This window comes from Bufo bufo, chromosome 3 (genome assembly GCF_905171765.1).
Source record: "Bufo bufo chromosome 3, aBufBuf1.1, whole genome shotgun sequence".
NCBI classification, from domain to species: Eukaryota; Metazoa; Chordata; class Amphibia; order Anura; family Bufonidae; genus Bufo; species Bufo bufo.
In genome coordinates, this window is record NC_053391.1 from 641,994,979 (window position 1) to 642,067,067 (window position 72,089).

Sequence of the window (72,089 nt, forward strand, 5' to 3'; positions counted from 1 at the left end):
TAGACTCGGGCCCAGAGTTCTCCAACCTATCTCCTCTTAGGATCTTCTGCTGGTTCTAAGAAGCTTGTATAAACCTCCCATGAAGCTCTTCAGAAATCCTCTTTCACGTTTCTTGGATGGTTTCCGTCCTGTTGGCAATTATTTCTGTCAAAAGAGTTAACGAACTTCATACGCTTGGATCATCTGACCCATGTAGTGCTTCTGCCAGACAAGGTGTTTCTGAGGTTCCTACAATTTGTAATGCCCAAATTCCATCTTTCATCGATATGAACAAGATAAGTCTTCTGGATCTATTGGGACACTCAATTATCTTCCCTAGATGTGTTTCTACGTCAAATTTCTACGTTCTGCAGGTTGAAAAACCATCTAGCCTTTTTCTCTGGACCTAATAAAGAGACTTGATCTCCATCTCTCGCTGTGTCAGACAGTTGATTCTGTGTTATTCAATAAGTGGTCTAGATACTCTTCTCTTCTTAGGAAAACACTCCTCCTGATCACTTTCCACCACTAGAGCTGAGAGCTCTTTACACCACTAGAGCTGAGAGCTCTTTAGGGTTAATTGAACAAATTTGCAGTAAAACCTTTTGGTCTTCAACAAACACCTTTATCACTAAATATAGGCAGCATGAAAGGACTTAAAGAGACTTCCTGTAACGGTCACGTCCACACACACACACAGGGGGAAGGATAGTGACCACGTGCGCTCCACCCTCACCCTTGGCCCTGCCTACTTGCCTCACAAGTCCTGACGACAGGGGACAACTGGACGACAGTCCCTAACTTAGGATACGTGCAGGGAAGACAGACAAGACAAAATATGGAACATGAACAGACCGGGTCAGAACCAAGAGAGCTACGCAGTACAAAGGGTTAAGCAAAGAATGGTCAGGAGAAGCCGGGGTCAAATACCAGGAGAGTAGAGAAGTACAAGAGGAGTCCTAAGAGAGTAGTCAGGTGGGAGCCGAGGTCACAATACCAGGACGGATGCGCAGTACAGGAGGAGCAGGCAAAGGATTGTCAGGGAACGGAATCAGGTGAGTATTCAGTAGTCCAACAAATAGCCAGGAACCTAGAAATTAACAGGCACCCTGTGGCTAGCAGGCGGCCTGTATTTATAGTGGGGAGTGAGGGTCATGTGACGTGGCCAGCGTCACATGACCGACAGACCAACTAGTTGAGCACCGAGTGATCAGCTCGGCGCTCAAAGCAGACTTAGGAGCAGGGAGCCACGCAGCAGTAAAGCCGCCCTGGGAATGAGGTCAAACACAGATCCTCATTCCCAAAGCTAAGCAACAGGTCTGCGGGTAATGGGGGGGACCAGAGTGCACCTTCGGAACCCCGTTACACTTCCTTTGGGAGGTCTCGTCCTCTTATTGTTATGCTGCATAGTCTATTGTAAGGAACATAAGGTAATGTTTATGGTTTAGAATATTAATCTGTTTTCCCTTAGTCCCGTCAGAAACACAATTCTCTCTCCCTACTTAGACAGTCTGTAATAAATAATAACATAATGGTGTGAAGTTTAGAGGCAATCTTTATAGCACTATCACTCATTCAAAGCTCTATCTGTTCTATCAGCCCGTAGGGCACAGAATTTGTTATGATTGTTTTGCTGATGGGACAAGGGAAAACAGATTTACATTCTAAATCAGCAGTCCCCAACCAGTACAGAGTTGAATGGCGGGGGCATTAACTATTGGTTCCTGTGCCCTGCCTTTTAGCCTCATAGGCTGAAAGCCGCTAGGAGGCTTATCATCGCCTCCTGCGTCGGGTCACAGATAGTGTGACAATGTCATCACGCCACCAGAGACCCAAAGCAGGAAGTCAAAATGACATTCGCGGCCGCATGTACCATAACCAGGCAGATGGGGCAGCTGGCCTGCATCACAGACGGAGCTGGAGGAAGGTATTTTGCTCTTAATTTATTTGTTTGTGAGCACTACGGGGGAGGATTTTGTGCATTATATACTGGTTAGGGGGCATTATATGTAAAGAGGCACTACTGGAGGGGGGGTATATTTAAGGACACCACTACTTTGGGGAGTCCTATGTTTAAAGAGTTCACTACTGAGGGGGCACTACTTTGGGGGGACTACGTTTAAAGAGGCCTCTACTGGCAGGGCACTATGTTTAAAGAGGCTAGTACTTTGGTGGCACTATGTTTAAAGACGCCACTACGTTAAAAAAAAAAACACTACTGGGGGGGTCCACTATATTTAAGGGCATGATATAAAGAGGCCACAACTGGGGGCACTTTTCTGTAAAGAGGGCACTACTGGGGGCATGGGCATTATATGTAAAGAAGACACTACTGAGGGCAGTATATGTGAAGAGGGCACTACTGGGGGGCATTGTATGTAAAGAGGCTGCTACTGGGTGTCATTATATGTGAAAAGGGCACTACTGGGTCATAAATGGAGGCAATAACACTTAATAAGTTTCAATTATGCAGAAAGAAAATGTGGTAAGAAGGGAAGAGAACAACTCCAGTCAGAGGAGACATCACCTGTAAGTCACTAAGTGGAGGCCTAAACGGGATTATGTGGTATGTTTGCTAAGCAGTGTAATTTGTGCCAACAAATTTATGAGGTGCAACAAATTCTCGTCCCTGGCCAATTAGAAAAATGAGGAGAAAATTATGCATGATCTCAAAGGGGTCTGGTTTTAGTCAAAGATATAACGAAAAAAAAGTCTAAACATGCAGATGGCACAACTTTTGCAAGTGTGCATTTGTTTTTATGACAGACGCTTCCAAATGCACCAAATTTATTGAGCCAAGCACCTTTGAATACATTTGGCACAAATCATTCCAACGATCTACTTTACTTATACTGGTGTCTTGGCAAATGCGGACCATTGGCTTTTATTTTTTATACTAAAGGTCCAGAAGCTCCACCTCTTTGTGTCCAGAAATCCCAGAATGTGTCCATAGTGAAGTGCACAGAAAAAGAAACTTCATGGTAGAATCTATGTTCATAAATGTAATCAGGAGGACGACAACATGACACGCTGTATTCATATATATTTCGTGTTCTGATGACCACCAGTCTTTTGTTTCCGAAGCTTCTATAAGACCCCTGTGCAGAGGTTGTGTTTGCCACCAAGCTTGAGAGGGCCCAAAAGTACCTTTGCCCAGTATGAGGAGACTAGTGCTATGAATGACATGTAATAGTTACAAAGTCCTATTAAAGATTTTGGATTGGGGTTCAGGAGATTCACATTTGAACTCTGATCAAAATGTTACCTTCACAAGAGGCAGATTTTGTTCTAGAAACTTTTTTTTTAATGGAAAATCAGTTCCATTTACCTGAATGAGGTTGTTTTGGCGGGAAGTACATGGATTTCTGCCGATCCCATTCAGGTGAATGTAACAGATTTTCAGTCAAAGAAAATTCCTGCAACAAAATTTGCCGTTTGTGAAGGCACCCGTATGATGCTTTTCTTTTTTTGTTGTTACATTGAAGCTTCCATCACAAATAGCTTTTGTGGCAGTTTTTTTATGGGCTGGTAAAAAATCCTGTGACAATCAGGTCTATTTTACACATGCTTTTTGTGTTTCTTTTTTGGTCACACTTTTTTGCCTTATTTTTCCCTGTACAGTAAAAAAAATGCCATGTGCCTAAAAAACACAAGGCAAGTGAAGAAAAAAGATGCACTGTCTGTAATGTGTTTCATATTGACATAAAAGCTAAAATCTGGCAATGGAAAAAGTTTTTTCAACAAAAACCACCCTTAGTGCTCATGCACATGACCGTTGTTGACAGGTGCCCATAATGCAGCCCGTAATATATGGGCACCAGTCGTTTGTGCACCGCATCCGGAAGGAGGCACGGGACCCCACAGAAGCATTATGGAGTGCTTCAGTGGTTTTTCTGTCCATGCAAAACATACAATGCAACAGCTCTCTGCAAACCAAATAAAGTACAAAAATGAATGATATTGCTTATGCTATGCTTATAAATTAGAGATGCTTGGCAAATCATTTTGTACAAAATATTTGAGCCCGTCTGCCGCACGTCAAGGCGATCTCTGTAAGACGGGAACCCAACACTAAGTTCAACCTGTTAAGTGCCATGACGGCGACCATACAATTCAGGGAGTGTAGGTTCCACATGCAAGCTGGGCCTACTTTAATTTTTATCATCTTTGGTGCCACAATGGCCTCCATTATATCCAGAGAATGCAGGTACCAACATGCATGCCGGGCCCACTCCACGCCTCTCCTGGTGCCAAATGGCCACCAGCGAATGCAATGAGAGTCCACACTATACCTCTCCTGGTGCACATAACAGGTAGAATTTAGTGTTAGGTTCCAGTCTTACAGAGATGGCCTTGACGTGCGGCAGACGGGCTCAAATATTTTGTACAAAATGATTTGCCAAGCATCTCTAATTTATAAGCATAGCATAAGCAATATCATTCATTTTTGTACTTTATTTGGTTTGCAGAGAGCTGTTGCATTATATGTTTTGTTCTATGTTGTGTTTTCACCCATAGCAACGAGCACCTGCACATTGGGATGTGCTGACTGACCCCCTTTTTTTCTTTGCAGTTTGTCTTTGTCCATGCCTCTGCATTGTAAAAAAAGTGGCGCATGCACTACTTTTTTGCGGTGCGCAAGTTAATTGGTCCTGCATCCGCGTATGGCGGCCCTACAGTCGGTGCCCGTGCATTGCAGACTGCAATTTGTGGTCCGCAGCATGGGTCCGGCCAGCACATGTCCGTGTGCATGAGCACTTAGGTTGGTGCTACACATAGGTCATTTTTGCTGTTTTTGAAAGGTTTTGCTTTTTTTTTTTTGCGGGGGGGGGGGGGTTTGCAAGGAAATCTATAGGAAATAGTAAATTCAGCATACTCAAACTCCTTTTTATAGTGCCATTGACCCATTGGCTTTTTTTTATTGCATTTTTGTCCCATAGATATCCAATTTTTGCCCAGCTTGAAAAATGCAAGTGCCCGTGTGTGTTGCCATTTTTGTACCAATGTATTTTCCCGTACTGCTCTACAGGGGAATGCTAAAATATAGGCATATAAAATGTAAAGAATGCCAGGTGGTAAAATACACTATATGGGCAAAAATGCCAATCAAGTCTGGCATGTTTTGAGGATCTTTGGCACCTTCAAGTGTGAATGCGCTTCAATTTTATCCTGGGAGTAGCATTCTTGTGCACTTTTGCCCTTCATATCAAACATGCTACCTTGATTAGATGTGCGTGCTTCTCCTCTCATCGGTTGCTAGATGCACATAGAGGTGACTAGGAGCAGCACACTATATGTGCAGGGTCAGCTTTCCTGAACATAGATGCCCAACAGCATATGTAGGTTTGGAGTAGGACCTGCCTGACTGAGACCACCTTGGCGCGGGTAGGCGGGCACAGATGTGTTTTGATCAAAATATATTGGCTGAGAGTCTCAGATTTTATCATACCAGAATGAGGGCTTAGTCCATATTGTGTTAATGCATTATCTGTTTTCTGTGATTTATTTTTAATTTTTTTCATGAATGTAGCCATAGACACCAGCATATTTATTTGTCATATCGTGCAAGATGTTTTTATCTTTGTTTTTTCTCGGTGATTTTTGGTGTTACACATAGGTAGTTTTTGCTGTTTTTGAAAGGTTTTGCAGTTTTCGGGGGGGGGGGGGGGGGGGGGGGGGGGGGGGGTTTGCAAGGAAGTCTATAGGAAATAGTAAATTCAGCATACTCAAACTCTTTTATAGTGGCATCTTTTGGGTCAATGGCTTTTTTTTATTGCATTTTTGTCCCATAGATATCCAATTTTTACCCAGCTTGAAAAACGCAAGTGCCAGTGTGTGTTGCCATTTTAGTACCAATGTATTTTCCCATACTGCTCTACAAAGGAAATGCTAGAATATAGGCATATGAAATGTAAAGAATGGCAGGTGGTATAATACACTATATGGGGAAAAATGCCAATCAAGTCTGGTGTTTTTTTGAGGATTTTTTGGCCCCATAAAACAAAACACACAACACTGGGTGTCTGCTTAAACTAATAACACCATGTTTTTATTGAACACACCATGTAAACATTCACAGTGCAGGTGGAAAAAGTATGTGAACCCTTGGATTTAATAACTGGTTGAACCTCCTTTGGCAGCAATAACTTCAACCAAACGTTTCCTGTAGTTGCAGATCAGACGTGCACAATGGTCAGGAGTAATTCTTGACTATTCCTCTTTACAGAACTGTTTCAGTTCAGCAATATTCTTGGGATGTCTGGTGTGAATCGCTTTCTTGAGGTCTTGCCACAGCATCTCAATCGGGTTGAGGTCAGGACTCTGATTGGGTCACTCCAGAAGGCATATTTTATTCTGTTTAAGCCATTCTGTTGTTGATTTACTTCTATGCTTTGGGTCATTGTGCTGTTGCAACACCCATCTTCTGTTGAGCTTCAGCTGGTGGACAGTTGGCCTTAAGTTCTCCTGCAAAATGTCTTGATAAACTTGGGAATTCCTTTTTCTTTTGATGATAGCAATCCGTCCAGGCCCTGATGCAGCAAAGCAGCCCCAAACCATGATGCCCCCACCACCATACTTCACAGTTGGGATGAGGTTTTAATGTTGGTGTGCTGTGCCTCTTTTTCTCCACACATAGTGTTGTGTGTTTCTTCCAAACAACTCCACTTTGGTTTCTTCTGTCCACAGAATATTTTGCCAGTACTGCTGTGGAACATCCAGGTGCTCTTGTGCAAACTGTAAACGTGCAGCAATGTTTTTTTTGGACAGCAGTGGCTTCCTCTGTGGTATCTTCCCATGAAATCCATTCTTGCTTAGTGTTTTACGTATCGTAGATTCGCTAACAGGGATGTTAGCATATGCCAGAGACTTTTGTAAGTCTTTAGCTGACACTTTAGGATTCTTCTTCACCTCATTGAGCAGTCTGCGCTGTGCTCTTGCAGTCATCTTTACAGGACGGCCCCTCCTAGGGAGAGTAGCAGCAGTGCTGAACTTTCTCCATTTATAGACAATTTGTCTTACCGGTGAGCTGATGAACAGCAAGGCTTTTGAGATACTGTTATAACCCTTTCCAGCTTTATGCAAGTCAACAATTCTTAATCTTAATCAGGTCTTCTGAGGGCTCTTTTGTGCGAGGCATCATTCACATCAGGCAATGCTTCTTGTGAAAAGCAAACCCAGAACTGGTGTGTGGTTTTTATAGGGCAGGGTAGCTGTAACACCCTCCAATCTCCTCTCATTGACTGGACTCCAGTTGGCTGACACCTCACTCCAATTAGCTCTTGGAGATGTCATTAGTCTAGGGGTTCACATACTTTTTCCACCTGCACTGTGAATGTTTACATGGTGTGTTCAATAAAATCATGGTAACATTTAATTCTTTGTGTGTTATTAGTTTAAGCAGACTGTGATTGTCTATTGTTTTCACTTAGATGAATAACAGATCACATTTTATGACCAATGTGTGCAGAAATCCATATCATTCCAAAGGGTTCACATACTTTTTCTTGCAACTGTACTTTTCAGATTATCATTCTTTATTTGCCCACAACTCCGGTGTGCTGCTTGTCTAGCTTTTTTTCAATCCACACACAGGGGGTCATTTATTAAGACCGGTGTTTTAGACGCCGGTCTTCATAAGGCCCTGCGCTGGCGTTAAACAGCCGAATTTATGTAGAGTCAGCGGCCTCTATATAACTTCGGTGCAGCCACCATTTTCTATGCCTAAATGCCAGCGGTTTAGGCATTAATGGCTGTGTCAAGTTATTTTGAGGGCACACCAAATTTACACAGCCGTACACTGACTACTTTACATTGTATCAAAGTGTCATATCTTCAGTGGTGTCCCATGAAAAGATAGAATAACATATTTAGAAAAATGTGAGGGGTGTACTCACATTTGTGAGATACTGTAGGTACAGTAGCATTATTAGATTTTTTGATGTTCGCCCTTTTTGTTGAAGTTTTTGAAGCCAAAACCAGGAGTGTACTGAATAAAAGAGTAGTATATACAGGACTTTCTCCTCCTTTATGATCAACTCTAGTCTTTGGCTTAAAAAAAAGGTCAGCAAAAAAACAAAACAAAACCTGAGTGTTCAAAGCCAGCCTTGGGATGTGCGCTGCAGTTGCAAACACACTTTGGGGTACCCACTGGGCAGGGGCCCACTTAGATGTTTCGGCCTTCCTCCCTGTGCTGAGCCCCTAGCTACGCCTCTGCCACAAGCCTGACCTGTGAGACCATAGTCTATTTGCCCTTATTTGTTTCAGAGGCTGTAATAAGAGTTTGAACCGGGAAAAAGGAAATATACCTGTGTGTCCAATTACACATTTCAGAAGACTTTTAAATAAATATTTATTTCTATGCTTATTGCTTAAAAAAATATTACAATATTTTTTTTATTTTCAAAACGTACCACACATATCAAACTTGCCTATGAAGGACCCAGAATTTGCGATGTGCAGACAATTTTTTTTTCTGAAGCACAAAAACCAAAAAGTTAAAAATAAAAAAAAAAATTAAAATAAAAATATATAAATAAAAAAGTATAATACCGTACTTTCCCCTTGTCGTTATTCGTAAAGATTTATTAGGTTCATTTTGCAAGTTATTTGAAAAAAAAATAAAAAATAGGGTGCTAATGTTTTATGACAGTTCACGCTGAAAGCAATTTCAATAGACAGATGTTACACTGACCCCTAGGAAGGCTGCATTTTCAGGTAGAAGATACTGTGTGCACATAGAAACACGTTTACGTACAAGAGTTATCCTGTTGACCTGGGTCTTGCATGTTAATGACCACCACATGTTCTTCAAGCTTTAGCGAAACATACGGGACTATCTGCAACGGCGGTATTACATCCATTAGTCCCAGTAGCCATTATTACATAGGCGAGTGAAAAAAGGCACCTACAGTACATTTTATTTTACTGCACAGAGCTTTAACTATGACAAAACATGAGATTATATCGTGCTCCTGGACATGTTCTAAAAATAAAAAAAATTATAATAAAAAATAAAAACAACAATAATTTACCATCTGTTCCATAATATGTAATAAACAGGTAGATTATATATATATATGCATATATAGTAAACCTTAGGTGCCTTTCAGCAGCAGAGAAGTTTGAAGATGATGAAACAAATGAAAAGGACCACATTTAGGGTTACAGCATAAAAAATTGGAAGCCTGGTATGGTTTTGGATTAGAGTTTAACAGTGGCAAAAGTGAACACGAGAGGGCTGAGAGGTAAAGCGCTCAGCACTGGCTGGGCCGGCAATGCAGAGCAGGCTATCCCATGCTGGAAGATAAAACGGAAAAAAAATTATAAAAAAAAAAAAAAAAAAAAAAAAAAGGAAATTCCAGTCTTCAAAAATAAAAGGTGGAGTTGAAAAAAAAAAAAAAGTGCATCAAAGATAGTCTATGATGTAACACAAAAAGACCGTACGGAATTATTCCGCGACTGTAAAGCAGGAAATAACTCGCCTCAAAAATATTTGAAAGGGGTTGTTTTACCACAACAACCCCCTTCCAATTGCCCTATTGGGGCATATGGATTCCATAGGGAGGGGGGTTCCCACTCTATTGGACCCTGCACCACCATCCATTACATGGATGGCCATTCGTAACGCTAAATTTTTTATGCAATGGCCACTGTAGGTGAAATGTATGGCCAACTATTACTTCCCCTAGGAATAACAGCCGATCACTGAAGCTTTCTTTTATAATGGAGCAACCCTTTATAGAGTTATTCAAAAGGACCGGGTGATTTACAGTCACTGAATAATTCAGTAGAATGTTGCATAAGGTGGTCGTATTTAACAGAGTAATGGGCACAAAGTAGATTGTCACCTAGAGGGTCATTATTGTTTTTTCGATATTTTTTTTTGTATTTTTATTTTTTTTCATTTTAATCCATGCACCTTAATAATAAACTTGCATGAATTTACCACAGGTTCATTAACAGATAATGCTTACAGAGCCTAAAGCTTTGAAAATGCCTATTTGGCCTGTACATATTTCATTAAAAATAAACTCTATATAATAAATAAATATATAAAATAAATATAATGTTGCCTTTGGAATTTCTATAAATAAATTTAAGGTATTTTTTTATAACATTTTTTGTAATTTTAGTTTTTTTTTTCTTTCTTTTTTTCTACTTTTCTAAGAGGTCTTTGATTTATGCTCATTGGGATAGCACCCCACTGAGCCATTAAATGAAAGTCTTTTTTTTTAAAAAGTAAGACTGCACCCATCCATGCCTTTGTAAATGAGCGAACAACTTGAGCAGGCCTTCAGCCAAATATCTTGATGAAACGAAGTATGGCAGCTATGCTGATCTATGATGAATTGAAGGGGTGATCATAAATTTAAAAGCATGTCTATTTTCCCAGCATGCATCAGGCCTTATTCCTTCTTGCTTGTTTCTATATATATTTTTTTTTAGCTCTTTGCCTTGAATAGATCAAGCACTCATGGGCACAGCCTTTCCTCCAGGAGGACAATCCTTTAAGTGCAGAACAGAATTAGCATGTTCCATCCAAGCCTCCATCATATATTATGCATGCGACAAAAGTTTGGCAACAGTGCAGCTGATGTGATGACCCAGCTAACCAATAAGAACCCATCGGTGAAACCTTTTTTGACTTAATATAGTGGTTAATTTTTTTAAGGGCTCGAGTGAAATAAACGTCTTTGTCAACTTTGGCTTAGTATATCTCTATAAAGTTCAGGAACTTTTTCTGGGTCCACAGGTCTAGGTAAAAAATGTGCAAATTTCTGATGCCGTTTAGTCCTACTCCCGTTTTTAGGAGTCCCATCTTTATTCAATGCTACATAGAATCGCCGTTCGCCACGTTCACCACGTTCACTGTCCTTGTGTTTATAGAGGTTAGATGAATACGTGTTGTACCAGTTCTCTTCAAATTGCTCTCGAAACACACACTCTTGGGTCAACTTCTCCTGAAAGAAATGAACAAGAACAGAAGTTCAATATTTAGGCTCATATCTTAAGCAAAATCTAAATAGACTACTGCACCAAAGATGACAAAATCTGATCAGATATGGCATGACATCAGGATCAAGATAGAATTTCATGGTGATACATGCTTGAAATTATATGGAAAAAACCCCCAAAAAAAACTCAATATCACACGAGATCTTCCATCAATGCTGACAAATGTCCAAGCAATAAACATAATTCTTCTCTCCTAAGCCAGAAAATAGGAGATTTTGCTCAAGTAGTATAAAGGTAGTCCAACTGTTCAACCATAATATTCATCACCTATCCACTGGGGGATCCAAAACAGTTTGACCACACCAGTCATCAGAATAGGGGACTTCACACCAGCACCACCACAGTGAGGAAAACATGTATCTTGCCTGAGCTGCTGAAAAAACAGCAAATCGAGAGATATGGTTTCCAGCATCCACATGGAACTTGTAATCTGGAGATGACGTACTGTTTTCTATGGGCATGCTCTGTGACCTGTGCAGAGGTCGTTGTACATGGAAGGTGAGGAAGTGAGCTGTGATAATGACCAATTGTCAGTGGTGGAACCTGTGTTATCTGTCATTATAATCATGCCTGTGGTGATAATCAGATGACTGCTGAGAAATGATTTCTACAGAACAAGAAGCGTCAGCCTATTAAGACACTAAGTGAACAATGTGAAAATGGCAAGGTTTCAGGGTTATATATATTTTTTTAAACATAGATTGACAGGGAAAATAATACAAAAACATAAAAAATTCAAATAAAAAACTTGATTTAAAGAATAAGTCATTGATGACACATTCCCTAGATATATTATATTTGGAGCTCTTTTCAGGATAAGTCACAAAATCTCCAAATGCCCCTAATCAGGACTTTTTAAGAATGGATTTCCCTTACAAAAGGTCCCCTTTTTGAATAGTCCAACTGCACAGAAATATAGCCGTTCAGTATATTTAATTTTTGCAATTCATGCGGCTGTGTCTTCCGTCAATAGATATTGAACAGGACTGCGAAACGAGCAGTCCAGTAACTATTTCATGACATGGGAATGCAGCAGTGCTTGGATCTATAGGACCTCAAAGTTTACCGGTAGCAAAACAATTACCATGTTAAACATTCCGTCAAGTACAAGATTTTAATGTAACCATCATTTGTGACTTCGTGATCTGTACCTTATAACTGCCCTAAGTGTTTTTAAAGGGCTTTTCCAGGTTCAATATCCGATCAGCGAGAGTCAGACACCCAGCAGACCCACTGGTCAGCTGTTCCCAGCAGCCTCCGCTGATGGTACTAGCACTTTGGATGGAGCCAGGAGCACGTTAACGTGAATGGGAGCTAAGCTGAAGAAACCGAGCATGGCCACCACACTTTGAACGGAGCTGTTCTACTGGCTCCATGCAAACCGCTAGTTCATGCAACGGAGGCTGTAGGGAACCGCTCATCGGTGGGGCTGAGGATGATGACCTATCAATAATAGATGATTGGGGACAGCCTAACGCTAACGTCTGTAAAGCGCTGCGCAATATAGTAGCGCTCTATAAGTGCATAAAATAAATAAAACTCATTTTTTAGGTCTTTTTCCTAGAGGATGAAGTTTAATATATTTTTAATGACCATCCAATACCATGGCAATATTATTATTATTATTATCTTCTGTATGCCAAGTTCAATCCTTGTGTGCCCCGGACATGACTCGCCTTGGAAATACCATAAATGCTCGGCTCAGCTTAAAGCTGTAATTTCCTCATGAAAGGCTCTTGTCCTTACAGACACCGCCCCCCCCCCCCCCCCCCCCAATAATAAATTAATCATGGATGAAACGACCGCTTCATCTAGAACATGCCGTATTTACATTTCGGGAGGCAGTACATGCTGTATGGGATCCTTGATGATTGGAGCTCCTAAGGCTTTTATAATATGTACTGATCAGTGGGCTATTTCAGACTTTTAATTATTTATCTGCCTGGATGGTAAAATGCATTATTTAATATCACCAGAGGAATCTCTTAACTGGGAGTGACATGTACAGTGCTTGGAAGGCAAACAAAGAGCTTGCCCCCTCACCCTACTTTATAAACCACAAAAGAAATGGAGAAAAGAAAAAAAAAATCTGTTATATAAGCAGCAGAAGGTTTTATTCTACTGGACTGGTTAACAAGTCGATTTCCCTTGAAGAGTCGGCTCAACCTAGTATTGCACTTTGCAGACCACTTAAGAAAATTGCATGAGCAAGTTGCTAAAATAATGTTGTACCTAGAGGAGTAACTTTAAGGAGTGATTCCACAAAAAGTATTACTATGCAATGAACACGGCATTTCAAATGAAGTCTTATTGCAATATGCATGGAATACATCACATAGCTGGTAACGCTCCCTGCCGTTTACCCTTCTGGTCCACCTTCTCCTGCATTCAGAGGTGGACTGACCTGCTCAGTAGCTTCAATGCTCTTATCCTCCCCTCAGTGCCACTGGGCATCCTTCATTCATTCATCCCTACTTGGAAATTCCTAGAAATACATAGCTAGTTCTCTCTCTAGACATTGTAGAAGGAAATTGGGAAGGATTACTTTCTATGCAGGAGACGAAGGGAAACAAGTAAAAAAAGCTGATAAGAAATGCATCCTAGGAGATGGTGCTTGATCACCTCATTAGATCTGCTGCCCACCTACAGAAAGGGAAGAAAGTCCTCCAGATAAGTGAGTAAAAAAATAATATATATATTTATATAATCCCTTTAAACTCTCAGACCCCAATTCTCAATCTCTAATGTGTGCTTTTTATATTACTGGTGTCTTATGTAGCAGAAGGGCATTTGGGCCCTCAGGCACCAAGGTCCAGGTGCTATTGCTACCTCAACATTCCCTAAACTTTGTCCCTGTCATTGCAGCAGATGCTTTTCTGCAAACAAAGATGAAGAGCTAATGCACCAATTAGACTGCCATTACTATTTTAGTCTATTTTTTTTTTACATATTCCAGTGCTATCCAAACAATAGACATATTCCCCTCCTCCAGTGAGTTCCCCTTCACATCCTCCAGGGGTAATTTAAAGGAGTTTTCTAGGACTTAGTGATGACCTTTCCTCAGGATAGAACATCAATATCAGATCAGTGGGGGTCTGGCACCCCAACTAATCAGCTTTTTGAGGCTCCATCCTCAGTGTAATTTCTGGCACCGGAGTACTACAGCTTATTTACTTAAAGGGGAGCTCAGCTGCAGTACCCCGGCATAGCCACTACACGATGTACAGAGCCTCCTGATTCTGGCTCCATTCACTTTATAGTTTCCTGTGCCAGCATCTGCCCGAAAACAGCTGATTGGTGGGGGTTACTGGGTGTCGGAACCCAACCAATCTGATACTGATGACCGATTCTGAGGATAGGTCCTCAATATCTAAGGATACTTTCACACTACCGTTGTTCGGATCCGGCAGGCAGTTCCGGCAAATGGAAATCAGTTTTTTTCCGGTATTTAATTTTTTTCAAAGATTAAAAGCAAAAAAAGCTCCTTCTATGTCCCGCCGCAGGCGCAGACCGGAAAACCGGATCCGGCAAAGCGGGATTTTGTCCGGTCAAATACTGTACAAGGGACGGAACTGAAGACCTCCTGATGCATACTGAACGGATTGCTTTCCATTCAGAATGCATTAGGACAAAACAGTTTTTTTCTGCTATTGAGACCCTTTACTGGATTTCAATACCGGAAAAGAGTAACGCTAGTGTGAAAGTACCCCAAGTCAGGAAAACCTGTTTAAACATGCTTTTGGAGTGTGGGTGAAAACTAGACTACCTGCATAGACATGATGAATGTACATACTTTGAAGATGCTGCCCTTGTCATGCGAGTCAACGCGGTAGGGTGTTGGGTAACAGCAATTTCAAATACCCTGGACTGGCTAGGAAATATATTAGGGAAAGAGCATACAATACTTGCCATGTTTTGAGGATAGTAAAGTGCCAAGGTTTATAATCCTTATGTAGCACCATCCAGTGCCCTCAAAACAGCAGAGAGTTTCTCCTCAACATAGTCCTAAACTGTGTACTTGTGACAAACGCACATCTTCTATACAATGCTTCTCCTCCTGAACTGCAGATAATGAGCCTCCATCGACAAACCCTCCGCCACCCCTGGCTGATTCTACTGTAAGTAATGTCTTGCCTCAGATATTACTAAAAGTCTAATGACTGAAGGCTCTAAGACCCATTTTGAACTCAACCGGACATGATGGAGGAGACCAGAGGAGAAACGGTAAGCAAAATCTGGAAGTCATGGTGGAAGGACAGGCTATTTACACCACTTCCTGATATAACAGAATAGGCTCAACATAGGTAGCATAATTTGTAGGTCCTGGGCCCCAATACAAAATCTATAACAGAAATCCCCATCTATGGTATACCATTTATAATACTAGGGTCTTCTTATGTACCAGTGAGACCTTGCCCAAATGCAACTGCTACCCCTTCATCCCCTATAGCTACACCCCTGTTTGAATGTAAAGATCTGCAACTAACGCTCCTAGAATCACTCCACAAACCTGAAATCGAGACCAAAAACACAGTCACAGTCCATTTTCTTTCACATGCCCTTTATTTGAACAATGTGTTTTGTGGATTCTGTGGTTCTTGGCAGTTCTAAGTTATAAACACTCGGGTGGGAAAAGAAAAATGTATTAATATACTTTTTCAGCATTTTGCGACAAGCAGAACTTTGCCGGCTAACACAATGGAACGTTTACATTTGTCTCCCGAGACACAATGTAGTCATTGTTTAGAATCTGGAACATTGAGGAGATGCTTGAAATTACTAGGCCTCTTCCTAGACTAGCGATATTGACAGATCCCTAATGTCAAATGATTTACTAACATACTCATTGTTGTCGTATCTGCATGCTTTGCCTATTTTTTGGCTCCGTTTCTTGTTTTTTATTTCAGAAAATATAGCAGATTACTATACAGTACAGACTCGCTATTACGTAGGTTAACTGCACTCACTATTTCCGTTTTTAGAATCTATCATCAGATAAGAAGCATGAAACTCCTGGACCTGGGGCAAAGACTCTACTTACCTAACCACCAAATATGTCACATACCACTGTATATAATATTATGCTGTAGAGGTTAATAATAGTATAAGCAAAAATATAATGTAAAGATGGAATATTTAAAGGGAACCTGTCACCTGGATTTTGTGTATAGAGCTGAGGACATGGGTTGCTAGATGGCCGCTTGCACATCCGCAATACCCAGTCCCCATAGCTCCGTGTGCTTTTATTGTGTAAAAAAAACGATTTGATGCATATGCAAATTAACCTGAGAGGAGTCCAGCGTGAAGGAGCCCAGCACCGCCCCGCATCCTCCGAATCTCCTCCTTGCTCCCCAACATCAGAAAGCGCATGCGCAGTTCGTTCCCTGAGGCTGATGCCAGCACAGGGAAAGAACACTATGACGACACTGTGCATACGCTAGCTCGCGCATCGTGAGATTATGGCGCTCTAACTTTCTGACGTCGGGGAGCAAGGAGGAGATTCTGAGGATGCGGAGCGGTGCTGGGCTCCTTCACGCAGGTTAATTTGCATATGTATCAAATCGGTTTATTTTACACAATAAAAGCACACAGAGCTATGGGGACTGGGTATTCCGGATGTGCTAGCGGCGATCTCGCAACCCATGTCCTCAGTTCTATACACAAAATCCCAATGACAGGTTCCCTTTAAGTGGTTAATGGATCTATTATGGGACTGTCTTGTAATTCATGACTACTGAGATACTTGGAGATACATAAGGAGAACTAGAATTTATGGAGCCTAATCTTCAGCACTCCATGAACCATATTGCCAGTCGGTATCGTATCTGTTTGGGCTTCAAGTGTTTTTGGATGCAAATGTTCATACACTGCCGGAAGAGGTTGTCTCATGAAGACATCCCCTTCCTATAGGCTCTATTAGGATGTCATAGAGGTGGCCTTCACTGTCTCAATGAGCCAGAGATGTACAATAAGAGCTTTCACCCTTGCACATCTGGCCTGTTTGTATGGTTGCCAGGACCAGGAGTCACCAAAACTCAAGTCCTTCCTCTATTAGCCGGAGAGGCTACAAGTGTCTCTAGAGGACACAGTGAGTCTGTGCATTACAAGGTTGGCCAGAGTGTAAAGGCCCCTTTACATGGGCCAATTGACCAGACAATTATTGAAAACAAACTGTTTGTCCCCGCCTGATCGTAAACAGATGTGAGAGCTCCATTCACATGAAAAAAAATAAAAAATCACTTCCGATGTGAGAGGAGGAGCGACCGCTACTGTGATTGCTCGTCCCCATACAGACAGCAGATTCTTCTTTAGACAGGATGATTTGCTGCCCATAAACAATGATTTTGGTGTCCGAATCAACAATAATTTCACCTGGTGAGCAAGCGGCACCTTTACACTGGGCAATTATTGAGAAGGAGCGTTCGTATGAACATTTCTTCCCAATAATCATCCCATGTAAAAGGCCTTCAGGCATCACTAGAGTAACTGATAGAAACTCTTGTGCACATGGAAAACATGTAGACCTCATGGCGAGATTGCCTTGGATTTTAAACCAACAAGCCCAGTGTTAAAAATTAGCAAGGTTAAAACAGGAAAAACATTCCTTATAGCAAACAAAGTTCCAGCCGATACCTCCCATCACACCAACCTGTACACATGGAAAATACAGTGGAAGGAAGTGGGTCTATGCATTGTAATGATTTACTCATCATTATCTTGTACACAAATGTGTTAACTGCTCTTTGTAGATACCAACACCTACTGTATATACTGCTCATCCGTTGACAATGCCGCTTTCACACAATTTGCATAGGAGAATCCAAAAGATTTGCGAAGTCGGTGTGTGAAAACTACTGTTTTCTGGTACAAGTAGTAGGAGGGACCTTGGACGATCACAAGAGAAGCTAACCGTAAGTATTAAATTCTCTTGCAGCGCCACCACAGGGCAAATTAAGCATTTCATTTCACGTCCCCTACTGAAATCAATGAGCTGTCCCACACGGATCAGATGGGTTCTCCAGAGCAAGATGCTCTTGGTAACTGCTCTCTGCTCTGTGTAATACATGGGATCTATTACCCTACTATACATGCACCAGTTCATATTTGTGTCACCAACAAGGAACCTACCTATTATTTAAAGGGTATCAGTCAGCAGATTTGTACCTATGAAACTGGCTGACCTGTTGCATGTCCATTTGGCAGCTGAAGGCATCCGTGTTGGTCCCATGATTATATGTGCCAGATTCAAAAGGTACAAATCTGCTGACAGATGCCCTTTAAAAGTATGGTAACAGAATATGACATCTGCATGTCTTTTTGAGACTTAAAAAAAAATGGATGAAGAATTTTGTAAGAAAGGCTTGTCACCAATAACGTCTACTTAACAGGGCACAAGTTCTCAGTAAGGCTTTGCCCAGAAATAGATTTTGGGGCACATTTATTAAAACCAGCGTTTTAGACAGCTTCCTTGCGGTCTTACATTTAGACCTTTTTCTACTCCTGAAACAGGCGTAGAAAATGGTAAATAAGATAGGCCTGCGGCCCGTTCTCTTCCCCGCCCGTGGCACTCCAACTTTTTTAGACCTGCCGTGAGCGAGGAGAAGTTGCAGGGAAAAAGACCTTTGCACCTAATTTAGGCGCATTTCTGTTTCATAAATGGCCCCCTTTGTTTGTACATTTGGAACTCATTTTAGGGGTTGACTCATTACAGCAACCCTCAACCATGTGCTTAGGATCCACCTTTACAAGCCGGAGCACAGCTCCAAACAGTGGCTTTTGCAATGGTGGAACCATCCTTTCCATGTATAACATGGCCAGGAATCAATCATTTATTATGATTCCCCCCATTGCTAGAAGCTGCAAGTCACATTTGTAAGCTGCCCTCACCACTTTCTGAAAAGTGGGAGTGGTGGGGTCGGGACAGGAGGGCGATGAATTCACTGTCATTTACGCCAGTTTACTGAAAACTAAATCAACTTAGGAGCTGGAGTAGATTTCAGTCTAGGTGCAGGAACTGCCCAATTTAGGACGACTTATGGGCCTTGTTATAAAATATGTGAATCCTCCGGCAATCCTCCGGCAGCCCGAAGGATATCAAAGACCGGCATAAAATGCTGGTCTTTGAGAAATTAAAAGAATTACCCTCAATATGTCCACCATGTAATACTGCAAATCTAAGGCCATCATAACCGCTGAAATGTTGTAAAATTTTTTTACATGATTGGCTCGGATACGGAGTAACGACTTTTATTCTGAAACTACACAAGGTCTAGGAAATGTCCATCATCGAAGTACCGCATGAAGATATACCTCCTTAATTCAATTTTATTATTGTTATATTCCTTTATTTGGTGAATCCTTGTTCTCCTGAAAATTGGGGATTCATGGCCATTCAATAGAGGGATGGGTACAGAGTGCTATGTTTGCAAATCCTTTTCGGCAGGCCTGTGTGATCTCTCACGGTGTCCTCTGACAGAAAGGTTGTGTCACATGCGTATTGCTTAAATGCTCTGTGTTGTTCTGGGTAGAGCTGTCCTTACACACTTTGTTTTGAAAGCCCTCAGGTTACTTTATTATGCAAGTTCTGCTTCCCTTTCTGACCAGGCCATAAGCTGTCTCACCCTTAGGACATTATCAGGCACATGAATGAAGAGCTGTATGCAGGGGAATACCAGCGGGGGACTGACAGGTTTGATTTATGGTGGTCTCCTTACAATGCTCTGTATTCTTGTGCGTTTCAATTCGTTTTTGAGCATCCATCTGACTTTTGTACATCTATCACACATTAACTCATCCAACAGCACAATCTGGTGACAACCCCCTCTTAAATTTACACATCATTTTGCTTTCAATCTGCCCAAAATTTTCAAAGGTCATGCAAAAAAAAAAAAAAAAAATTTTTTTTAAAAAAAAGATGCTAAATCTACTAAACCTTGTATCTAAATTTTTACAAATCAAAACATTTTGGTAATCTGCTAATTAGATTTTTTCAAAAATTTTCATTGAGGTTTTTTCCATGTGGTCTATAATAAGTTTTTACCGAAAATTGATGATGCTTATTAAGTCAAGATTTTCCAATTCTTACAATATTTCAATCATTTTACAAAAATGTTCATCGTGATAGGTACCGTTTCTAACAAGCACAGTCTGAAAATTAGGAATGGGAAGGACAAATGATCGTATGTGTTTTAGGGAAAATTTGAAGAACTTACCGACCCATACAGTTCCCCCTTATCGTTCATTCCTAGGTACAGTCCACTGTCGACACCTCGAATGCTGACTAGACCCACCGCTATACTTATAAATTCCAGGATTCCTACAAAAAATTGCAAAAGACAAGTTATGAAGGCGATTGTCAGTTTAGCAATTGGAATACAACTAGTGACATTTTTAATAGCCAGTGCCCTTACAGAGCTTGAATGTGATCAAAAAAAAAAAAAAAAAGTCTGCTTAAATTCTAGTCAATGGGTTGTGTGCAAAACTGCAACTTAGTCCCGTTCACTTAGACAAGAGCATCACGCTTTTATTTTATGCTATACCTTTTATAATACTAAAAATAATTTAGGGCATTCTTTCAGCTTAACTTTAAATATGTGTTAGGAAATACACTGGTTTAAGGAGTAGATACTTCATGACAACAATACAACCATGCACAGTCAAATATCACAAGAGTCAAAAAATGCAATACCCATGTCGGGGATTTTTTTTTAGCAAGGTCCAATCAGCCTTTAATTAGACCATCCACATGATAGGCCATCAATATCAGATCGGCAGCTGTCCAACAACGCACCCTCGCACCCATCAGTTTTCACCCTTGAAGCAGTTTTATCCGCTACACAATGGATGGAGGCTACTTCTGGAGCCAGAACTAAAAGGGCCTTTACATGGCCCGAATATCGGGCAAATCATCTCTAACAAGCATTCCAAGGAATATTAGTTAGGGATAATCTGCCGGTGTAACGGTACCGCCGATTACCCGATCAACGAGCGAAACGCTCATTCATTGGGTAACTAGCTCTTTCATGCGGTCACCTAAATCATTGCTTGCCGGCAGCAGATCCTGCTGTCTAAACAGCATGACTCTGTATAGGGACGAGCAATAACTGTGGAGGAGATTACTGCATGTAAATGCAGCGGTCTCATTCACTGACGAGCAGGCTACTGTCAGGAAGGAACGCTTCCTTCCCGACAATTGCAGTGTAAATGGGCCTTACACAGCTTCGTCCATTGTGCAGTGGATGGAACTGATAGCTTCACGGCTCTGATTTAAGTGAATTGCACAATGGACAGATCCGTTTAGGTCTGGAGCTACAATATCAAAATCCTGGACAGCCCCATTAACTTGCTATTTACCCAGCTTTGCTGCTTATAAAAGTGGCCTTGTGATAGAAACCAAGCATTACACACATTGGAAGGTTCCTCAAAATACTTCTAACAGACGGAATGGGCCTAGTGGGCTGCGAGGCACAGGTATCAGTTGTGTGTGGTGTCTCCATCAATTTAAAGACATCTCTTAAATCACTATTACAACTTAGCTGAACCTTGAAGTTGATGCTTCGGTCAAATATGGTGGAGTTCATCTACTCTTTAAATACCCATCCATCATGCTGCCACCTTATGCCTATCTCACTTGTCTACCGGGCCTTTTCAGCCTTCGTCACGTGAGCCGTAAAACAGCTTCCTCTGTCAACTAATGTCTATTAGACTGCCTTTGTGGTGTAAAGCGGTCACTTCCCTGTCTCCTCCATAGTAGCTGCTGTCGATCTCCTACATGCAAATAGGGGCCTTAAGATCTATTGCTGTTCCTGATTTTCCGGAACATTTTTATAGAGGTGAGGGAGGACAGAGTACAATGAAATGAACGAGAACAAAATAACATAAGGTTAAAAAAAAAAAACGACAGGCACTAAAAGTATAATAAAAATGCACTAAAAAGTTTAATGTGCAGAATGAATTCCAAAATGTGCACAGTTTCCAGGTTTTATATAAAAGGTTATAATGAGGAGTTAATTTTTCCCAAAGCACTAGGAGAATGATGCATTGCAGATAGCAGGATGGTGTCACAGCTATAAAACCGGCGGCACACTGCACCCATCCCCGAAACCCCTCCTTACATCATGTTGTGACTGTGCAGTAAAAACGCTTCTATTTTTAATCCCAGTGAATTAGCACATAATACATTAATACAGCGGAATTCATTTTATGTCCTGCAAACACAACATGTCTGAGATTTGGAAATCCACAGAAGGCATCCGGACCCTCCCCATAGTAAATGAACAACAAGCCCCAGCATGCCAAGCACCTGAAAACAAAACTATTTATAAAGCTCCCATAACTATATGAAGGGCCAACCAAGGCTAAGTGTAAAGATTTCACAACTCTGCAAAAGGTTTACAAGCTGTACAATCACTGCACTGGCCATCGGAGGGTCAGCTAACCGGCAGTCCAACAGCATTACAAACGTGCACAGGGACAAGATGCAAAAAGGCAGCACCCCCAGTTCAGTCCCCAATTTGGCAATTTGCAAAAAAAAAACTTCCGATTATGACTGGTACTGAATTTATAAAGGGTAAATTTACAGAGGACAGACATGCTGTGGATTTTTCCTATGGATTTGAGCCCAAAAAAACCCCAAAAACCTGCAGCAGATTTTGCCAAATATTATCCACAGGCAGAGAAACATTTCCAGAAACTGATCTGCGCAAATTTTTAGGTTCCATGGTGGTATGTGCATGGATTTATTGCAGATTTCCCTATTAACTTTAATGGGGAAGACAAAATCTGCCACCAGAATCCACAGGTAATGTATTGTTGCAGATTTACTTTTTCCTTCTTATGAAATTAACGCAAAAATACATACGTATGGATTTGCCACTGCAAAGAAAACATTTTTTTTTTACCCCATTTCGATGGTGGACTACACCATCAGCTTGAACAGCATGGGGGCGACATTATGTAGATAGATATATACTGAATTATAAGTGTGGCAAATGTATTGACACAACTTGACCCTATTTGCCAAGAGCAATTTAAAAAAAATCTGACTACACCACACTTCAGAATCCTTTATTGTCAACACTTCACCCTTCATCCCTGTTGCCTCATAAATGATTCATGGGCTTTGCACATTTTATCTGAGAGCCTGAGACGCATCTGAGCGGTGCGCTCTGTGATTCCGGCTCCGTGCACACAGGCTTCAAATCCACTTTATCAGCACTGATTGGGTGGCGTGTCGAGGCTTTCAAGAGTCTGGCACCTTACAGCAGCCACCCCGTGTCAATGCACAGAGCCATACCCACGAAATAAATTTACTCAAAAGTTGGTAAGGGCGGTGAAAATCTACCCAAACGTAAAATCCCCCGGCATTGTCTGGCAGGCAATATCTGCTGACAATTTATAGGAGCTGATTAATATTTCAGATGGGAGAAGGTTCAGAAGGCTGGAAGTAGAATATTCATGACTTGTATTACAGGGTTCATTGCTAGAAAGTTAGAATAAAAGTTACAAGATGACAGATTGTTCCCTGGTCCTTCAGTCAAAATTTATTCTACACTACCAGCATCATCTGGCGCCACCAGGTAGTCTTCACCCAAGTGTTTTTGTAATAGTAAAAACGAATGTGGATTTCCATATCGCTTAGCACTGTATCACCGTAATTCTAAGTAAGGCTACCTGCACACAGTGAGGATGATGCACGTTTTTTTCTGAGCAGATTTTCAGCTGAAAAAACACAGCGTAAAACAGTACCAGCAAAGTGTAGGATTAGACAAATCTCACATACACTTTGCTTTTTCACTCCGTGCAAAAATTGACCTGCCGTGAGGATTTTTGTCAATTCTTTGTGTGGGTTTTACCCTTTTCAATACAAGAGTGAGATCTGCAGAAAAACCACATGAGATCCGCACTAAAAACCGCAAGTAACACATGAAAATGCACAGAAAGCTACATGGAAATTCGTGTGCAGGTGGCCTGAAGGTGCATTACTGTTTTATGGGTCTGTTCAACTTTTGAGTCGTATGGGAGGCATAATAGATCTCCATGGTGCTCTACTGTACCTATAGATTCATACAGAGGCATGCATAGGTTTTTGCTTTCAGATTTCCCATGAAAAATATCTAGCCATGCTCGAATCGGGTGCTGTCAGGGATTTACCGGTTGATGACCTATCCTCAGGATAGCTCATCAATATGAGATCGGTGGCGGTCTGACTTCTGGGATCAGCTATGTGAAGAGGCCACGGCACTCTGTGAGCACTTAGGCCTCTTCCTAAGCCGTGTGACATTAGGTTCATCAGACACCGCTCAAGTGAATGGGGCTAAACTGCAATGCCAAGCACATCGGCTATCCAATGTCAGTAATATGTAAATCCCAGAGAACCCCTTTAAGGGCTAGTCTTTCCTAGAAGCATTGTTTCTTTGGGAGAGAAACCATGTAATAAAGGTGTTGTACACAGGCACCAGACAGAGTCACACGGGGATATTAGTCATATTGAGCTTAAACCAACCATAATTTAAAGAGTCTGTGGCTCTTCAATTTGATTTCACTGAGACACGCCAGAATAATACACTGGCGGAGCTTGGAAAGATGAGCCCCATCTTAAGAAAGAAAGGACTCCGGCATACTGATAGGTTCCCATTACTGAAGGGATGTGGAGTTCATCAGGTTGAATGCAGCAAGAGGATCATCCCCATCATCTGCTTAGGATAACCACCTACAGTGGGGGAAATAATTATTTGACCCCTCACTGATTTTGTAAGTTTGTCCAATGACAAAGAAATGAAAAGTCTCAGAACAGTATCATTTCAATGGTAGGTTTATTGTAACAGTGGCAGATAGCACATCAAAAGGAAAATCGAAAAAATAACTTTAAATAAAAGATAGCAACTGATTTGCATTTCATTGAGTGAAATAAGTATTTGAACCCTCTAACAAAAAAAGACTTAATACTTGGTGGAAAAACCCTTGTTTGCAAGCACAGAGGTCAAACGTTTCTTGTAATTGATGACCAAGTTTGCGCACATTTTAGGAGGAATGTTGGTCCACTCCTCTTTGCAGATCATCTCTAAATCCCTAAGGTTTCGAGGCTGTCTCTGTGCAACTCTGAGCTTGAGCTCCCTCCATAGGTTTTCGATTGGATTAAGGTCCGGAGACTGACTAGGCCACTCCATGACCTTAATGTGCTTCTTCTTGAGCCACTCCTTTGTTGCCTTTGCTGTATGTTTTGGGTCATTGTCGTGCTGGAACACCCATCCACGACCCATTTTCAGTTTCCTGGCAGAGGGAAGGAGGTTGTCGCTCAGGATTTCACGATACATGGCTCCGTCCATTTTCCCGTTTATGCGAATAAGTTGTCCTGTGCCCTTAGCAGAAAAACACCCCCAAAGCAAAATGTTTCCACCCCCATGCTTGACGGTGGGGACGGTGTTTTGGGGGTCATAGGCAGCATTTTTCTTCCTCCAAACACAGCGAGTTGAGTTAATGCCAAAGAGCTCTATTTTGGTCTCATCAGACCACAGCACCTTCTCCCAGTCACTCTCTGAATCATTCAGGTGTTCATTGGCAAACTTCAGACGGGCCTGCACATGTGCCTTCCTTAGCAGGGGGACCTTGCGAGCCCTGCAGGATTTTAATCCATTGCGGTGTAATGTGTTTCCAATGGTTTTCTTGGTGACTGTGGTCCCTGCTAATTTGAGGTCATTAACTAACTCCTCCCGTGTAGTTCTAGGATGCTTTTTCACCTTTCTCAGAACCATTGACACCCCACGAGGTGAGATCTTGCGTGGAGCCCCAGAGCGAGGTCGATTGATGGTCATTTTGTGCTCCTTCCATTTTCGAACAATCGCACCAACAGTTGTCACCTTCTCTCCCAGCTTCTTGCTAATGGTTTTGTAGCCCATTCCAGCCTTGTGCAGGTCTACAATTTTGTCTCTGACATCCTTGGACAGCTCTTTGGTCTTTCCCATGTTGGAGAGTTTGGAGTCTGCTTGATTGATTGATTCTGTGGACAGGTGTCTTTTATACAGGTGACTAGTTAAGACAGGTGTCCTTAATGAGGGTGACTAATTGAGTAGAAGTGTCTAACCACTCTGTGGGAGCCAGAACTCTTAATGGTTGGTAGGGGTTCAAATACTTATTTTACTCAATGAAATGCAAATCAGTTGCTATCTTTTATTTAAAGTTATTTTTTCGATTTTCCTTTTGATGTGCTATCTGCCACTGTTACAATAAACCTACCATTGAAATGATACTGTTCTGAGACTTTTCATTTCTTTGTCATTGGACAAACTTACAAAATCAGTGAGGGGTCAAATAATTATTTCCCCCACTGTATATATAATGATAGGGAAGTCTTTGCATATTTACCACCTGAAATCTGGATTTAATGGGGTTGTCCACAACGATTGACTTGCACCCTGCGGGACCTGTTGCGGCTCTGTGGGTCCCAGCCAGTCTTAACTGCTAGGGATGAGCAAATCGACTTCAGATGAAACATCCGAAGTCGATTCGCATAAAACTTTGTTCTAATACTGTACGGAGCAGGAGCTCCGTACAGTATTAGAATGTATTGGCTCCGATGAGCCGTAGTTATTGCTTCACGAAGTCTCGCGACACTTTGCGCAATAACTTCATAAATTAATTTGTACTGTAAAAAAACATTTCCCGAACTTGGGTTCGCTTCCAAAGTATCACTTGGAACCGAACCAGAGTTCGGGAAAGGGTTTTTACTTCGGCTCATCGGAGCCAATAAATTCTAATTCTGCTCCGTACGGTATAAGAACGAAGTTTTATGAGAATCGACTTCGGATGTTTCATTCACTGCACTTCATTCCCCGCATTTAAACTTCCAGCACGGACGGGTTCACGTTCACCACTGCAGCCAATGACTGGGATCCTAAGAGATGAGTCCTAAAGTGGCTGTAACCCAGCAGTGATGTGCTGCTTGGGAACACGTCACCGCTGAGGCCAGTCATTGGCTGCAGCAGCGCAAGTCACCCCGTCTGTGCTGGAAGTTTACATGCAGGGATGGAAGTGCAATGACGAGAACCTGGGACCCACAGAGCTGGAACCAAGCGGCAGGGTGCAGGTAAGTGTGCTTCCCTCCATGGGTCCGGCAGTCAAGTCAACCGTGGACAACCCCTTTAAGAATAGATTCCAAAAGACTACTTTACAATTCAAATCCCACTTTACTAGGGTTTTTCTTTCAAAATCTAGAATTACAACCAGGATTGTAGAACGTTGCATTTTAGGTACCTAATGTAAGTGACTTCCGTCTAAACAGACACCATAGCTAATGTTCCAGGAGGAGTATGGTAAAGTATGGACTAGGTGCCTTCCCTTCTAATGTATAGGCAGTCTCTCGAGCACGCTCTCTGTATGCCTGATGTGTTCTCCCTCTTTGCCCTTTAGCATTTGGCAATGTGAAGCTTTGCCGTGCCTACAAATGAAAAGATTCACTTTTTTCGCAGAAGGTGAATCAGATTTTTGAGGCTTTGTCCATTTCTATTCCTTTGTTTAAGAAGCGGCCTATCTGTGTTCATGTGTTACCATAAAATAACTCACTTTCATATTACTGGGTCCACTGTCTCCTGAGCCTCATAAAAAAGCACTTAAATGGATTTTTGCACAATTAATTTTGAATCTCTTACAAAATACACTATGCGCTAATCAATACCAGCCATGTGCTGCATAAATCTAATAAACCATGGGTTAAATCCCCCCGAGAACAACATGCGCAGCTCAAAAACAAAGCGGGGATGGAATGGAGGGATACATTCCTCAAATTGGTCTATGCATTATTTAAGGTATCAGAGCTTAGCTTTTCTTATTCGATAAGCAGTGCATCTTTCTCATTCTACATTTAAAAAAATTGTAAAAAATAAATACATTTTTGTTTTAATCACCATTTTACAGTATATTATTATATATAATGTGTATATACAGTGAGGAACAGAAGTATTTGAACACCCTGCGATTTTGCAAGTTCTCCCTCTTAGAAATCATGGAGGGGTCTGAAATTCACATTGTAGGTGCATTCCCACAGAGAGACAGAATGAAAAAAATAGTAATTCAGGAAATTTTTTAAGAATTTATTTGTCTTGCACTGCTGAACATAAGTATTTGAACACCTGGGAAAATCAGTGTTAATATTTGGTACAAAAGCCTTTGTTTGCAATTACAGAGGTCAAACGTTTCCTTTAGTTCTTGACCAGGTTTGCACACACTGCAACAGGGATTTTGGCCCACTCCTCCACACAGATCTCCTCTAGATCTGTCAGGTTTCGGGGCTGTCGCTGAGCAACACAGAGTTTCAGCTCCCTCCAAAGATGTTCTATTGGATTTAGGTCTGGAGACTGGCTAGGCCACTCCAGAACCTTGATATGCTTCTTATGGAGCCACTCCTTGGTTATCCTGACTGTGTGCTTTGGGTCGTTGTCATGTTGGAAGACCCAGCCACGACCCATCTTCAATGCTCTGACTGAGGGAAGGAGGTTGTTGCTCAAAATCTCACAATACATGGCCTCTATCATCCTCTCCTTAATACAGCGCAGTCGTCCTGTCCCCTTCGCAGAAAAGCACCCCCAAAGCATGATGTTACCACCCCCATGCTTCACAGTAGGGATGGTGTTCTTGGGATGCAACTCATCCTTCTTTTTCCTTCAAACACGACGAGTGAAGTTTAGACCAAAAAGTTCTACTTTGGTCTCATCTGACCACATGACTTTCTCCCATGCCTCCTCTGGATCATCCAGATGGTTATTAGCAAACTTCAGACGGGCCTGGACATGTGATGACTTGAGCAGGGGAACCTTCCGTGCAATGCATGATTTCAAACCATGATGGCGTAATGTTCTAGCGACAGTGACCTTTGAAACTGTGGTCCCAGCTCTCTTCATGTCATTGACCAGCTCCTCCCTTGTAGTTCTGGGCTGATTCCTCACCTTTCTTATCATCAGTGATACCCCACGAGGTAAGATCTTGCATGGAGCCCCAGTCCGAGGGAGACTGATAGTCGTCTTTAGCCTCTTCCATTTTCTACCAATTGCTCCAACAGTTGATCTATTTTCAGCAAGCTGCTTGGCAATTGCCCCGTAGCCCCTTCCAGCATTGTGGAGGTCCACAATTTTGGCTCTAGTGTCTTTTGACATCTCTTTGGTCTTGCCCATGGTAGTAGTTGGCGTTTGACTGACTGTGGGGTGGACAGGGGTCTTTAAAGAGCTCAGACAGGTGCTACTAAGTTAGATTAATGAGTGGAGTAGAGGTTGACTTTTTAAAGGCACAGTAACAGGTCTTTGAGAGCCAGAATTCTTGCTGTTTCTCAGGTGTTCAAATACTTATGTTCAGCAGTGCAAGACAAAATAAATCTTTAAAAAATCATACAATGTGATTTCCTGATTATAATTTTTTTATTCTGTCTCTCAGAGTGGGAATGCACCTACAATGTGAATTTCAGACCCCTCCATGATTTCTAAGTGGGAGAACTTGCAAAATCTGCTTATTGAAAAGCGTTGACGGTCTATGCCACTAAAATAAGGAGAATATGGTTTTACTTCCGAGTGCTTGATCCCTTCTTTGGGGATCTCATCACGCTACTGGGGCGCATTCCATGCACCGGACTTTGCAGGCCTGGCTGGGATAAATCTTCTATCTTTAATGCAATCATAGAAGCCATAACCAAGATGTTGAGAATGTGACTGAAGTCTGAAGAACCAAAATACAAATAAATATTAGTAAAAATGAATGAAGTGACTGAATGAAGTGATAAAAGTGAGAAGAGGTGGAAGAAAAAGTTGCATGAAAGTGAAGACTCACTATTGACTGGTGTGCGAGGTAAATGGCTGGATATGCAATATGACCACCCACATATACAGATAAGTGCAGGCGCATGCTTCAAGCAGGAGTGCTGGGTGGAATATAAATAACATATAGAGGTTATGAATAGGATATCACATGCCATAGCCATCCAGCAAAGCTGTGCGCTGTACATTAGATGTGATCAGTGCTTCCAAAACTAAGATTTGTGGACCCAGGGGTTCCTGAGAAACTGCTTAGGGCTTCCCTCCAGGATAGCATGTGGTCAGCATTACAGTAGGTATGGAAGAGAGAAGAGGGGGTTCCCCAAGAGAAGGAAATAATTATAGGTGTTCGCTCATGGCAAATACGGCTGGGAATCATTGCAGATAGATAGATAGATATGAGAAATAGATAGATTATCTATCTATCAATCTATCTAGTGTATATGTCTGTCTATCTGGGTTCATATCACATATTTCCCATATGTTTAACGTATACAAAAAACGGATGCCTCAGACTGATGCCATATACAGTGGCATCCGTTCACCATAGGGTTCCACTGTAAAAAAAATAAAGTATACGTTTTTTTACCATTGTAGAAAAAAGTATACGATTTTTTTTTTTACCACACTGTGCAGGATACAAGAACGTGGTGTGCTGAGTTTTTGTATCTTATATTTTCCCTAATGTACAGTACAGACCAAAAGTTTGGACACACCTTCTCATTCAAAGAGTTTTCTTTATTTTCACGACTATGAAGGCATCAAAACTATAAATTAACACATGTGGAATTATATACATAACAAACAAGTGTGAAACAACTTAAAATATGTCATATTCTAGGTTCTTCAAAGTAGCCACCTTTTGCTTTGATTACTGCTTTGCACACTCTTGGCATTCTCTTGATGAGCTTCAAGAGGTAGTCCCCTGAAATGGTCTTCCAACAGTCTTCAAGGAGTTCCCAGAGATGCTTAGCACTTGTTGGCCCTTTTGCCTTCACTCTGCGGTCCAGCTCACCCCAAACCATCTCGATTGGGTTCAGGTCCGGTGACTGTGGAGGCCAGGTCATCTGGCGCAGCACCCCATCACTCTCCTTCATGGTCAAATAGCCCTTACTTTCAAAGTTTTCCCAATTTTTCGACTGACTGACTGACGTTCATTTCTTAAAGTAATGATGGCCACTCGTTTTTCTTTACTTAGCTGCTTTTTTCTTGCCATAATACAAATTACAACAGTCTATTCAGTAGGACTATCAGCTGTGTATCCACCTGACTTCTCCTCAACGCAACTGATGGTCCCAACCCCATTTATAAAGGCAAGAAATCCCACTTATTAAACCTGACAGGGCACACCTGTGAAGTGAAAACCATTTCAGGGGACTACCTCTTGAAGCTCATCAAGAGAATGCCAAGAGTGTGCAAAGCAGTAATCAAAGCAAAAAGGTGGCTACTTTGAAGAACCTAGAATATGACATATTTTCAGTTGTTTCACACTTGTTTGTTATGTATATAATTCCACATGTATTAATTCATAGTTTTGATGCCTTCAGTGTGAATCTACAATTTTCATAGTCATGAAAATAAAGAAAACTCTTTGAATGAGAAGGTGTGTCCAAACTTTTGGTCTGTACTGTATATGTCAAATGAAAGCATAAAACCTGATGTGCACCCACCCTAATCTAGTCTGTCTGTTCAATCTTGAGAAAAAAACAGGATATAAAGTATATATACACATATCAGTCTATGCATCCATCTAATCTAGTCTGTCCGTCTATTTAATCTAGACAGATAGATTAGATAGATAGATTAGACAGATATACAGATGGATTAGACAGATATACCGATAGATTAGATAGAGAGATAGATACTGATTACTCTGCTTGGAGTTAAAATATAGTTTTTAATCCCATTTATTATTTGAATATATTTGTATTGGATTACTAATTATATATATATATATATATATATATATATATATATATATTATATATATATATACACACACACACACACACATATACACACACAAAAACAGCATATGAAATTCTTCATCTTTAGCAATGTTTCACAAGTAACTGATTTTCTGGCCTTTCCTTTGCCTCCCGTTGTCCTTTTGTTCCTCGATTTGTGCTGCCTGAGGACCACACACTGCTCTCCAAATGCCTCACAAATAATGGAATCCATACGGACAGAGGCAGCGCTTCGCTGCTCTGTATGACTCGCTCATGCAAATATCTTCAATATGTTATCCCTGGATAACGCCGCATGTCACTTTCACTTTCCTTTACAAGCCATCCCAACCCATTGTTAACCTGTTTGGGAGTGCAGACTGCAGATGTTTATCAATGTACACAATGCCTGGGCCTTCTCAGTACCTGCCGTGCTGATCTCAGCAGAAAGGTAAAGGGGAACTCCACCATTTCAAACACTGGAGGACGTCATTAGTAGTAATCCCATATTTTATTGGCATAATAGGAACGGTATCCTTTATAAAAAGTAATAACCATGAGAAATGTCAAACATCCCATCTCTCTTGTCCTCTTATGTAGGACCCTGAGGCCTCTCAGGTTCCCGGGCCTATAGCCCAAGACCATACTTGTCACGAGAATCCAAGAAATCGGACTATGAAAAGGGTGGGTCTTATGGATATCCTGTGCCAAAGTGGGCATTTTATGGGCGTATCGGTTATTTTTGAGGCATTCTTGGGGGCTCCTAGGGGACGGGGCTTAATTGTCCCAATTTTTACATGTTCAACATTGGTAAATATGAAAGACAAGTAAGGCCCCTTTCACACGAACTATACGGATTGACTCAGGATGCGTTCAGGATGCATTCAGGATGCATTCAGTCAGTTTTGTCAGCATTTGCATTCAGGGTACTTTCACACTTGCGTTAAAGTTTTCCGGTATCGAGTTCCGTCACAGGGGCTCAATACCGGAAAAAAACGCTTCATTTTTATCCTAATGCATTCTGAATGGAAAGCAATCGGTTCAGTATGCATCAGGATGTCTTCAGTTCAGTCACTCTTACGGTATTTGGCCGGAGAAAATACTGCAGCACGCTGCGGTATTTTCTCCGGACAAAATTCCAGAATACTTGCCGGAATGCCAATGCACTAAAACGTATTAATGCCGGATCCGGTACCAAGTGTGCATGCGCATACCTTTAAAAATGTGAAAAAAAATACTGGATCCGATTTTTCCGGATGACACCGGAGAGACGCATCCGTTGTTTCAATGCATTTGTCAGCCAGATCCGCATCTGGATCCGGAAACAAATGCTATCCGTTTGCATACGGATTTCTGGATCCGGCAGTCAGTTCCGGCAACCGAACTACCTGACGGAATCCATCAACGCAAGGGTTTCAGTTTTTTTCATGCGGGTGCAATCCATTTTTATGCGCTTTTCACGCGCGTAAAAAAAAAAAAAACAGAAGGTTTACAAACCACATCTCCTAACGACCATCAGTGAAAAAAACGCATTAAACAGGGGGGAATGGGAGTGGCTTATGCAACCCTGCCCATAAGTGGGCGGTTCTGGTGGATTTGGGGGGTTCCCAGGGCTTTCATGAAATATAAATATATTACTGGAGTCGTCCATCTGTGCTTCCACCACAAGCCATAGTATAATCAGCCAGTCCTAAGTCCTCATGCATGCCCTTCGCTGCCCGTTTAACAATTTCCCATAATGGAGCAGACATCTATAGGAAAGTTTACGTAAAATCATTACAGCTAAAACTTTATATTGACCTAAATTATGAATGGATATGATAACTAGTATGACCATAGTGATAACCAGCAACTGGGGCCCATCTACCAAAGTGCCTGAAGAACAACAGTGCTTGTTGCCCATAGCAACCAATCACTGCGCAGCTTTCATTTTGTTTCCTGCTCTTGAACAATGAAAGCTGTGCTGTGATTGCTTGCTATGGGCAACATAGACAGTTTTTGCTTCAGACAAGTTTCATAAAACTGTCCCAATTTGTACTTAAAGGGGTTATTATGTCTGGACCCCATTAGAACAAAGAGGTTGTACAGTCACACAAAGAGTCTCACTCCAGTATTGACAATGTCCGGGCACCTTGGTTAAAGCACCAGCAATTCCCTGTAGTATACACATGAGGCTGTGGACGCCATACTTTCAAAACAAAAAGCTATATTCCATTAAATTGATGGCACAAAAACCAATTTTTTTTACAGCATATATCCCAGTTGATGCCAATCGTGACATCAATAGACCATAAATCAGCATCATTCCTGCTCATAAAATAAGCAATTCGAGTTGCAGATATTAAAGGAGACCCGTCGCTGTGAAAATGCAGCTCAATCTGCAGGCAGCATGTTATAGAGCAGGAGGAGCTGAGCAGACCGATATATAGTTTTATGGGAAAACATTCAGTATAACCGGTATTGAATTCTTCTAAATCTCTGCTCGTTCAGAGCTAAAGAGTCATGTGGGCGGTCCTATCAGTGATTGACAGCTATCTGTGTATGCACACTCACAAAGGAAAGGCTGTCAATCACTGATAGGACCGCCCGCCCACATGACTCCTAAGCTCAGAACGAGCAGAGATTTAAATGCGTAAAATACTAATTATACAGAATTTGTTTCCCATAAAACTATATATCCATCTGCTCAGCTCCTCCTGCTCTATAACTATAACATGCTGCCTGCAGATCGCACTCTGATTAAAGATTCCCTCTAGGGGCTTGCTGAAAAATAAAGTCAATGGGCCAGATACATTGCAACTGAGATTGCAAACCAGCTACGAACTAGATTTGAACTATTATTTACTCCTGTTTCTAAAGATAAATGATAGTAAATCTGTCAGGCTGCAGAGGCCACACCCCCTCCTTCTAAGCCCACCCACTTGTCGCCAATTTTAAAAACTGCCAAAACAAAAAGTAGCAAATCATGGTGCAAATATAGTGTGCAACAAAATTTGTGATTTTTTTATGCCACGATAGGTTTGATAAATGTTCCTGAATGGGTTTTCCAACAATGCAGTACATTTCCATTGTTTGGCAAAGATCGTCTTGCCACACTTTTTTTTTTCGTTCCAACCACTCGCCATCAGTTGAGTCAGTTGAAATACTGCAAATGTCATTGGCATTTGTGACCGTAAAAATCCTATGCCCCTACACCTTACAGGGAAATTTCCCAGTGGGCCGATGCCCAGGGGGCTAGCTGGGTTCATCTCACCGCCGGTCAGTGGAAGCTTTTGAGGATGTATTTTGTGCTGCTGGCAGTATTTTGTGATGGACTGTGGTATTTGGCTCTGTTGGAGTGGTATAATGTGCCACACTATGGTATTGTTGGCCTTGCTTTCCATCAATTTGGACCCAACTACAAAACGGGGACGCTTAGTATTTTTTCAAGGGCCACTCCAAGTTCCCAGTCCACCCCTGCCCCTACTGTTCTGTTTTCAGGGGTGGAAAGAGATAATGAATGCATATTAGATACTGATTTGCATTAGAAGAGTCTCCTTTAATGAGTTCAATCCTAGTCCTAGGCATCAGCATGCAGCAGAGCAGTGATTGATGAGACACGGCTGCTTCTGCGGCTGCAGGTACGGGGTATGGGAAGTGCAGTCAGCAATTATACCATCACAATCATCTCCTCATTTATTGCTACCAGGAAACAAATACAATTCAGGTCTTTATACCCGAGAGGGGTCCTGTAACAGAATACCAGTTCGGATTCGGCTGGGATGAGGCAAGTCATCTTTTCCCCCCAAAAAGGCATTTTAGGCACCACATTGTTACTACAGTGCACCCCCTCCTTCAGCTCTGATATTCTCTTTGGTGACAGGTGATGGCTTTCTTTAATGCTCAAGTTTTGTTAAAGAACTTGACCTTTTGCCTACATATTTGTGAAGCTCATAAACAATTTCTTTACGACCAGCTTCATATTCACGGTTAGCAATTTCCATGTGTCCCAGCATTCAGAACAGTGCTGTTTCGCTCGACTTGAGAGGGAAATGACATAAAATATTTGTTTGCACGTTCATTTTCATACAGTAGGTCCTCCAACCAGAAGAGGATTGCATGAGGACTTGCTGCTAGTAGCTAAAAACGTGAGGTAAATATTGGCCGTACTTGCCGATTTCGGTGGAGGTAAGTATTGAGCTGTTAGATATCAAGTGCCGGATCCTTTTGCTCTTGGAGGGGAAAAGTCACTACTAGAAGTTTCTGGCAGTAGCTTTCTCCTCGTTCAGGACACATATATACTCTGCCAAGCTGAGCACATGTGTATAGGGGAAAAGGTCAGGAGAGATAGATGTTGGCCAAACTTGAATTTGGTCAACAGTTATCTAATATGTATGGCTGGCCTTAGACTATGTTCAAATCATGCTCCTGATATAGCCATTAGGAACCCATTGACCCAAGTGTTCTTTCGACATACCACCAGGTGGTGTTTGCCAGCATAAATTTTTTACTGCTATACTAAATAAACTAGTTGACTATATCCATTTTGGATGGTTCCAGATCACCATAATACAATTACATTTTAGTGTCTCCATTACAGATGTAAGAAACCCCCCAAAAGGTTCTACTGAATCAAACTTTGCTCTTCATGGGGTTTTATGGTGATCCAAGTTCAGCAGAGCCGCCAGGGAGTTTACGGCTTGAAGACATAATATGGCTGCTTGAAACTGGACATCCCCTACAGAAAAAATGTCTGAAATGTAGTTAAGAGGAGTACATGGGCCCGGGGAGGAACCTCCCTGCTTTAGGTGTTGAATATTTCATCAACTACACCCTTGAGTACACTGGCCCACATTTACTAATGTGAGTGCACCTAGAAGTTGTCAGAAACTGCACCAAAAGTTTGCACATTTTGGTCCATTTAGTGCTAGAGAAAGCCTAGCCAAGAGGGTGGCCAAAAATGTGCCATTTATGCCATAATTCTAGTGTAAAATTCTACCACAAACTAAGCCACCAACAGCTTCTATAAAGGCAATCAAAAGGTGTCTATCCCTGCACCAAATTTATCATCCAGCCTGAGCCCTTGTGATAAATCTGCTGCAGGCCTAGACAGCCTGTCTTAGCTTACTCCATCTATAGGCTTAGTAAATCTGCCACTCTGTCTAACCAAGTTCCAGGTTAAGGTCTCATGAACACAACCGTAAGCGTTTTGCAGTCCTCATACCGGAGATCCTGACCGTGTGAATGCAACCATATTTTTTTTTAACTAGAAATGTCTCATTCTTGTCCACAAAACATGTTCTACTTTTTTCAAGGCTGGAACGGATAAACAGATGCGGACAGTACACAGTGTGCTGTCCGTATCTTTTGCGCCCCCACTGAAATGCATGGCTCCATATCCAACCAAAAATATGATCGTGTGCATGATGCCTAAAGCTGGTCATACACTTCAAATGGGTAATGACCTAATGCTCATTCAGTCGTCAGCAATTCCTCCCAACCTCCCCATCCACACTCAGATCAGCCAAGCGTACATGTGTTCTCAGCAATGAGAGGGAACTAAGCTACTTCTAACCCTTACTAGCCGTGGCTTCTCTCACCTGAGAAGAAAAAGATTGGGCATTCCTCCAACATTTGGTGCTGGAGGGAGAGTTGGGAGGCCCTCAAAAATAGTAGATTATCAGCTGGTCCACCAAAATCGTGGTTTGGCCGACAATAACCTAAAAGTATGGCCAACTTAACGGACAGCCGGCTTCACCTCCTCTATAGATCTTGGATGTCTGATAACGCCAAGGTAGAAATTTATATAAAACTAAGAAGATCCTTTATAATGTTCTTCAAGATCCATGAAGCGATAACTCCATGACTGTATGGTTTATTAGCCACCTACATCATCATATCTATAACATCTTGCAGGGGCCGAAAGGTTAAATCAAGTCTCCTTATCATTCCAGAAGAGAATGTGCTGGTAATTCCACCTTTTCTTACACCTCATGTCCATTAGCTGTTACCTTTCACACAGCTTGAGTGTTTTATCTCCTACTGTCACAAATTAATCTAAACTGGGATCTGAACATTGAAGAAATTATCTCCTGGCCAAGGATGACTGCACCTCTGTCTGATTACTGCAATTTGTTTGGACTCTGCTGTTGTACTTTTGCAGAAGATATCTACATAATCATACAATGGAATAATACTGGCAACTGTCAACAAATATTTGCTCCCCCTCTCCAGACAAAAAGGACCTCCAGTCTAGTCTATAGTAATCATTTATCAAGGTAGCTGTAATTCTGTAATGTATTTATTTTCCCTTCATTACTACTATCTCCCGTTCTGGTCACATGACCATGTCCAAGCACCTCATTTCCTGTGATGTTATGTCCATAGGTGGGGCAATGAGAGGGGAGGAGTGTCTATGTAACGAACATATGAGGGGCTATAAACTAGCTGGGCGTTGTTATGGGCGGTGCTGGAGCTGTGGCAGAGGAAGGAGAGGTGCATTATGGGTTTGGTTGGATATAGGAACAGGAAGTGCTATATATAGGATAGAAACAAACCACAGGGATTGGTTTACATGGTGAAAACAGGTCCAAATTGAGAAAAATAAACAGCATGGGGAAGATGAACATGAGGTAAGCAACTACATGAGCATATCTGTTAAATACCATAGAGATCCTGGAAAATCCCTTTAAGTATGGGCTATGATTATACACCAAGATTGCTTTTTTTATTTTTGTTTGCTCCATTTACAATCATTCTATTAGTGGAGAGAATTAGAAATGTACCCTTCATGCACTAACTTTCTGATGAGATTGCACCTGACAAAGCAGAGCTGCAGCGTAAAGCATAGAGAAGGGGCAGACAGCTTGAACCTCTGAGGAGACAGCAGGCAGATTTAGACTTCTTTTGCACGGTCTCTAAACTGCAGTTACTGAGTATGACAGAGGGGAGCCTAAAAGCAGAGAAGAGAATAAATGGCAGGTGGGCATCACCCATAGCTGGTGACTAACCTATCAAGTCAATACAACTTCTGATTTAACTATTGAACTGGATCCTGCATTTGGGGTAGCAGAGCTAGTAGGGCAGTCACAATTGGATGCTGGTGTCAATAGGGGTCTATAGGCCCCTCTGCCACATAAGACACCAAGGCATTTATTATATACCTTCACATTAGGAATCAAGATCTTGGCAGATTATATAAATGATCACAATATCACCAAATAATCAGATGCAATAAAATATAACCTTCAATTACGAAACAAGACATAGGGTAATTATACCACCACCTCCTCAATTAAGACGCAGCATTACACAGTGCCTAATCTAGCTGTTACATATAACTGTTCCTAAGGGTAAGAAGAAACAATCACATAATCCTCACCCCCGAGGCCTAAAGAGAAAAGAATTCCTGTCCTCTAGTTGGAGATTACATGAAGGTAATTCAGTGGATTTTTCCATTCTTTCGTTGACGTTTTTGCTGTTCGTTTTTTTGCCTCCTTCTTGTTATTTTTCTTCTTATTTTCTTTTGGTAGAATAGGATGCTTAGACAGCTCGAAGTCAACAAAAGTTAGGAATGTCGAGCCAAGAGGAGGCGCTTTCCCCGACAGGTTTGCACAAGTTACGGTAAATCTTTAAAAGAACCCTCACAGGACTATCAGCGGGAAGGCTTTACAGTTACGGGGAAACAATGGAACACGTACAGGACAAATGTGCCATCCAGAGCAGAAATCCCATAATCTGTCCAAAATACCTGCTCTGCAGACTCCGCCAACTTAAAAGCACATTTGTTCTTACAAAAAAACATGGCGATTTGTGAATTCCTCCCATTTTCTAATCACTTAATCTTTTTTTATGTACTGGCATATCTCAGAGGCATCCAAGGTTTTTAAAAGAAGGTGTTGGGGCGATTATCAGGCTTTCCAGCTGTTTGCCCGCGGAATTATATTTTTCTGTTCTCGTGAGGGGACAACACTTCTGGTGGGAAATGTTTTGCTGTATCCAAAAAGTTATTACACTTTAATTTCGGACAAAAAAATTCCATTGTTTAGATTTTTTTTTTAAACTTTTTTTAAGAGGTCATAGGGGATTCTAAAATCATAGGTGCTCTTTATCCCCAGAAACAGCACCACACTTGTCCACGGGTTGCATCCGATATTGCAACTTGGCTCCACTGGAGTGAGTGGGGCAGATCTGCAATTCTACTTACAGCCTTTGGACAGGTGTGGTGCTGTTTCTGGAAGAAAAGTAGCCAGGTTTTTTAAAATCCTGTACTTATGTTACATACATAAGCAAAAAGGTAGAAGAGGACAATGGGGTCATGAATCCGTTTTTGGTGTAAAAAAAAAAAAAAAAATGACACGATCCCCCAATTTGGAACTTTTTAAATCCCCTTTTAATAATATTTTGTTGCACAGGCATTTTTGAGCTATGTTCGACACGTAGGGGTGTTGAGGGAGTGGCGGGGGCTGGGACTTCTGCCTGAAACAAATTTAACATCTAGGCGTAAAAGAGGAGTGAAAACTACTCAAGTCAGGAGCCTTTATAAATGACCCCCAATAAGTCTAGCAACTACTACATTTTAAAGAGAAGTGATGTGGGAACCAAATTACTTCTCAGGCCATTACTGTACCTCCACATTGCTCTAATTTAATACTGGGGAATATGAAGACCTACAAAGACAAAAATTGTAGTATGGTCTATTTGACCTGGTATTATGGAGGTGTCTTCACCTAGAGGTATTATGGTGCCATACTGGGGCACAATATAGCAGTACACAGGGGTGTACACTTATCCAGGACAGTATGGTTACATGATTGGCAGTACTACATAAATCTACATGTACTTCCACTTGTGTTGCCATGTACGATCTATGATCATTTTGGGTCATCGCGTATATGTGCGAGGTGATCTTTCCGTGTCCAAAAAAATGCTCTTCTACATGGATATAGATACTAAATGCGGCCCTGAAATCAACCTCTAGGTAGTAATCCGAAATATTACTGGTTAGATCAAAACATACTAAACTTCTAGATGATATATTGCTTTCCCAATGTCCTGAAAAGCTCTCCATGTGTGATCTTCAGGACGGCTGGACTACACCTCTGACCTCATCAGCATCATGGCTTCCAATCCTATCAGACAACTATGGTTAATCAGTTTTCAAGCAGATCCCATTGACAGCAATAACTGTGCTGCATATGACACTATTTATACCATAAAAACTGCCTAAAGCATAATTTCTTACAAAGACAAAGGTAAAGGTATACAATGATATGCAAATATAAAAAAAAACACATATAAGGTATAGACTAATGGTGGCCAAATGCCTTTGACAGTTGTCAGTCCAGCTCATTCAGCCAACAGCTACTCCCAATACACGTGAGCGCTCCGATTGGCCAAAGTGCATGTGATCTCAATAAGTAAAAGGGAATTAACATCATAAGTAATGAGCATAGCGATATGCCCCTCGCCATGATAGCTGCCAAACAAACTATACACATTAGATGGTCAGTCTCACCACAATCGGTGGGATAAGTCAACCTTAGTCTAATGTATATGGACACCTTTACACTCAAACATAACTAGTGCACTATGAAACAGGTTTTGTATTTATCTCATAGCTGATTTTATAACCATTTTTCCATGTTTCTGTTCCCACCCACTGAAATCAATGAGAATCCTAAGAGAAAAAGTTGGCATTCCTTGCTCGAAAGGGTCTCCCACGTACTTATCCAAGCAGTCATACAAGGTCCAAAGGTGTCATTATGAGACATTCACAAGAGTGACACAGAGTAGAGTAGAGTATGGAGAGGGAGTTGGAAAGGATTTTTGTATACTTGTATGTACTGTAGAATAGATGACCACGTGACCAAAGACAGTTCTCTTTATAATTCAAAATGGCTGACTACTGTTGCAACATTCTGATGACCAACAATAGTTCCTAATACACCAACAGTAAATTAGTCATTAGGGAAAATGTTTGTAGAGGCTCAATATCACATGGAAAACCATATGAGGACATAGAATGGTCTCCTAGTCCAGATGGAATACCAACCTGGGACACTTACGGCCTCCCCATCCCAACTCACAGTCATCCCAAAGGTGAATTTGTATACCCACCGCCACTGCAAATACAAGAATCTTGTACTGTGTAACAATACCGATAACCAGACTCCTCAGACCATGAGTGAAATGACGACCTTGCTCCTTCATTGATTGTTTCTACCACTGAGTTTGCTATTAATCTCATCTAGTTTGACTAGACTTCCCAGCTACACAACATTAGGATGAACATTTCTCCCCTGAGGGTTTCTATATTACATACATGAGAAACTGCAAGCTCAGTACGTGTTTATGGGAAATATTAAGAAGCAAATAAGACAGTACCACCACAGTATCCTGTGAGTCACCAGTCGGCCACAATCCTCAGCATACATTAGGGACCCGCCAGCCAGGCTGACCACACTGACGGGAATGGGGCTAATGGTCAACACAATCATTGCAAAACGGAAGCCATGCTGTATATTATTATTTACCTTAAATATGCAGGGCAGACATTAAAAATGATGATCCAGGTTGCAGTCATCCATCAGACCGTATGAGCTAAGTTTTGGTTAATATTGCTGATAAGTCGAATTTAAAGGGATCTCAACTTCACACATATGTGAAACTCCGGCATGGCCGTTTCGGCAGACAAGCATGCAGCAGTTTGTGTCTAGCTGGCTCTCCGCTTGCCTGCCGGAATTCATACGGTTCTCCGCTAGACTCCATTCTACCTAATGGTGCTGGCACACATTACGTCCGCATCCGGCAGCGCCGGATCGGTAGAATTCCGACAGGCGTTCGGAATTTAAACCGGAGAAATGTGAAAGTAGCCTAAGCTTATATTAGTATATTTGCCCCAGTGTCTGTGAACTCCCTGCATACACACATCTATCAAGATGATTGGGACCATCAAAGACATTTCTGAAAAGAACTTGCCAGGTATGAACTGCACAGAGGGGGGGGGTGGGGGGTGATCCCTATTACTGGGGTACAGTATAAACGATGCACCATGACATATACCTTCCCACCTGCAGTCCCTACCCCAGTGTGCACGCATATTCATCTACAGGGTGCACCAGGGCGGGTGGAGAAACGCTTCATACATGAGTGTGCATCCCCATGCACTCTTTCCCTGAAAGGTCAGAAAAAATGGCGCAGGGGCTTCATTAATAGAAATATTTCCCCTAGTACACAAAAGTTGTGCAACTTCAGCCAAATTCACTTAAGGGGGTTGTCCTATAACATCCCCTATCCACAGTATAGAGGACAAGTGTCTGATCGGCGGGAGGCCATGCTCCCCAGTTTGAACGGAGCAGTGGTCGTGCATGCATGCCGCAGCTCCATTGAGCGGCAGTCCCTTAGAGTTGAATGGAGTGGTGGACACGCATGCATGTCTGCGTCGGCTGCACCATTCAAATTCTTGTGATCAGCAGAGGCTCCTAAAGTAAGCCATTTATCCCCAATTTTGGGGTTAGGGGATAAGTTGCCTTAAATAGAACAAGCCCTTTAAATGGGAGCAGTACTGCAGTAACCAAGCACGGCCACTACACAGTGTATGGCGCTGTGGTGTTGCATCGCACCGCAGCTTCTGCTGATCGGTGGAGGTGCCATGAGTTGGCCTCCCCTCATCCATCTGATATTGATATTAAAATCCTGGTAAACCCCTTTAGGCAATTAGAACTCAGGTGCACGATGCTGCCACAATGTAAGCCCCCCTTCCCCCCCAACAGGTAGTAAAACATAGACAATGCAATCTAAAGGCACCCCAGATTTTCCATCTAGCACCAGCCACATAATTAGCTCAGTGAGCGGCCTGAGGGGGCGGAGTAGTCCTAGAACACTTCCCTTGTGTCATGCCCCGCCCCTGCACTTGTTTCAACACCATGTATCAGAGTTTTCCTTTAATACCATAATTGCCGCAAGCTTTTCAGCTTATACAAGGAAGAAACACACAAAGAAAAAAACAAAACACTCAGGAAATGAGTTTTGATAAAACACCAAGCAAAATAATGACAGTCACAAAGTGTAAAATACCAGAAACCTGAATCAATGCGCTCAGCCTTCAATCACTTTGATCCTGAAATCTCCTGCAATTCACAAGCAGCAGGGCTGGGTGGATATATAGATATTTCTTCTATAGAATCGAGGCTGCTGCGTGCCATTGCTTGCACAGAAAAGCCTGCGCCATGATAAACAAACCGGGAGATTAGACAGGATAGAAACCCCGCTCACCTCGCCTGCACTGAAGTTTATACCAGAACAAACCTTAGGAGCCAGATTCTCAGGACACTTCGCAGTGCGCTACAGAGAAGGAACTTTTGGGGGACACCCGAGTCTGACATTCGCAGTATAATATGCCGCCATCCTTGGTTTAGTTATTTTGCATACACACGTCGAAATGTTTTTTCCATATTTTCACATATGGAACATCCCTTTAAGGCCTCATGCACGCGACCGTTGTGTGTTTTGCGGTCCGCAAAACACACAACGGCACGGACAGCCATTAATATAACTGCCTATTCTTGTCCGCAGAACGCGGACAAGAATAGGACAGGTTATATTTATTTTTTTTGGCGGACAACGGAACGGAGCAACGGATGCATCTTTTGCGGCCCCATTGAAATGAATGGGTCCACATCCGAGCTGCCAAAACTGCGGCTCGGAGGCGGACCAAAACAACGGCCGTGTGCATGAGGCCTAAGTGTGTTTACACGTCATGTCCATTATTACTAGCCTTGACTAGGAGTTACATGGAGCTTGGGTTCAGCCGTTCTTGGTCCTCATGCAAAAGGCAAGTGCAAATTCACTAATACAGTTCAGAACAGATGACACAAGTACCAGCATGCCCTCAGTGGTGCGATTCATGGACATCAACGCAATCAACCTTCTTGGTGGCTTCTGCAGGAATCAAAGCTTCTGGACCTCACCTACCCCATCTACCATCTACTACTTTTAATACTGGTACCTTCTTACGAAGCATTTGGATCCCTTCCGATACTAGGACCCGGATGGGACTGCTACTTCTGCACCATCTAAAACGACACCATTCCCCTGGTGGGTGGTGCGATCCTATATGCAGTCGCCGCTTCACCTCTTACAGGGAATACCATTGGTGTTCTGCCATCAACCCCATGTTGAACACAGCCAAAGAGGGCGAAAGGGTCAAAAGTTGCTGGGTTAGAACCTATATGGTTTCCAGTCAAGGTCCTATATGGCCTGTTACTCAACTTTCCCAGATGCCTGACATGCAACCATACTTTCCCCAGCCCTGTGTGTCTGCACAACGAGGAAGATCTTCAGTCCAAGACACTAGGAAAAGTGCGCGACCGCCCTGTGGTGGCCATATTCAGCATTATTCCAGCTGGCTTAGAAAAAGCTAGACCTGAATGTCATTTATTGGCAATAAAACGCAGCCAAGTATAGTAAAACCATCGTGCACTTTATATATACGCCATGCCACAAAGAAAAATACAACCATGTTATGCATCGCTGACATCTATACAGAGCACGGAGGAGGAGGAAGACTGCAGTGACGGCAAACCCCCGATGGCATCCACGTGTCCCAACATTTAGAGGGCATGGGGGACAGCAGGACAAAAAAGCAAAATGGCAGTTCTGTTCTGATCCTATGTATAGATCTACTTGAGTGAATCTGCAATATTCTGCAGTGGAACAGAACGAGGAGGCAGGGAGAGGAGTGGTGCCCGGTGTCAGCATGCCAGGCTTTGTAAGCATTTCTCAACGTTGATAGGAGACGCAGCAGTGAAGCATCTTCTGTGCCCTGCGCCAGTAGATGGAGGTCACCTCCTCTCTTGACTTTGCCATTCTGCATGCTCCTGTTTTTTTTTTTTTCCATTCTTTCTAATGCTGTGCGTGCGCAGCGTTTCTGCTGATGCTGGAGGTACGCCCACTGTGTAAGGAGTTACTGGATTTAAAAAAGGCCCAGACTATGCCAGCCTGCATTATAATATGCCACCCATACAATACCACCTGCACAGGAGCATCTTACCTCATGTGACGGGCATCATATATGGACCACTAATGACTTGCTTTGACACTCCTTGGCCATGAAGGTGCTGAGAGACATTGCGTTTTTTGCGTTCCGTATACGGAACCATTCATTTCAATGGATCCGCAAAAAAAAAAAAAAACGGAAGGTACTCCGTATGCCTTCCGTTTCCGTATTTCCGTTCAAAGATAGAACATGTCCTATTATTGTCCGCATTATGGACAAGGATAGTACCGATCTATCAGGGGCCAGCTGTTCCGTAAAAAAAAGGAATGCACACGGACGTCATCTGTATTTTTTGCGGATCCGTTTTTTGCGGACCGCAAAATACTGGAAAAGCCATACGGTCTTGTGCAAGAGGCCTAAAGAGGACCTTTCATGGAATTTTTTGTGTTTAATTAAAGGGGTTATCCGACCCCTGAAATGCCCCCCCCCTCATAAATAACTTTACTTGTAGGGTACCCTTTTTTGATGCTGCCATCCTTGTTCTTTTTTTCAAATACCACTGGCATGCTCCGCCGTGCCACCCCTGCAGTTTTCGTGACCGGTATGTTAATAGCATTGGTACAGGGAGGATGAGACGGCCATGTTTCTCCGGGGGCGTCTCCTTCTCTCTGGCTGTGACGCTCTCAGCTGCGATTGGACCTCGGCACAGCCAGGGAGAAGGAGACGCCCCCTGAGAAACCCTGGCGTCTTCTCCTCCCTGTAGTGAGGCTCAGTATTAACATACTGGGCGGGAAAACTGCAGAAGGGGACAGCGGGGCATGCGGGGGGGGGGGGGGGGGGGGGGTATTTGGAAAAAAGAACAAGGATGACAGCATCAACACAGGGTGCCCTGAGAGTAAAGGTACTTAATTAAACAAAAACAAAAAATAATCCATGATTGGTCCTCTTTAATAAACATCAGTATGAGCCCTACATTTGGGGTCGGAAAACTGCATGTCATTGGACAGTATATATCGGCTACGTCATCCTAAAGATGTTCCCTTACTATTAGGTTACAACCAGCATGGTTGTATAAGACGCCGCCACGCTCTACAATCAGGTAAGGGGCAGCCGGACGAACCTCATGAGGACTGCACTGTTTAGTCGGTCTGCATTGTTAATGGTTGCGTGGCACCCACAATACCGTGCAGCCAGTAACAATGAAGACCGACTAAACAGTGCAGTCCTCACCAGTTTAACAGGAGACAGCCGAGGCCTGTACGACCTCCTGGTGCTCAACTGCAGAGCGGGTGCATTGCAATCGTCCCATGAGGTCGTGCCCTTATAGTCTATGGATTTGAAGGATTTTGAGATGCGACATTTATTTAGTCATTATGACCTTTTATACATGATTTGGGAGAATATGAAATGTTCGATCCAAAGGAGCTCGCACAGAAGGACAGACTGGCCATTTTGGTATTAGGGCAGTGTCTGAGAGCTCAAGGCCAAAGGGGCACCCCCGGGTATCTTAGAGGTTACAACACAGAGTTCACATGTGCCTTGTCATTTCTAGCTTTCTATTCCTTCATGGAGCAGAAAACCAAAAAATAACGACATGCAGGAACTGTACATGGAGGGCACCAATAGCACCCAACAGTCCCCAGTGACTTATAACTGGGTCCGTCAAATTCTCGAATAGCTTCCATCCATATCTGGAAAAAGAGCACTGCATGCTGCAGCCTCTTCCTCGTATTCTTGGACTCTCCTGACCCGGTTTTCCCCATGTAAACCAATCCCTCTGGTGTGTAAGGGCTCAAGCACATGGGTGAACTACTGCTGCCGACAACTGGCCTAAAAGTGGGGTCAGATATTAAAGCCAATGCAAAAAAATTGAAATTTCCGCAGATCCCTCGTTCCCAGTACTAAACACCTAACAACACTGCCCTGTGTGAACCTGGCCACAGAGACTCCCAATCCATCAATGCCATAACTACAAGGCTGGATGTGTCGGGTGTTCCCCCTACGTTTTCAGAGGAACATCTGGATCATGAGTTGAGTGTGGGCTCTGCATGTTCCTGGACCACCAAAGACTGGCAGTAGTCCACATAACGGGGGTTTCCCTTCCAATCATCACTTGAAGGATTTCAACAGATCACGTGCGACCATTGGGAAATTACTAATTATCACTATGATACAATACTCTAACAACGAGTCCTCATGTGGAAGATTTTTTGCAGAAAATCGCTGCTCCGCAAAACAGGGATCCCGGCCGCGTGCACGCTGCCATTTTCGCTTCCATTTCAATAGAAATGTCCTATCCTTGTCCGCAAAACGGAACAGGACATGCTATATTTTTTTGGAAAGGACTTATGGACGACGATTTGCTGTAGGCATCTTTTGCCACCCCATTGAAATGAATGGGTCCGCATCCAACGTGCAAAAAAGGCGGATCGCATGCGGACAAAACCTACGGTCGTGTGCATGAGCTCTAAATAGGGCTTGTTCTGGCAGCAAGCGCATGGATTATTGGAAAGCTCCCTTCAAATATGGAGGAATACATTTTACGGAAAAATAAATCGTTTCCTTTATATTCCTATATTATTCTAAAAATCTGTATCTGCATTCCGCGGTGGAAAACAGAAAAGGGGTCATTTACTCACAGCGGCATGCCAGTTTTTGTCGCACGCAGCATTTTTACCCTGTCCTCGCTTCTTGGGAGTCGTTGGGGCCGGACTGGGGCACCGGTCCCAACAAATTTACTACCATATATGCCTAAAAAACAGGTTTAAAAAAAAAAGGAGCGAAAACGACTCCAGTCAGGAACTATCGTAGATTTCACTCAAGGCGCCATAGACTGCTGGAGGTGCGCCGAATTTATGACCAGGCCTGCGCATCCTCATAAATTAGACGTTTTTTACGCCTCTCTTTGATAAATGACCCTCAATGTGTTGCAGATTTTACGGACGCCCAACTTCTCTACAATAAAATCCACATGAACCTAAAAATACGAACATTCAGATTTTTTCCCCCACCAAAATTTCTGGAACAAATCTGCCGCGTGTGAATATACCCTAAAGGGGAGGGCGACATACAACGCATGTAGCCTTCGCCCCTCCAGTATAAACACGGCCATATTTACTGCATCAATTATTAATATTAATATCCGCCAGAGGCCGCGAGCAGGCACCCCCCGCGTTATTAATTAGTCGTGACATGACGAGGCGCTCAGGATCTTCACCGTGACAATTACTTAAACCAATTAGCACCAATCCGCATGTAAAACAAGGGGAGATAAGCAGTCATCTTTCAAGTTGAAAGGCACATTTCCCATGCTCCAGGGTAGAGAGTCTCAAGAATGCAAAAGTGTATAGAAGAAAAAAAAATAAAAAAATTTAAAAACTTCTCCAGGTTCAAATCCCTGGTGTCACCGAACGACGGCAGCAAATACATATTAACTAAATGATAGAGAAGTCTCAGGCGGGCTGAGGAAGGAGGAAATTCTCAGCAGCGTGGTCATGATATGACATTCCTATGATATACAGGCCACCGTGCCTTTTATGATGTGTGCTCTCGCATTAACCCATTCACTGCTGCAGGTGGAAGGCAAAAGAAAAGCTCAGGGATCTCCTTAAAGCTGAACACACCTTAATAATAAATAAATGGCAACCTCTCCCCCCCCCCCCCCCCCTTCCTTTCTGATTTTTTTTTATCATCGGAGAAAACATGTTTGTACTAGGATTTAATATTAACATCGCCACTTATGGGAGAGTCTCAGCCGGTTGGTTGGTTGTTACAATAGGGGGAAAAGTGACTTACAGACCGTTTTTGTTTTTTTTTGCCTGGATTATCGGTTTGAATCGATTAGTTGCTCAATATTCGTTTAGGATCCAATCCAAGTCAAATACAAATATTCAACTTGAATTTAAAGCGTTCCGATTGTCCAGAAAATTCTCTCTCTCACCTCTATTCTCCCAAACTGAATAAGGCAAAATTCTAATTCAGAATTAGGAAAAATCTGAGCCAAATTTTAGAAATCAACTGGCTCATCGAGTCGCTCATCTCTACCAAGGACCCATCACATTTTTTGCCTTAAAAAAAAAAATCCCTAGCCATAGAACGGATAACGCCAACAGTTAGTGAAAACCGTCGCGTCTAAGGGGGCCGCAATTTTTTTTATATAATATCACGTGAAATTAGCAACATTTCGCCACTGATTATCCTATCCGGGTGACCTATATTTGGCGAATTGTGACTGTTGGACTTTATACTCTTCTCAGATTTTCAGTGCACGATCGCGTACGTCCTACCACAGTGTTCGCGCCATTAAAAATAAAAAAAAACGGATTATATATATATATATTTTTTTTTTGAACAAGTTTGTATATCTTAAAGTTTCCCATAGTAATATCCACAGGGACATAAAAATAAAAACTAAAAAAAATTCTAGATTAATGGTCATTGTGCGTAGTTTCCCCGATGCTCCAGTAGATCCCGGAAAGGAAGGTGTTAATAAACGTCCTGTCAATTCCAAGCACTGGGGAATTGAGCGATTCCCGTAATGTCTGTAGCAGAGGCGCAGCTGCTGATCTTTCCTCTCTCACGGGCTTGCCCCACGTGCAGCAGAAGCCGGCGGTCCTTAGGACCCGGCGGCGGCCCGGCACACACACTAGACACCTGCTGGAGGCGTGGAGCCCGGGCCGGGAGCAATGCAGTCCATGCTCTTCTCCCCAATGTACCGTGTGCTGCACACACCTCGCTGCATCACGCCTGAGCCTAATGGGGTGCGACAGCGACGTGCATGGGGAGATCCGCTGCCCCGCAAGAAAAGTGAGCCTGGATCTCCCCCCATCACACCGCAAGCACTTTCCAAGTGCAATCCCTGCTGCAACGTCTACCCTGTTTTATGCAAGCGGATGCGACTCCCATCATCCAGGGGATTTATTTTACTCCCTTATATAGCGCTGATATATTCCACAGCGCCTTACAGACATCATCATCAGTTCCCTATCAGTATGTCTTTGGAGTGTGGGAGGAAACCCACAAATACACGGGGAGAACATCCAAACTTCATGCAGATGGTCGGATTCTAACCTAGGACCCCAGCGCTGCAAGGCACCATCAATCTGCAAAGGTTTAGATCACCCGCGACCCATTGATCTCCTAGAATGGAAAAGCCTCTAACCTGTCTTAACTTTGGATCATGGTGGGTGCATTGCGCTCCAACACTGCTAAAGCAGCTGCAAAGAGTTTCTCCGCTGCCAGCTATGAAAGTTGTAGCAATGCAGAGCAAGGTCTACAGGGTTAAATGGTAAGACAAGGGGGGGGGGGGGTGTATGCTATGCGCCCTCCAGTCTCCAGCTCTTAATGCTGAGTCACAAATAGCACCCTATAGAAAGCCAGTGGTATGCTTGAGTCCAGTCTATGGATTTATCCTATGCAGCCAGCACTGCAATCACACAGGAATTTGGGGGGTGCGGGGCGACGAAGCAAATGGCAACACACATTTGTGCCTTCTATAGTATCCAACTGCACCACACCTCCCCAAATAGCACTGGACCCCTGATCAATGATAGCCAGGAGGGGAAGAGGTGCACAGTGCTGCCCCATCAATAATAGCCAGGAGGGGAAGGGGTGCACAGAGCTGCCCCATCAATAATAGCCAGGAGGGGAAGGGGTGCACAGAGCTGCCCCATCAATGATAGCGATGAGGGGAGGGGGTGCACAGTGCTGTCCCATCAATGATTTCCAGGAGGAGAGAGGGTGCACAGTGGTACCCCATCAATGATAGCGAGGAGGGGAGAGGGTGCACAGTGCTGCCCCATCAATGATAGCGATGAGGGGAGGGGGTGCACAGTGCTGCCCCATCAATGATAGCGATGAGGGGAGGGGGTGCACAGTGCTGCCCCATCAATGATAGCGATGAGGGGAGAGGGTGCACAGTGCTGCCCCATCAATGATAGCGATGAGGGGAGGGGGTGCACAGTGCTGCCCCATCAATGATAGCGAGGAGGGGAGAGGGTGCACAGTGCTGCCCCATCAATGATAGCGAGGAGGGGAGAGGGTGCACAGTGCTGCCCCATCAATGATAGCGATGAGGGGAGGGGGTGCACAGTGCTGCCCCATCAATGATAGCGATGAGGGGAGGGGGTGCACAGTGCTGCCCCATCAATGATAGCGATGAGGGGAGGGGGTGCACAGTGCTGCCCCATCAATGATAGCGATGAGGGGAGGGGGTGCACAGTGCTGCCCCATCAATGATTTCCAGGAGGAGAGAGGGTGCACAGTGGTACCCCATCAATGGCATAAAAGACCCTGATCAATTATAGCCAAAAAGGGACATGGGGTCCACAGTGGCCACCATCAATGACATCAGGACAAGACCTAGGGTCCTGCCAACTACTACTTGGGATAAAAACCACCTTGACGTATATAGAGGGAACACATACCACAGCAAGGTACAGGCTGCAGTACATCAATCCGCACCTCCCCAAATAGTACTGGACCCTGATCAGTAATCGTCGGGGGGTGCACAGTGGTCCTCTAATCAAAGACATCAGGACAAGTGTTACCACTACTTAGAATAAAAAACGACTTTACGTATGTAGCGGGGACACATACCGCAGCGAGGTACAGGCTGCAGTATACCACCCTGCACCGCACCTCCCCAAATAGTACCGGACCCTGGTCCATACTAATCAGGAGGAGTGCACAGTGGTCCCCCATCAATAACACCAAGTGCTACCACTACATAGAGTAAAACCCAACTTCATGCACATAGTGGCAACGCATACCGCAGCGAGGTACAGCCATGCAGAACTTTCCACCCATCGGGCACCCGAAGGGCACAGTTACCTGCGGTTTTGACGGTCACCTACCAAATCTATTGTGATCCTGCCTCGTCCCCTGGATAGTCCCATTAGGAAATATCTCTAAGTGGAATCCAGTCCTGCAGTAGAGCTGCCTCCGTCGGAGAATCCCCTTTAAGTGTTCCAGGTCAGTGACGGCGGAGCCTCGGGGTAGCCCCCCAGCCTCGCTCAGGTGGTCACTCAACAAGACAGGGTTATCCACTGGCAGAACGGGCACATTTCCAAAAGACACAGCATCCTGCACTGCGAAATAGTTGCCAACTTCACCCAAGGGAGCCATCAAGCCTTGTGACGGTGATGCGGAGAGAGGAAGCGCCGAGGGCAGGTGTATAGCAGTATATATATATGTGAGTGGAGGTATATACACTGTATCCTCTGACTCAGTGAGGGAGGAGGGGGGGGAGGATAGCGCCTCTTCAATCCATCAATGAGACAAGATTGTGGGCTGAGAGGTTCAAGGTCAAACCTATGGAAGCAGCAGCAGCAGCACTGGGAGCTCACCCACTGGTGACATAGTGCTGGCCACACATCTCAGCAGGCGAGCAGGGCGACTTCTCCTTGGTCATCAGCCCAGGCAGGCAGGGGGGGAAGGTGGAGTTCCTCCATTGGGTAGAAGACACCAGCACTGCTCATGCCAACTTCTTCCAGCAGCAGCCTGCTTATTAGATGGGATTTTTTTTTTTTTTTTTTTTTAAGATGTCCAGGCTACGTCAGAATGTATGGATCCTGACTCCGGGGAGGCATGCGCTGTCTTGGCCGGAGAAGGCACTGCACACATCAGGAGGAATGCAGGGGAAACTTTTCAGGTGCCAGCCCCTCAGCCCTGGGTGCCTGCTGCTGCTGCCTGGGAACAGGTGTCTGCGCTGGGCACACTGGTCTCCAGCTCTGAGGAGGAGGAGGAGGCGGCGGCTGCTGCTGCTGAGGCTTTTCCATCCAGCTCGCAGAGTGGCGCAGCAGCAGGCATTGGGCTGGGTTTAAGGTAGCCTTACTGCCTGCCTGCCAAGCCGCGTCCTCCCGGGTCCTACCGCCCGCTGGATGAGCCTGGACTGCACACACACACACACACACACACACACACACATCCTGGCTGCTCTGCGGCACTGCACGGACCGGGGATGCGGTACTGGAAGGCAATGCAGCACATGTGCTCGGGAGAGCCGGTCAGTCACAGCGCTGAGTGTGCGTTACAGTGTGTCATTATATCTATCTATAGAAAATGTACTGTGTGTGTGTGTATATAATATATATATAGTTCTTATATACTGGTATATTATATCTATATATTATCATAATTCTCTATATATATGATATCTATTTTATTAGTCTCATACATATAATTATATAATATATATACACACACAGTATATATAATAATACATTTTATATCTGTGTATATATAATATATAGTTCTTATCTACTGGTATTATATATATATATATATATATATATATATAATCATAATTCTATATATATATATTATATCTATTTTATTAGTCTCATACATATAACTTATACATATATACATATATATTAGTTTTTTTAGGGAGTAATCAGATAGATGATGACGACTTGGACAGGATCATAACTTCTAGACCTGTGTTTCCCACGGATCCTGGATCTTTGAGCCCAGAATAGTAGAAGGGCTCATGCGCACAAACGGTTTTTGCTTATACGGAACCATTCATTTCAATGGGTCAGCAAAAAAAAAAAAAAAACTGAAGTGTCTCCGTGTGCATTCCGTTTCCGTATTTCCGTTTTTCCGTTCCGTTCAAAGATAGACCATGTCCTGTTATTGCCCGCAAATCACGTTCCGTGGCTCCATTCAAGTCAATGGGTCCGCCAAAAAAAAAAAAACGGATCACATATGGAATGTACTCTGTATGTCTTTCGTATCCGTTTTTGCGGAACCATCTATTGGAAATTTTATGCACAGCCTAATTTTTTCTATGTAATTACTGTATACTGTATAGGCCATACGGAAAAACGGAACGGAGCCGGAAACACCACTGAAACAAAAAATGGGAAAAAAGGATCCGTTAAAAACGGCACGCAAAACACTGAAAAAGCCATGCGGTCGTGTGCATGAGCCCTAAGTCAGGTTCCCTGATTCCGTTTTTGGAAGCGTTTTTATGCGCGTTTTTTGCAGTAGTAAACGCGCGTTTGACGCGCGTTTGTGTGATTGACTGCAGTGTCCTATGGCCACAAACGCGCGTCAAAACGCCCCAAAGAAGCTAAAGAACTTGTTTGAGCGTAGGGCGTTTTTCAGCGCGTTCAAACGCGCTGTAAAACGCTCAAGTGAGAACCAGGGCCATAGGGAAGCATTGGTTTTCATGTGTTGAGAGTTTTACAGCGCGTTTGAACGCGCTGTAAAACGCTCAAGTGTGAACCCAGCCTTAGAGAAGGTTGTGGCAAGCCCCCCTTTCCTGGGCAGAGGGGAGCATACTTGCACTGGTTCCCGGCTCCTTGGTTCCCCGGCCTCAGCTGCCTCGCTCGGGTCCCTCCTTGTTAACATTCGGTTTGACGCCGCTGCAGCCAATCACTGGCCACACTGGCCCTCTTGTGTCATGTCCAGTGATGCAAGGCAGACAGGTCACCACTGTGGCCAGTGATTGGCTGCAGCAGCGTCAAACCGAATATTGACAGTGAGGGACACGAGTGAAGCAGCTGAGGACTTCTGGTCCACGTCTTATCTGATACCTAATAACAATCATCACAACTATGTAAAATCTATCAAATAAAATAAGCTCTTCTCCTGTCTGACTGTCTCAGGTTCTTCTGTCTGATCATTTTGGTACAAAATATGTTAAAAATATGTAACTATAATAATGAATCTACTGGAAAGCATTAGATCTATGCACAGTGTATTTGGGTTGTAAGATTTTTTTTTTCTCTCTTGTCCATAAGCTATGCCTGGTATAGCAGCATAGCCCCATTCACCTGAATAGGGCTGATCTGCAGTACCATACAGAGCCTATGGACAAGAGTGGCGCTGTTTTCGGGGAGACAATGAGTTTTATAATGCATGCGACTCATCATCTGGTTAAAGTTTCTATGTGACTAAGTTGTGCTATGCTTCAATCAGCAGGATTAGTTGTAGGCTTCATCCTTCCCCTTTACATGTGTGGATGATGTGGACCTGTATCTGTCTGCCACATGCACTGAAGGGACCTTCTCCTTCTCCAGTATTTGGAGGGACGGGACAGGACAGGTAATCAGCAGCAGGATACAGATGAGGATGTCTAATACAGTGACAAGGAATAGAAATGTTAATAGGAGAAACAGTGCCCCTTGTGGGCTATTTGGTGCATTGCGCCCACTGATTACAGGCAGCAATTTCTAACTGTGGTTGGAACTTTTTTCTTTGCTGTGTCCTCTGCCGCAAAATAAAAACATGATATATTAATATTGTATAATTCATTTATTACTATTTACTTGTTGCTTATTTATTTCGTTATTACTACAGCGATAATCAGACCAGATTGGAGGATATGACTGAGGCAGTACGATTTCATTGACTTTTAAAAAACAGTAGAAGCCATTGACCAAAAATCAGCATTTCACACGTCAGTCATAGTAAGATCCGACTGATTTGTTAGGAGGCGTGCACCTCTTAAAGGCATTAAGTCATGATTGGTGTAAACCTTAAAAATCAGACATCATATAGCACATGCCAATCTCTTTCTAAAAAAAAAAAAAAAGCTACCTCACATGGTGGATCCAAAGATCTCCCCATTCATTGCTCTAATAGTTCTGCCAAATGTATTTAAAGCTGCTGGCTCAGGAACGGGGGGTGTCCTTTCTCAGGGGGGTGTCCTTTCTGCTGCAGCTCTGTGGCCATGTCCTTTCTCAGGGGGGTGTCCTTTCGGCTGCAGCTCTGTGGCCATGTCCTTTCTCAGGGGGGTGTCCTTTCTACTGCAGCTCTGTGGCCATGTCCTTTCTCAGGGGGGTGTCCTTTCTGCTGCAGCTCTGTGGCCATGTCTTTTCTCAGGGGGGGGATGTCCTTTCTGCTGCAGCTCTGTGGCCATGTCTTTTCTCAGGGGGGTGTCCTTTCTGCTGCAGCTCTGTGGCCATGTCTTTTCTCAGGGGGGGATGTCCTTTCGGCTGCAGCTCTGTGGCCATGTCTTTTCTCAGGGGGGGTGTCCTTTCGGCTGCAGCTCTGTGGCCATGTCCTTTCTCAGGGGGGGATGTCCTTTAGGCTGATATCCAATGTCTCAGAGTATCCTGACATTTTGCCTTTTTGCCATAACGGACTCCAGAAAAGGTAGGACACAACCTCTGTGTGATATGTTCTAGTGCAGTGGTGGAGAACCTATGGCACGGGTTTCAGAGGCGGCACTCACCCACGCCCTGGAATAAGGGCTCATGCACACAAACGTATTTTATTTCCGTGTCCGTTCCGTTTTTTTTTTTGCGGACCGTATGCGGAACCACTCACTTCAATGTGTCCGCAAAAAAACAGAAGTTACTCCGTGTGCATTCCGTTTCCGTATGTCCGTATTTCTGTTCTGCAAAAAATAGAACGTCCTATTATTGTCCGCGGACAAGGATAGGACTGTTCTATTAGGGGCCAGCTGTTCCGTTCCGCAAAATACGGAATGCACACAGACGTCATCCATATTTTTTGCGGACCGCAAAATACATACAGTCGTGTGCATGAGCCCTAAGTCTATGGTGTACCAATATGCCTTAGACGTTTCCTGCCATTCATCAGCGCAGGGCGCACTATGGACAGCGCAGGCAGCGCACTGAATGCAGACAGGCTATTTTAGCTAAATGATAAAGTACATGGAATATATACTGGACTGGACTGTAGTATTCAGGGTAAATTACCGTGTTGGCACTTTGCGATAAATATGTGGGTTTTGGGGTGTATTTTCGGCACTCGCTCTCTAAAAGGTCCACCATCACTGTCCTAGTGGTTATCACACAGCTTTCCCAGGGTCTGATAAGACATTGAAATAGCTGAATGGAATTGTACAACTTTTTACGAGGACGCACTCTCTAAAGTAAGCTGAAGAAGAACTGTTACTCTACTGCAGGGATGCTCAACCCGCGGCCCTCCAGCTGTTGCAAAACTATAATTCCCAGCATGCCCTAATAGCTGTAGGCTGTCCAGGCATTCTGGGAGTTGTAGTTTTGTAACAGCTGTGATCCTCAAAGATCCCCTGTGATCTGTGGGGGAACCTGGAAGCAAGTGTTAAATTTTCCAACAGCGCCACCACAGGGCAAATTAAGTATTACATAATTTTTATTGAAATGAACGTAATGCACTCTATCACACCGTCAGTATTTTGCATCAGGATTTGAACATGGTTTGGAAGCCAAAAGCAGGAGTGGGTGCCCATCACATGTCACGTCTGTTTTGGACCCACTCCTGTTTTGCCTTACAGATACTGAACAAATACTGACCATGTGAAGGCAGATGCTCAAAAGACAGAATCCGTTTTTTGAGGGGTCGTTCTTCTGACAGATCAGAAGAAGGGAAAAATAATCATTGACGTCAACACAACCTTACAGCTGACACCCTCCCCACTCGTCCACTCCACTCTCCTCCTTACTGCTGACACCCTCCCCACTCGTCCACTCCACTCTCCTCCTTACTGCTGACACCATCTCCACTCATCCTCTCCACTCTCCTCCTTACTGCTGACACCCTCCCCACTCATCCACTCCACTCTCCTCCTTACTGCTGACACCCTCCCCACTCGTCCACTCCACTCTCCTCCTTACTGCTGACACCCTCCCCACTCGTCCAATCCACTCTCCTCCTTACTGCTGACACCCTCCCCACTCATCCACTCCACTCTCCTCCTTACTGCTGACACCCTTTCCACTCGTCCACTCCACTCTCCTCCTTACTGCTGACACCCTCACCACTCGTCCACTCCACTCTCCTCCTTACTGCTGACACCCTTTCCACTCGTCCACTCCACTCTCCTCCTTACTGCTGACACCCTCACCACTCGTCCACTCCACTCTCCTCCTTACTGCTGACACCATCTCCACTCATCCTCTCCACTACCCTCCTTACTGCTGACACCCTCCCCACTCGTTCACTCCACTCCCCTCCTTACTGCTGACACCCTCCCCACTCATCCTCTCCACTCTCCTCCTTACTGCTGACACCCTCCCCACTCGTCCACTCCACTCTCCTCCTTACTGCTGACACCCTCCCCACTCGTCCACTCCACTCTCCTCCTTACTGCTGACACCCTCCCCACTCGTCCACTCCACTCTCCTCCTTACTGCTGACACCCTCCCCACTCATCCACTCCACTCTCCTCCTTACTGCTGACACCCTCCCCACTCGTCCACTCCACTCTCCTCCTTACTGCTGACACCCTCCCCACTCGTCCACTCCACTCTCCTCCTTACTGCTGACACCCTCCCCACTCGTCCACTCCACTCTCCTCTTACTGCTGACACCCTCTCCACTCCACTCTCCTCCTTACTGCTGACACCCTCCCCACTCGTCCACTCCACTCTCCTCCTTACTGCTGACACCCTCCCCACTCATCCACTCCACTCTCCTCCTTACTGCTGACACCCTCCCCACTCGTCCACTCCACTCTCCTCCTTACTGCTGACACCCTCCCCACTCGTCCACTCCACTCTCCTCCTTACTGCTGACACCCTCCCCACTCGTCCACTCCACTCTCCTCCTTACTGCTGACACCCTCTCCACTCCACTCTCCTCCTTACTGGTGACACCCTCCCCACTCGTCCACTCCACTCTCCTCCTTACTGCTGACACTCTCCTCCTTACTGCTGACACCCTCCCCACTCGTCCACTCCACTCTCCTTCTTACTGCTGATACCCTCCCCACTCATCCACTCCACTCTCCTCCTTACTGCTGACACCCTCCCCACTCGTCCACTCCACTCTCCTTCTTACTGCTGACACCCTCCCCACTCGTCCACTCCACTCTCCTCCTTACTGCTGACACCCTCCCCACTCGTCCACTCCACTCTCCTTCTTACTGCTGACACCCTCCCCACTCGTCCACTCCACTCTCCGCCTTACTGCTGACACCATCTCCACTCATCCTCTCCACTCCCCTTCTTACTGCTGACACCCTCCCCACTCATCCTCTCCACTCCCCTTCTTACTGCTGACACCCTCCCCACTCATCCACTCCACTCTCCTCCTTACTGCTGACACCCTCCCCACTCGTCCACTCCACTCTCCTCCTTACTGCTGACACCCTCCCCACTCGTCCACTCCACTCTCCTCCTTACTGCTGACACCCTCCCCACTCGTCCACTCAACTCTCCTTCTTACTGCTGACACCCTCCCCACTCGTCCACTCCACTCCCCTCCTTACTGCTGACACCCTCCCCACTCGTCCACTCCACTCCCCTCCTTACTGCTGACACCCTCCCCACTCGTCCACTCCACTCTCCTTCTTACTGCTGACACCCTCCCCACTCGTCCACTCCACTCTCCTCCTTACTGCTGACACCCTCCCCACTCGTTCACTCCACTCCCCTTCTTACTGCTGACACCCTCCCCACTCGTCCACTCCACTCTCCTCCTTACTGCTGACACCATCTCCACTCATCCTCTCCACTACCCTTCTTACTGCTGACACCCTCCCCACTCATCCACTCCACTCTCCTTCTTACTGCTGACACCCTCCCCACTCATCCACTCCACTCTCCTCCTTACTGCTGACACCCTCCCCACTCATCCACTCCACTCTCCTCCTTACTGCTGACACCCTCCCCACTCATCCACTCCACTCTCCTCCTTACTGCTGACACCCTCCCCACTCGTCCACTCCACTCTCCTCCTTACTGCTGACACCCTCCCCACTCGTCCACTCCACTCTCCTTCTTACTGCTGACACCCTCCCCACTCGTCCACTCCACTCTCCTCCTTACTGCTGACACCCTCCCCACTTGTCCACTCCACTCTCCTCCTTACTGCTGACACCCTCCCCACTTGTCCACTCCACTCTCCTCCTTACTGCTGACACCCTCCCCACTCGTCCACTCCACTCTCCTCCTTACTGCTGACACCCTCTCCACTCCACTCTCCTCCTTACTGCTGACACCCTCTCCACTCCACTCTCCTCCTTACTGCTGACACCCTCCCCACTCGTCCACTCCACTCTCCTTCTTACTGCTGACACCCTCCCCACTCGTCCACTCCACTCTCCTCCTTACTGCTGACACCCTCCCCACTCGTCCACTCCACTCTCCTTCTTACTGCTGACACCCTCCCCACTCGTCCACTCCACTCCCCTCCTTACTGCTGACACCCTCCCCACTCGTCCACTCCACTCCCCTCCTTACTGCTGACACCCTCCCCACTCGTCCACTCCACTCTCCTTCTTACTGCTGACACCCTCCCCACTCGTCCACTCCACTCTCCTCCTTACTGCTGACACCCTCCCCACTCGTTCACTCCACTCCCCTTCTTACTGCTGACACCCTCCCCACTCGTCCACTCCACTCTCCTCCTTACTGCTGACACCATCTCCACTCATCCTCTCCACTACCCTTCTTACTGCTGACACCCTCCCCACTCATCCACTCCACTCTCCTTCTTACTGCTGACACCCTCCCCACTCATCCACTCCACTCTCCTCCTTACTGCTGACACCCTCCCCACTCATCCACTCCACTCTCCTCCTTACTGCTGACACCCTCCCCACTCATCCCCTCCACTCTCCTCCTTACTGCTGACACCCTCCCCACTCATCCACTCCACTCTCCTCCTTACTGCTGACACCCTCCCCACTCATCCACTCCACTCTCCTCCTTACTGCTGACACCCTCCCCACTCATCCACTCCACTCTCCTCCTTACTGCTGACACCCTCCCCACTCGTCCACTCCACTCTCCTCCTTACTGCTGACACCCTCCCCACTCGTCCACTCCACTCTCCTTCTTACTGCTGACACCCTCCCCACTCGTCCACTCCACTCTCCTCCTTACTGCTGACACCCTCCCCACTTGTCCACTCCACTCTCCTCCTTACTGCTGACACCCTTCCCACTCGTCCACTCCACTCTCCTCCTTACTGCTGACACCCTCCCCACTCGTTCACTCCACTCTCCTCCTTACTGCTGACACCCTCCCCACTCGTTCACTCCACTCTCCTCCTTACTGCTGACACCCTCCCCACTCGTCCACTCCACTCTCCTCCTTACTGCTGACACCCTCCCCACTCGTCCACTACACTCTCCTCCTTACTGCTGACACCATCTCCACTCATCCTCTCCACTCTCCTCCTTACTGCTGACACCCTCCCCACTCGTCCACTCCACTCTCCTCCTTACTGCTGACACCCTCCCCACTCGTCCACTCCACTCTCCTTCTTACTGCTGACACCCTCCCCACTCGTCCACTCCACTCTCCTCCTTACTGCTGACACCCTCCCCACTCGTCCACTCCACTCTCCTCCTTACTGCTGACACCCTCCCCACTTGTCCACTCCACTCTCCTCCTTACTGCTGACACCCTCCCCACTCGTCCACTCCACTCTCCTCCTTACTGCTGACACCCTCTCCACTCCACTCTCCTCCTTACTGCTGACACCCTCCCCACTCGTCCACTCCACTCTCCTTCTTACTGCTGACACCCTCCCCACTCGTCCACTCCACTCTCCTCCTTACTGCTGACACCCTCCCCACTCGTCCACTCCACTCTCCTTCTTACTGCTGACACCCTCCCCACTCGTCCACTCCACTCCCCTCCTTACTGCTGACACCCTCCCCACTCGTCCACTCCACTCCCCTCCTTACTGCTGACACCCTCCCCACTCGTCCACTCCACTCTCCTTCTTACTGCTGACACCCTCCCCACTCGTCCACTCCACTCTCCTCCTTACTGCTGACACCCTCCCCACTCGTTCACTCCACTCCCCTTCTTACTGCTGACACCCTCCCCACTCGTCCACTCCACTCTCCTCCTTACTGCTGACACCATCTCCACTCATCCTCTCCACTACCCTTCTTACTGCTGACACCCTCCCCACTCATCCACTCCACTCTCCTTCTTACTGCTGACACCCTCCCCACTCATCCACTCCACTCTCCTCCTTACTGCTGACACCCTCCCCACTCATCCACTCCACTCTCCTCCTTACTGCTGACACCCTCCCCACTCATCCTCTCCACTCTCCTCCTTACTGCTGACACCCTCCCCACTCATCCACTCCACTCTCCTCCTTACTGCTGACACCCTCCCCACTCATCCACTCCACTCTCCTCCTTACTGCTGACACCCTCCCCAATCGTCCACTCCACTCTCCTCCTTACTGCTGACACCCTCCCCACCCGTCCACTCCACTCTCCTCCTTACTGCTGACACCCTCCCCACTCGTCCACTCCACTCTCCCCCTCGCCGATAAATTAGACCTGACGCTAACATTGACCTGTAAGGCCAAGTTCACACTTCCATTATTTGATCAGTTATTTCCATCAGTTAATATGAGCCAAAACCAGTAGTGAAACCTAAACAGAGATCAGGTATAATGGACCGATTTTCCCCTGTTCTGTGTTTTTGACTCATTCCTGTTTTTGGCTCACAATACAGTAATTGATGGAAATAACTGACCAAACACTGAAGTGTGAACTCAGCCTAAGGGCTCATGCACACGATGATAAATATTTTGCGGTCCGCAAAACACGAATACGTAAAAAATACGGATGACATCCACATGACATCCGTATTGCATCCTTTTTTTTGCAGATCCTTTGTAACATCCGCAAAACGGACAATGATAGGACATGTTCTATCTTTTTTGCAGAATGGCCATGTTGCGGACATACTGAAATGGGGTGCACACATTCTGTTTTTTCCGTTTTTTGCAGACCCATTGAAGTGAATGGTTCCGTATACGAGCCGCAGAAAAAAACTGAACAGCCACTGGAAAAAAATAAGTTTGTATGCATGAGCCTTAGGCTCCATTCACACGTCCGCAAAATGGGTCCGCATCCGTTCCGCAATTTTGCGGAACGGGTGCGGACCCATTCATTCTCTATGGGGACGGAATGGATGCGGACAGCACACAGTGTGCTGTCCGCATCCGCATTTGCGGTGCGCGGCCCCGATCTTTGGGTCCGCAGCTCCGCAAAAAGATAGAGCATGTCCTATTCTTGTCCGCAGCTTGCGGACAAGAATAGGCATTTCTATAGGGGTGCCGGGCGGGTGTGTTGCGGGTCCGCAACACACCACGGATGTGTGAATGGACCCTTAAACCTGGTCCTCCCAAGCAGACCTACTATTTGCAGCTGCTCTCTGCTCTGGCTAATAAGTATCCTCCACACACACACACACACACCTTCTCTATTAGGTACAAATTCTATAGTAGGATATATGAAGAATTTTATATAAAAAATTTTTTTTACTTATTCCGTGTGACATTTGCAAAAATCCAGCAAAGTTACGTGAACATCAACAGCTGTTCTGATACGAAGTCACGACCGCGCAGCTCATCCTCTGTTGCCGTATATCATCCGGGTTTGAAGTGAACTTGCCTTCAAGCATTATCTGATGATGACTCAGGTTTACCATCAAGAATAAAGGACATTTTTATTCTATAAAAGAGATAGTGATTACCGAGGGAGATATTTTCTAGACGTCAGGAATTCCAGTACAGTCGGCCGCTGCCTAGCCGAAAACGGCTGATAACAGGGAGCAACAGATGACCTGCAAGTGCAATGCGCGTGGAGAGGAGAGACTGTACGGTTATTGCACCTTTAAGACCACGCTGACGACCGTATAATTCTGATATATCATCATCTATGACTTAAAGGGGTTGTCTTCAGCAAATGGCATTTATCATGTAGAAGAAGTTAATACCAGGCACTTCCTAATGTATTGTGATTCTCCATGTTGTCTCCTTTGCTGACTTGATTTATTTTTCCATCGCTGCTTGCGTCCAGGGGTTAGGACCACCATGCAATCCAGTAGCAGTAGTCGAGCTTGCACACTAGAGGAAAAATTGCCAGCTTCTCTGATGGAAAAACCTTTCTTTGCCCCCTACAGCTGGCATCATTAGTGACCTGTCATCCACAGCGGCATAATGTCACATAATTGCACCGTATCTCACTCTGAGCAAAACATCCCCGCAGTCACTGGAAAATTGGCTCACATGACATTGTCACTGCGAAAAAAAAAAATAACGATGGTCAAAATATCTCTTTGGTCTAGCTGCCACATTACAGGTAGAAGAATGTGTCAATTAAAATATTACAATGTTGTTTGTAACCTACCAGCAAAATGATGCCTAGTGTAGAGCCTAAGGCCAGGGGGTGATGCCCGGAATCAAAGAATACTGAAGAAAGGATCCCTATGTCAAGCACCACCCCTCGGACCCTGCACCAAGCATAGCACAGGGGATCAGTTGTGCCCTTTATGCTTTATTCACATATGACTAAACATCACCTTTAACCTGGAGGGTCAGACAGTCTCTGTCTCCACGTGTGAACCAGAGGCTTTGTCAGAAATGACACCATTACTCCAGCTGTATGTCAAAGTCAGAATTTGGCAATTACAGGTTATCTAGATGAACATTCATTATTAGTCATGTCTACTTTTACCTTAGCTCTGAATAATTCCTCGTAGTGATTGTCAGTCTAGGGCTTGTTCAATCACCTTAGGAATGGGGAGCAACGGTTACTTGCACAATGCTTCTGATACAAGGCGGTACGATATAATCACTTGCATTATTGTGCAAGCATCACGCTGACTGATGGAAATGCCAGAGAGTGATGGACGAACATCGGCCGGGACGATTCGCGATCAAATGTTTGCGAACCGTGCGTTCGTGGCGGGCCCCATTCACTTTAATAGCAGACGAACCTGAAAAACTTTCAGGTCATATTTGCAATATGTATTTTAATCAGGGGCCATTTTTAAAGGGAAACTCTCAAAAATGTGCCCTGCTGGAGCCTAGAATTTTTTTTTTTCCTATCGGTTTGATGTATACAAATGTACAGCACTCCACGTTTTTCTATCCTGCAGAGTCCATTAAAAAAATGCATACGTTAACGCAATTTTTTTTCTACCATGGAACTGTATGGTGAACGGACGCCACTGTACGGCATCAGTCTGAGGCATCTGTTAACGCATTTTGGTATGCATCAAATGGATGTTAAAAATAGGATGTGAACCCAGCCCTAGTGTCAGAATAAGCATCAGTACACAGCGGAGAGGGGAGGCCGCCATGTACTGACAGAGCGCTACCAGGTCCTGGTGGTCAGGGATGAGGACTGTGTTTCCCAAGGATCATTTTCTACTGGGAAATACAGGGCACAGTATAATGCACTAGAATCTATATAATATAATTAGGTGGTCATTTATTATATAGAAATACGTCTATGTTAGGCGTATTTCTGACACAGATTGTGGAGCAAAGGTCCTTAGCACCGCAATCTGTATATTTTTCCCTCTCCTGCCAGGTCTAAAAAAGGATGGCATGGGAAGGGAAAAGGGACACAGTTATGGCCATCCAGTTATTGGATACCACCGCCATACATTGACTGGATAACACCGCTATACAGTGACCGGATAACACCGCTATACAGTGACCGGATAAAAGGGTATAAGAGGGCACAGTACAGGGAATGACTAGGGGCACTGCACAGGGTGTGGTAAGAGGGCACAATGCAGGGTATAAGGAGGCACATTACGGGGTGAGTGGCAAAGTACGGTGTGGGTGACACAGTCACATTACCCTGTGACATTAGAAGGTCCTTATGGTGAATGCGGTTCATACGCCACCATAATGAGAGACAGAGGAGTGAGACAGGGGTGTGATTATGTGGCTAGAGGTAAAAAATTTAACTATTGGCCAGTACAGGCCCCAAAAATTTGCCAATAGGCATTCACCTGACAGCAAAGAACTTTGGATTCTGTGGCTGGAGGTACATTAGGCGGTCACAGGATAAATATGTAACTGTCGGCCAGTATAGGCCCCAAAAATTAGGCAATAGGCATTCACCTGACATAAAAGGCCTTTTATGCCGCTATACAGTATATACATAAGGCAAGGACCATTCTTTGTTCTGGGTGGTGGCGGATATGTGTGGACTGGCATGAGGAAATTCAATTACACGTGGTCATCACAGGTGTTGAATTCCTCCGAGATCCATGCCTCATTCATTTTGAAAAATGTAAGGTAGTCAACACTGTCATGAGCTAGGCGAGTGCGCTTATCGGTCACGATCCCCCCTGCTGCGCTGAACGTCCTTTCAGACAAGACACTCGACAAGTAGCAAGCCAAGAGTTCCATGGCAAATTGTGCCTGCTCTGGCCACAGGTCAAGCCTGCACACCCAGTAGTCAAGGGGTTCTTCGCTTCTCAGAGCGTCCACAGCGGCCATTAACCCGATGTAGTCGGACACCTGTCAGTCTAGGCGTTCCATGAGGCTGGATCCGGAGGGCGGCTGTCGATGGGTTGGCTATAAGAATGATCTCATATCGGAAGTGACAAACACATCTTCGAACCGCTCTCTTTTTGCAGGCGCGGTAGGATTGGTACCCGCACCTGCTTTGGGTGGAAATTCCTTTGCCAGTGCCCGCAACAGCAGAATGCAGCATCTCTCGCAGCAAGGCCTGTAAATGCTGCATTCTGACAGCCCTCTGTGATGCTGGCAACATGACCGCCATTTTGTGTTTGTACCGGGGATCTAAGTACATTGCCACCCAGTTCAGGTCCTTGCCCTTTATGATTTTTATACGAGGGTCCCTCTTCAAACACTGGAGCATGAAGGCCCCCATTTGCACTAAATTGTAAGCGGTGGAGCGCCTTGGCTCCTGCTCATCCCCCAGGAGAATTATGTCCTCGGTCTCCTCCCCCCAACCACGGACAAAACCAGGGATCCCCAAAAAGTTTAAAGCTTGCTCTTCTTGCTCCTCCTCCTCCTCCCAGCCACCATCCTCCTCTGACTCCTCTTCAGACTCCTGCTGACTTGTCTCAGATGGAGTAGCCCCCTTGGGAATTCATTCAGCATTCACAAATCAGATGTCTGATGGGCAAGTGGTGTCGCCGCTGAACGTCAGGAAGGCGAGCCATGGCCGTGTAAGATTTTCCTGGCCTGCCGCAAGACGTCCGGGACCTCGGGGTATTTGGCAACGAATCACTGCACGACTAAGTTCAGGACGTGTGCTATGCACGGCACGTGTGTCATTTAGCCCTGTTTCAGCGCGCTCAGCAGATTGGCACCGTTGTCGCACACCACTTTACCAACTGTCAAATTGAGCGGGGTTAGCCACTGATTGGCCTGTGACTGCAGAGCTGAAAGGAGTGCAGGACCGGTGTGGCTCTTAGCTTCCAGGTACAACAGCCGCAGCACAGCATGGCAATGTCTCACCTGGCACATCGAATAGGTTCTGGGGAGCTTGGGGGGTGCAGCGGAAGAGGCGGTAGCAGTGGAAAAGGAGAAGTCAGCCGAGGAGGAGACGGAGGATGGAGTAGGAGGAGGAGAAGAAGAGGCCAGCGTGCATGCAATCCGTGGCGCTAGCACCAAATCCACACGGGTGCCACGGGTTACATGCTTGATGATCGTCAGAAGGTTCGCCCAGTGGGCAGTAAAAGCTATGTACCTTCCCTGCCCGTGTTTGCTAGACCAAGTGTCTGTAGTTATCTTGGCACCGACACTGTGTGCCAGAGATATATTAATTTGCCGCTGAACGTGGCCATATAGTTCAGGGATGCCCTTCTGGGAGAAATATTTCGTTCCGGGAACCTTCCATTGTGATGTGCCAATAGCTACAAATTTTCTAAAGGCCTCCGAGTCCTCCAGTTTATATGGCAGTAGTTGGCGGGCTAGCAATTCCGACAAGCCAGTGGTCAGCCATTGGGCAAGAGGATTATCCAGCATCATCATTTATTTACGTATTTGGCGGAAAAAGGTATATAGCACCCCTCAATCTGTATTTGGCGGAAACAGGTATATAGCACCCCTTAATCTGTATTTTGTGGAAGCAGGTGTACCGCAGCCCTCAATCAGTATTTGGTGGAAGAAGGTATATAGAAATAGCACTGTGTGGCGAAAATAACCTCGCCACTGGGTTTTGGAGGGGCCTGTTTGCCAGCCTCTTGCCTCAGGATTATGGCCCATATACTAACTTTGAAGGAGAAGGTAGACCAGCCGCACAGCCTAAATCTGTGTAACTGTTTTGGGCAGGAAAGCCATGCTAGCGGTCGGCCAAATGTGACTTCCATGGAATTCGGAAACCCCTCCTCGGATCTGGGTGATTTTTTGATATGTTGTTCACCCAGATCAGAGCTATCCACGGATGTATAAATTATGAGGATATTTGGGGTTTTGAGGTGTTTTCTGTGTTTTGGGGAAAAATGTGTGTTTTCTGCCTGTGAGTGATTAAGTTAGCCCATTTTGTTTGGTAATTGTATCACAGGCAGAGCCCATTGTGTTTTGGTAATTGTGTTTGTTAATTGCGTCACAGACAATGCCATTGTGTTTGTTGAATGTATAGTTTTTGTGTTTAAACTGTAAGGATTGCCTGCTATGTTATGTCCTCAGTTCCCAACCAGGTCCACAGGGGTGGTACCCTTGTTGGAAAATGTGTATATAAGTCAATTCTTGTGTGTTCAATAGAGAGACCTGCTTTACCCCTTCATGAAGTTTTGGCTCATGTTTGGGGGATGGGATAACTACACTCTTGGGGATTGCTATATCACAATACTCCCCTGAGTATAAGCTCTTGTAAGAGCTTGTTCATGGTTCCTGCTCTCTGGATTTAGGAGAGGTTCACCCACTGGAAGCTGAAGCCCGGTCTTGGGTCCAGCGTGGGTGGAGGACGGTGAGACTCCAACCAAGCTGTGGCGGTTCGTGGGGTCTGTGGTGGTTATGGTGTCAAGTTGAGTGCTTGGAGCCCTCGGGAAGCACTAGGAGCATCCATCAACGGAGGTACCCAGTCGGGGTGCTAGGAGATCCGTTACACACTCCTCAATCAGTATTTTGTGGAAGAAAGTATATAGAACCCCTCAATCAGTATTTGGCGGAAACTGGTATATAGCACCCCTCAATCAGTATTTGGCGGAAACAGGTATATAGCACCCCTCAATCAGTATTTGGCGGAAACATATATATAGCAACCCTCAATTAGGATTCTGTGGAAAAAGATATATAGCACCCCTCAATCAGTATTTGGTGGAAACTGGTATATAGCACCCCTCAATTAGGATTTTGTGAAAGAAGGTATATAGCACCCCTCAATCAGGATTTTGTGGAAGAAGGTATATGGCACCCCTCAATCAGTATTTGGCGGAAACAGGTATATAGCACCCCTCAATCAGTTTTTGGCAGAAACAGGTATATGGCACCCCTCAATCAGTATTTTGTGGAAGCAGGCTTATTGCAGCCCTCAATTAGTATTTGGTGGAAGAAGGTATATAGCAATTGCACCCCTCAATCAGCATTTAGTGGAAGAAGGTATATGGCACCCCTCAATCAGTATTTGGCGGAAACAGGTATACAGCACCCCTCAATCAGTATTTGGCAGAAACAGGTATATAGCACCCCTCAAACAGTATTTTGTGGAAGCAGGTGTATCGCAGCCCTCAATCAGTATTTGGTGGAAGAAGGTATATAGCAATAGCACCGCTCAATCAGTATTTTATGGAAGAAGGTATATTGCACCCCTCAATCAGTATTTGGCGTAAACAGGTATATTGCACCCCTCAATCAGTATTTGGCGGAAACTGGTATATAGCACCCCTCAATCAGTATTTGGCAGAAACAGGTATATAGCAACCCTCAATCAGGATTTTGTGGAAGAAGGTATAGCGCAGCCCTCAAGCAGTTTTTTGGGGGGCAAAAGCTATATCACACCCATTGCAATTAGTTACTCCAATAGCGTTTGTCCCTCTATCTAGCTGCAGTATCGCAGCAGAACCGCACACAACTGCTGCACAATACAAATACACTGCAATATAATTTCTATGTTAGAAAGTATATTATAAGTATATTACACCCCTCTATATCACGCCTATCGATAGCACACCTATACCAGTCCTTAAAAGGACTTTTGTGGACCTATTAGGTCCCTTTCACACGAGCGAGTTTTCTGCGCGGGTGCAATGCGTGACGTGAACGCATAGCACCCGCACTGAATCCTGACCCATTAATTTCAATGGGTCTGTGTACATGAGCGTTATTTTTCACGCATCAGTTCTGCGTTGCGTGAAAATCGCAGCCTGTTCTATATTCTGCGTTTTTCACGCAGCCCTGGCCCCATAGAAGTGAATGGGGCTGCGTGAAAAACGCATTGCATCCGCAAGCAAGTGCGGGTGCTATGCGTTTTTCACTGATGGTTGCTAAGAGATATTGTTTGTAAACATTCAGTTTTTTATCACGCGCGTGAAAAACGCATCAAAACGCATTGCACCCGCGCGGAAAAAACTGAACAACTGAACGCAATCGCAGACAAAACTGACTGAACTTGCTTGCAAAATAGTGCGAATTTCACTGAACGCACCCTGAACGCATCCGGCCCAAAAACATGACGCCCGTGTGAAAGAGGCCTTAGCTAGCGTTTGGCGTCCCTAAGGCCCCTTTCACACGAGCGAGTTTTCCGCGCGGGTGCAATGCGTGACGTGAACGCATAGCACCCGCACTAAATCCTGACCCATTAATTTCAATGGGTCTGTGCACATGAGCGTTGTTTTTCACGCATCAGTTCTGCGTTGCGTGAAAATCGCAGCATGTTCTATATTCTGCGTTTTTCACGCAGCCCTGGCTCCATAGAAGTGAATGGGGGTGCGTGAAAAACGCATTGCATCCGCAAGCAACTGCGGGTGCGATGCGTTTTTCACTGATGGTTGCTAAGAGATGTTGTTTGTAAACCTTCAGTTTTTTATCACGCGCGTGAAAAACGCATCAAAACGCATTGCACCCGCGCGGAAAAAACTGAACAACTGAACGCAATCGCAGACAAAACTGACTGACCTTGCTTGCAAAATGGTGCGACTTTCACTGAACGCACCCTGAACGCATCCGGACCTAATTCGTCACGCTCGTGTGAAAGAGGCCTAACTGTCCCTGCTCCAAAATGCAACCTCTCCCTACACTGGCAAAACACAATGTAAAAAGGCTGCCAGATCGGGTTCTCTTATAGGGTTGGGTGTGTGTCCATGTGCTGAAACGTCTCAATTGGCTGTCCTGTCCCACCTGATGGATGTGTCATGGGTCAGAATTCGGTGATATGCAAAAAAAAAAGGCGCATGCGAATATCGCCATGTATTCGCATGTTCGGTGAATCGCAGACGAGCAAAGTTCGCAGAGAAACGACCGCCAGGCGAACCGCAAGGCCATCTCTAGTGCCAGAATCGGGTATGTCCGTCGTGCTGGTATACTTCCATGTCCGGTATTCCCACACAAGGGACTTCTGTGATCAGTGCATGTATCTGAGAATGGGTTAAAATGCCACCATAATGTGACCCTGTTCAGCACAAGAAGTATGTGTACGTGAATGCATTTCTGATCTATGTTCCTTGTTCGTGTCAGTAAGTATTGAAGGGGGTCTGTCATCTCCCCTGACATGCCTATTAC

General features: G+C 44.6%; 1 protein-coding gene across 2 annotated transcripts; it reads right to left on the bottom strand.

The window, feature by feature from the left end:
* Positions 1-9,428: 9,428 nt before the first annotated feature.
* FGF9 (fibroblast growth factor 9) lies at positions 9,429-53,481 on the bottom strand. 2 transcript variants are annotated; one of them, XM_040422615.1, is made up of 3 exons: positions 52,568-53,481; positions 20,208-20,311; positions 9,429-10,940 (listed from the first exon to the last, which is right to left on the bottom strand). In XM_040422615.1, exons 1-3 carry the CDS (start codon positions 52,836-52,838, stop codon positions 10,677-10,679), a joined length of 639 nt encoding a protein of 212 aa, XP_040278549.1. In that variant the 5' UTR covers positions 52,839-53,481; the 3' UTR covers positions 9,429-10,676. The 2 variants fall into 2 exon arrangements, with proteins under 2 accessions (XP_040278549.1, XP_040278551.1); XM_040422617.1 differs by having other exon boundaries at positions 10,884-10,940; positions 20,212-20,311.
* Positions 53,482-72,089: the final 18,608 nt, after the last annotated feature.

Excerpts from the sequence above, each read along its gene's own strand:
- FGF9 (XM_040422615.1), bottom strand. The coding sequence starts at position 52,838 with ATGGCTCCCTTGGGTGAAGTTGGCAACTATTTCGCAGTGCAGGATGCT. Across the intron at positions 20,312-52,567 it reads GCAGGATCACAATAGATTTG|GAATCCTGGAATTTATAAGT; the intron begins GTAGGTGACCGT and ends AATTTTTTGTAG. Across the intron at positions 10,941-20,207 it reads AGGGGGAACTGTATGGGTCG|GAGAAGTTGACCCAAGAGTG; the intron begins GTAAGTTCTTCA and ends CATTTCTTTCAG.